Genomic DNA, 63,640 nt, shown 5'->3' on the forward strand with positions numbered 1-63,640 from the left:
AAAAAAATGTAAAAATCACAAGAATATAAACAAACAAAAAGATTATTCAAAATAAAAATTTGGGCTGTCAAATGGACATAAGGGAAAAGAACTCAGATTATGAGATGGGAAAAAGATAATTTGCAAATATTCACTTTCTAAAAAAATGTTTTTAGACAATTATTATTCCTTGAGATTGTTTCTTCACAAAGATTAAAAACAAACTGTGTAGATGTGTGAATATTGCGTTGGGGTGGGGGTCGATCTAATTAACGAACTTTTCCGTGAGTCGGGGGAGGGAGGAACGGCTTGTTTGAGGAGGGGTATTTAAAACCTTTTAAAGAATTGGACATAAAAAACTCTTTTTTAAAAACAATTAAACAATTAAAGAAAACTATTTTTTTCCATAAACTATGTTAACATATTGTCTGTAATGGTTTTCCTTGACTTTAAAGGAGAATAGATATCAAAAGACTTTTTTACATTTGAAGAAAGATGTTTTTTTTTTAAATTAAGCTTTTTGACCTTTGGTGTGTAATCTATATTTTTCGGCATTTTTCTCGGACATAATCTATTCTAAACTTTCAATTTTAAACCGAACAAAATCTTAAGATATTTATATTTTGTTGATAATGTAAGAATGTGCCCACCTCTTAATTCCTGGTGGTCCTCTGGATTTTCACTCCTTTTTGGAATATTCTGTTTTCTTTTCCGCAACATAATCCATCCCTCCTCGCGGTAAATTCTTAACTGAGCTCAAGAATTCTCTCCAGTCTCCTCCGTCCGAGCCGGCGCAGCGAGTCCCGGACAGAACCGATATTATGTTGGCACGGCTCGCCTGACATAAACAGCTGATTTATGACAACATTGGTTCTACGCGGCCGTAGTAATGGGTTTATATAGAGACTCTGCTATGCTGAAAACTGAAAATTTTGGGTGAATTTAATCCCGCAACCTCGACTCTCAATATTTCTTTTATATCTGTGCTGTCATAATTAGAATTTAATCATATGTATATTTCTTTGTTAAACCTTATATTATTATTATCATTTTTAATGTATAATTAATAAATAATAATATAATAAATATATAATAATTAAACGTTGAAAAATTGAATAATACAATCACAAAGTAAAAAAGTATATTTCTATAATTAACTGTGTTCATATAAATTTATAACACATGAAGCTCATTAAAGATTTATCAAAAATTTTCAAATATATGTTAAATCCACGAATATATATATATATGTATTATAAGAAAAACATAATTTCACTTTTGTTTGAAAAGGTAAATAAAAAAGGAAATGCATACATAATTATATTATATAGTCATCTCTAAAATAGTTAGTTTTTTAAATAAAAAAGGTTTACAATCATCAATTTTATTTTAAGTTTAACCTATTCAGATTAAGTTCACTCCCTCCCCTTCCACGAAATTTCTCATTCCTCTTCCACCACATTACTCCTTCCTCTTCCACCACGTTACTCCCTTCTCTTCCACCACATTACTCCCTTCTCTTCCACCACATTACTCCCTTCTCTTCCACCACATTACTCCCTCCTCTTCCAACACAATACTCCCTCCTCTTCCACCACATTACTCCCTCCTCTTCCTCCACATTACTCCCTCCTCTTCCTCCACATTACTCCCTCCTCTTCTACCACATTACTCCTTTCTCTTCCACCACATTACTCCCTTCTCTTCGACCACATTATTCTCTCCTCTTCCACCACATTACTCCCTTCTCTTCCACCACATTATTCCCCCCTCTTCCACCACATTACTCCCTCCTCTTCCACCACATTACTCCCTTCTTTTCCACCACATTATTCCCTCCTCTTCCACCACATTACTCCCTCCTCTTCCACCACATTACTCCTTCCTCTTCCTCCACATTACTCCCTCCTCTTCTACCACATTACTCCCTTCTCTTCCACCACATTACTCCCTTCTCCTCCACCACATTATTCCCTCCTCTTACACCACATTACTCCCTTCTCTTCGACCACATTATTCTCTCCTCTTCCACCACATTACTCCCTTCTCTTCCACCACATTACTCCCCCCTCTTCCCCCACATTACTCCCTCCTCTTCCACCACATTACTCCCTCCTCTTCCTCAACATTACTCCCTCCTCTTCCACCACATTACCCCTTCTCTTCCACCGCATTACTCTCTCCTCTTCCACCACATTACTCCCTTCTATTCCACCACATTATTCCCTCCTCTTCCACCACATTACTCCCATCTCTTCCACCACATTACTCCCTTCTCTTCCACCACATTACTCCCTCCTCTTCCATCACATTACTCCCTCCTCTTCCACCACATTACTCCCTCCTCTTCAATCACACCATTCCCTCCTTTTCAATCACACCACTCTCTCTTCTTCCCCAACACCAATTCCTCCCCTACAATCACACCACTCCCTCCTCTTTTATGACACCACTTCTTCCCTTTCAATCCTACCACTCCCTCCTCTTTAATCACACCACTCCCTCCCATTCAATCACACCACTCCCTCCTCTTTAACCACAACACTCCCTCCCTTTCCCTTCAATTACACAAACCCTCTACACACCCTCCTCTTCTCTCATCCCTCCTTTAATTTCTGTTATCCTCTACCAATCATCCTTCTTCACACCTCTATAAACTCCTCTCACAGTAAACCTAACTATATCCTGTAAAACAAACCAATGTATTGCTAAGACACCAATTTTCCTATTTGTTAAATTGACTGATTGTATGCGAGGATAAGTGTAGAGGGGGAAGGTGATATTTTGACTGACATAATGATATTTGATAACCGGCCTCCTGCCTGCAATTTTCCTGTCAGTTTGATTGACAGCCTTTTCATCCAACAAACCACCTGACATCTTAATTGATAAAACCACTAGGAAAAACCAGGAGAATAAGATACACCACTCAAGGAGAATAGAGAGAAGAAGAGGGGGGGGGGGAGTAATACGGATTAAAACCCCCAGGTTAAATGTAAGTAGTTCAAGTGTTATATATTGGGATTGGGATTAGTGAATGTGTATTAAGTCATTTGGAAATTTTAAGCGTTAAATGGAGGGATGTTTTGTAAAATTAAGATTGTGTGAGTTAAATGGAGCTAGATTGAAGGTTTTAAATGGAGGTGGGAGTGTCACATGGAAATAGGAGGGTTTATTTGAGTTTGGAAATGTAAAATGAAGATTGGAAGTCCTAAATAGCGAGTTAAAGTCAGAAACGGAGATTGGGGTAACTAAATGGAGATTGGGGTAACTAAATGGAGATTGAAAGTCTTAAATGGAGATTGAAAATCTTAAATGGAGATTGAAAGTCTTTATGGAGATTGTTATTACTAAATGCAAATTTAAAGTCTGAAAAGGAGATTAGGGTTACTAAATGGAGATTGAAAGTCTTAAACGGAGATTGTGATGATAAATGGTGATCATGAGTCTGAAATGAGATTAAGTTTAAAGGAAAATAGCAAGTTTCAAATGGAGAAAGCAAGTTTAAATGGATTGGAGATAGCACGTCTGCACACATGAAGATTGGTATCGTTAAATGATGTTCGGGGATATCTAACGGAATTGGGAATTTTAGATGGAGATTGGAAGTTAGAAATTGGGTCACGGATATGTTAAATGAAGAATGTAAAATGGAGATTGGGATTGTAAAATTGAGTATAAAATGGAATGAAATGCTGGTGTTGGGTGTTATAATTAAAGATATGAGAGCATATATAGGCTTAAACATATTATCTGTGTATGATAATGGAATCTAGAAGTAACCATACATTAGGAGTAGATATTTATGAAAATGTGCAAGGTCTGAGACACGGAGTCATTCTTTAGAGTCTAGTCTTTTTAGTCTATTTGGTTTCTAAACCAGCTTCCTAAATTAACAAATCAAAATAATAATCAATCAAATCATAATTTGAGAATATGGTCCCGCCCCCCTCATGATACGCCCCGCACCAGCCGTCCTTTCTAAGGAACCGATCCTGCTCCGCCCCCTTGAACCGTAGTGCCGACACAAGGGGGCGGGGCAGTAGCCCCGGCTGATTGACGGCGTCTGTATGGCCGATCTGACCGGAAAATGACCAAGCGTGAGAGCAGAACATACTCTTCTTAATATTTGGGATATCAAAAAGTTTATTCTTATTTGTAAGTAATGCAACAGAATGCAGATCCATTATTCATTGGAGGATTGATAAATCCGTCAGAAAAATGAAATATTTGCGTTTATCTCAAGGTTTCAAATAGATCAGAGAAAATTCTCCGAGACGCTTCTCCAGGTATGGTTTATAGCTTGGAATATATTTCAATCATAGGATAAATTGGATGCAAAATATACATACACACACACACATAAATAAATACAGTAGAATTCGCATACATAAATATCTACTATCAGAGATACTTGCATTTATGTAATTAAAAGTTCAAACATTCTTACATATATGACGTCAAAATAATATAACGTGCCAAGTTTATATCAATAATTCACTCTTTGAATCAAGAATTTCATTTTTCTGAACCCACAATGGTTGTTAAGCTTTATATGGATCTAGTCTATATGGTTCCAATTTATGGGATTTGTTTTGTGTTAACACTGTAAAATTGTATACTTCTTGGAATACTGTTATTCGTATTTTAATTGGTTTGCCACGACAAACTCATAGATATTTTATTGAACAAATTTCTGAACAAAATTCATTTAAAAATTATGTTGTGCAGTCGATTTGTATCATTTTGCGAATCTATGTGTAAAAGTTCCAAGCTCAGCATCCGACTATTGTTTGATTTATCTAATATTGCAAATGAAACCTATGTAGATAAACTATCTTTGAACAAGTCTCTAGTAAAGTCAAATATGATTTACGCAAATCCGGCTGAAAATTGGAGAACTCCACTGTTAAAAAATTTACTATTAATCCGGTCAAATTAAAATGTTTTCGGCGGATTTAATTTCGATGAAATAGCTGAAATTATTGACGATATATGTAAAAACTATCTAGGCTTTTTATTGTTTTCGACTATTTATATTAATTCTATATTTTATATGTTATATATCTCATTCCTTGTTGATTTTAAACTGGACCATTGTAATAATAGTGTACGAATAAATAGAATAAATATGTAGATGCATTAAATTAATATTGAAATTTAAATGTAAATAAAATCACATATTTTACATACGCCCATTTTTTACAATTTAACTAATTACTTCCCTCAAACGCAAATTTTATAATTCATATATTTTTGCAATCTGATTGTGTAAACCTTTGGTGTTAGGTACTTTCCCAAAGGCATTTTCCCAATGGCGACTTCCCAAGTGACAGTTTCCCAAGTGGAAAATTGTATATTTGGGAAAGTACCAACATCATGCAGGTTCCAAAGATATAAGAATTAGTAAGTTAGAATTTGAGGCAAGTAATCAGTTTCTTCGGAACAAGATTCATTACATTAAAAGGTTTCTCTGAATCGATCGGATCATGTTTATTTTTCATGATATGACGCTTTTACTAAAAATGTCTTTCCTGAGCTGAAAACTTTAGAATGGTGGATATCCTAGATTAATGCTTGATCCTCTCTTTTTCATAATATCGAGACCAATCTAATCTTGTACTTGTATCCTGAGCTGGGAACTTTTGAATGGTGGATATCGGGATTAATGCTTAATCCTCTGTTTTCGCTAATCTCGAGACTAACATAATCTCGAGATTATGTTAGTCTCGAGATTAAATATTTAGATCAACAAATTTCATTCTAGGAAGGCCAGAATTGTTGGTTTTCTTCACTTAATTTTTCACCCATTTTCTTATTATTATATTAGTTAAAATTGGTTAAAAAAGAATCTCAAACGTATTATTAAATATTTTTCTTCACTGATTAATTTTCAAAATGGCCGACAACAAATTCTTTATTTGTTAGAAGTCGCGGATTTCTCTCATGGGATAGAAATTATTTTTCAAGGCTGTCATTGGTCAATGCAATTTACGAACTATATTCCTGCACTCTCATTGGAGAAAACAATGTACGGATATCCAAAGAGAGAGAAAAAGAGTGGATTAAGGACTAAAATGATAAGTTTCCACAGTAGATATTCGGAGTAAGTAGTTGGGATTAAAGGTTATCCATTCTAAAGTTCCCAGCTCTGAAAAGTGTATAAAATTCAACCAATCAGAGTCGCGTATATGAAGCTGATAAATTTGAAATGTTGCGCGCCATTTAAGATTATATACAGAAATGGGAGGAACTCTCTAATTTAGAAAAACCGGTTTTTGATTTTTCTCTACTATATCCAAGAAAGAACGGTTTAAGAAGAAAATCAAAAGTGTGTCCTTTGGATATTCCGATTAAGTAAACGGGATTAAGGATATATCATTCTAAAGTTTTCAGCTCCGGGCTCATTGTAGATCAAAGATACTTCAACTAAACCTTTATCTTGACAGAAAGTTCGTATCAGTTTTATCAAACAATTTCTACGCTTGTTAAAAACGGATCTAATTAAAAAATATTGTATGTATATCTCTTGGCGGCCATTTTATTTAATAGTTGAGCGACAGATGTCACTCAGTATTCAAGGTATTCTGGAGCACACGATCTTCCAACCTATATTTATGAAAGGAAATAAAACCTTTTCCAAACATGTATTTTTAGACTAGGACTGGATTTATTAGTCCCTAGAATGAGATGCACGAAGTTAAATATTTCAATTCTGAGAATAAAGATCTTGAAGGTTATAAGATCACAAATTAACTGTATCATCAGAAAAATATTAGAATATTTTGTTATGCTCGTTACACTTTACCTGGGACTTTTTATTTACCAGGTTGATCTAGGGTGATAGCTAAATGAAAAATGTAAAATCAAGGGAAGGCACTGTGCCCCCCCCCCCACTTTACCCTTATACCCCCCCCTTCTTCTCCTCGTTTAAATATATGGGGACAGGTGAGAGGAGATGGATTTAGAGCCGAACACATATATTCAGACTTCATCACATTCACAACAAACAGATAAATAACGACATCTAACGGTTATATCACAAACTACGACGTCACGCTCATTATTTTAACTCTAAACTAAATTTCACGCATAGTTATAAAATTAGCTCATTTAACACTGTTATAGTTTAAAAAGTCGTTCAATTTGAAAAACTGACAATCATAGTTTGAAATATTTAATTAAATTCTACGCTCAGTAATAAAAGTAACTTATTCCACACTATTATAGTTTAAAAAGTCGTCCAACGTCAAAAATTTTATTCATGATTTAAAATATTGTTGATCAAGAAAATCATGAACAGCTTTAGATTCATATGCAATAGTTTTTACACATGAAATGCAGTTTGTACCGCTGATTTGTAAACCTCAGAGGATAAAATATATAATTTTCTAATCCCTATACTTTTGTAACCTGACACCCTAAACCTCTAATATTTTAAAGTTTGCCATTTATGGCAGAACTCACGGTTTGAAATTTCAAAGGTCTACAACATGAGGTTGCAATGATATAGTGATATAAATACCAGTTTTGTGACTATAATCAGTTTTATAGAGTTAAAGTTTCCATAAAAAGAGTTTTTTTTGCTACCATGCACAGATAGGGGGGCGGGGCACCCCCTTTCTATCCCGGGGCGGGGGGGGGGGGCTGGGCTGCGGGAACCTCCTTCTTATATATTTTACATCTATTAACGATGTTTTTCTCTCGCTAATTAAACAAAAACATTTGAAGAATTTGTTTTTGTAATTTATATTGAAAGGTCTGTGCTTCTGTAGATTAGGGATAAGATATCAATGATGGATTTATTCTTACTAAATCTTCTTCTACTCCGACATATTTATCACTCAACACATGCAAGCACAGACTTTTAATCTTGGAGTATTTAAATAAGAGAAACTAAGGAGAGATAATTGTTCAACTAAAATCTAAAAAAGACAAATAGAAAAGTATTAAGTTTCTAAAAAAAAGATGAAGAAAAAAATTATACATCTAAAAGTATATAAACACGACAAATCAAAGAGATATTTTCCAATCTAAAAGTATATAAACAGGACAAATCAAAAGGATAATTATCAAATCTTTAAAGTTTATAAACAGGAGAATCAAAGAGAAAAGAGATACATCTAAAAGTATATATAAACAGGAGAACCAAAGAGATAATTATCAAATCTAAGAGAATATAAACAGGAGAAATCAAAAAGATAATTATCCAATCTAAGAGTATATAAACAGGACAAATCAAAGAGATAATTATCCAATCTTTAAAATTTATAAACAGGGGAATCAAAAAAAAGAGATAAATCTAAGATATATATAAACAGGAGAACCAAAGAGATAATTATCAAATCTAAGAGTATATATAAACAGGAGAAATCAAAGAGATAATTATCCAATCTTTAAAGTATATATAAACAGGAGAAACAAATAGAAAAGAGACAATCATCCAATCTAATATATATGTAAACAGGAGAACCAAAGAGATAATTATATCTTAGAGTATATAAACAGAGATAATTATCAAATTTACCAAGAGATAAATTAAATTAATTGAATAAATAAAATTTTTTTTCATAATCTCTTGACACCTCTACAAGTTACATACTCCTTGGCTCACTTTTCATTATTTTTAAGTCTTACAAACTTCAAACCCCATGATGCTTCATTAGATTGTCCATAGTGCATTTTAATCTTTAATAAATCCCTTTACATTTACGTTCATTACTAAGAAGTACAAGGCTCACTAAAAGGGATTGACGTCGTTGTTGTAATTTTGGACATGACCCTCCATTAAAATCGGGCATGCCCGATATCTCAATCATGAATGCCCGATTTTAATCTTGAAAACCTTATATGACCAAAAAATGGAAGATATCGTTGCTTTTCTTCCTGGAAAAGAAACACTTTGATAATGTTCACGTTGTCTCCTACTTAGAAACCACAATTGAAAATTTGTAGAGAGACCACAATTCTTGTATTTTTCTCCTAATTCTTGTATCTTTCTCCTTATTCTTGTATCTTTCTTCTTATTCTAGTATTTTTCTCCTTATTCTTCTTTCTTTCTCCTTATTCTTGTATCTTTCTTCTTATTCTTCTATCTTTCTCCTTATTCTTCTTTTTTTCTTCTTATTCTTGTATCTTTCTTCTTATTCTTGTATCTTTCTCCTTATTCTTCTATCTTTCTCCTTATTCTTCTATCTTTCTCCTTATTCTTTCTTCTTATTTTTCTCAATTAATCCTCCCATATTTTCACGTTACCTAATCTTTCATACGTCATTAATCTTTAGAAGCTTTTAAATAGAGCAGCAGTTACAAACATAATTTACTGCATTCATGACGTTTACGAGGATTTAGATCTACGGAGTGCGTCCTCTGATATGATAAATGAGATCTGTTGGGACGGATCTCTTGTATATGAGACCTGAGCTGAAAACTTTAGAATGGTGGATATCGGGATTAATGCTTAATCCACTCTTTTTCTTAATCTCGAGATTAAATATTCCTTGTTCTCCTCTCATTTTTAATCTCCAGATTAATTATCCGATCAGGATTAAGGATATCTCATTCAAAAGTTTTCAGCTCTGGAGACTTAAGCCCTGATAGGACGAATCTCCTGATGGAACAAATCTCTTTTATAATGAGACCTGGAGACTTGAACCCTGATGGGACAGATCTCCTGATGGAACAATTGTCTTTTATAAATGAGACCTGGAGACTTGAACCCTGATGGGACAGATCTCCTGATGGAACAAATCTCTTGTATAAATGAGACCTGGAGACTTGAACCCTAATGGGACGGATCTCCTGTTTTCTGTGTCTCTTCTACGCCATCTATTCTTTAACCAAGCATGCAAACAGAAAGTATGCGCATAAATAGTAAAAGTGCGATTAGGCTTCAACGATTCCGAAATAACAATATTTTCGACAGTTAAAAGTTTAAAGAATATAACGAACCTTACAATTATATACTAAAGACAATTTTGATTTGAAAATGCAAAATCGGAGAAGCCTAGTCATAGGGTAGGTTAAATATGAAATATAGGTTGAGTTTTACTAAAATATACCGGCATTCCTTGAAAAGGGTCAATTAGAGAAGGTTTACGACTGCTCCCGGCTTATCAAAGGGTGTCTCAATAAAAACTTCAGATCTTACAACTTTCAGCTAATTGATACACACTTTCTCCCAACTTCTATACGTCCTAATGACATCGGAAATAAATGGTATTTGCGAAGAAAATCTCGATATAAATATCAATAGACATGAGTAGGATAGTTTTTCTAAAATTTTTTTCCTCTTCGTGAATAACTTTTTGATTAATTTTAATTAATATCTCTCTGATTTTGCACAATTTAAACTGATTTATTTAACTGCAACGAGTTTTAGATTTCAAAAAAATTAACAAACTTCAATTTTAAAAAAGCATTTTCTTTTAGTTAAAAAGAGGAAATGTTACTGTGAAAGAGTAAAAGTTTTCTTTCTATTTATTTTACCTATTCCCCTGAACCAGGTCTAGGTTTTTACTCCGTCTACGAAAGAAAATATATTTCGTATGATTGAAGTCAGGATGGGGCAATAAATCTCAGTTATTGGTCGTTTTTTGGCCCCGGCGCTACTAAAATACCTCCAGCCGGAGAACCCAGATATATAAATATACAAATACTATTGGACTTTTTATATACAAGATCAAATCAATTTAAACAATTTATTCCAGGACTAATTTTACAGTTGGGGATAATAGGGAGGAATGGGAAAAGATGGCAATGGGATAAAAAAGGCTGTTGGATGAGGAGAAGGGGGAGGGAGAGAAATGGGCGAGGGGGGGGGGTACAGGGAGGATTACAGGGTGTGGGGGGTACAGGGAGGGATACAGGGTGTGGGGGTACAGGGAGGGATAGGAATGGGTGTGGGGGGGGGGTACGGGGGATCGAGGAATGGATGTGGGGGGTACAGGGAGGGAGGAGGTAGCAGGAAAAAGGGAAAAAGGAAGAAAGGGATGGAGGGAGACTAAAATGAGGGGGAAGAGTGTAGTAGGGGAATGGAGAGATTTAGTTTATTTACTCATATTCCAGGATTCTTTTTATTAATTTTTCTTCCAATACTCATTTTCTGTAATTCAATATAGAACATTATGAATATTTCCTCATTTCTCTAGGTTTTACTTATCTGTAGTATATTTATATAATCATACATTTTTATCTCTTGTTTTCCAAACCATCAATTCTTTTTCTTTTTCTTTGCTTTTTAATCCCCACATTTTTTTTCATTTCATTATCCCTTTTTATTTACTATATATTATGCAACATTCTCAGTCTTAAATAGTGTAAATAATGCCTAGGGAGGAGGAGAAGGGGGGTGTTTATAGCACACCCCCCCCCCCCCCCCGGCCCCACTATCTCCCTCTGTATATTCAGCCCCTGCAGGAATAAATACAGTGCATGCACTATAAATAAGATTCTCCTGCTTGAAATCTGATTGCATCGTACATAACAAATCCTAGTCGTAGATGTTCATTTTATAACAATTCTTAGGCATAGCTGTTCATTTATAACAATTCCTAGTCGTAGATGTTTTTATTTTATAAAAATTCCTAGGCATAGCTGTTAATTTTATAGAAATTCCTAGGCGTAGCTGCTAATTTTTACAACAATTCCTTGGCGTAGCTGTTCATTTTACAACAGTTCCTAGGTGCAGCTGTTCATTTTATTGTAATACCTAGGCATAGCTGTTTATTTTATAACAATTCTTAGGCGTAGCTGTTCAATTTACAACTTTTCCTAGGCCTAGCTGCTCATTTTACAAAAGTTCCTTGGTGTAGCTGTTCATTTTATAATAATTCCTAGGCGTAGGTGTTCATTTGATAACAATTTCTATTTTCCATTTATGTTTTGCTAAAACAGCGTCCTGTTAGAGTAAACAGTGCATCTTCTCATTAGATTTGTTAAATCAGCAAATAACATAAGGATAAGCAGTGCCTATTTCATAGAGATTTAAAAAAACAGGACCAGTATTAGAATAAACAGTAAACCTACGAGTTATGTTTGTTAAATCAGCATTATATCAGTATAAGCCCTAATTTTAGAATATATAGGAAATATTAGAATGAACGGTACAGCTTTCCTTTATATTTGTTAAATCCTTGTCATATTAAGAAAAATGGTACACCCTTAAGTTATGTTTTTAAAATCAGCGTCATAATAGAATAAATTGTACACCCTCAAGTCAGATTTGTTAAATCAGCGTCATATTAGAATAAATTGTACACCCTCAAGTTAGATTTGTTAAATCAGCGTCATATTATGATTTGCAATGGAATACAATCTATACAATGAGGCGAGAAAGAAAGGTCACAGTTCGTCCAATATCCTGCATAATCTTCATCTTTCATCCTTTACTATTCTTATCTATCATCCTGCATCCTTTACTCATTCTTATCTAATATCCATCTTGTTCGTATCCTTTATCCTTTACTTATTCTTATCTTCCATTTAACCTATTCTTATCCTTTACTGATTCTTATCTTCCATCCAACCTATTCTTATTCTTTTCCTTTACTTATTTTTATCTTCCATTTAGCCTACTCTTTTCCTTATTCGTTACTTATTCTTATCTTCCATTTAACATATTCTTATCCTTCATTCTTTACTTATTCTTATCTTCCATCCAACCTATTCTTATCCTTATCCTTTACTTATTCTTATCTTCCATCCAACCTACTCTTTTCCTTATTATTTACTTATTCTTATCTTCCATTTAACATATTCTTATCCTTTATCATTTAATTATTCTTATCTTCCATCCAACCTATTCTTATTATTTTCCTTTACTTATTTTTATATCTTCCATCCAACCTATTCTTATCCTTAATTTTTTACTTATTCTTATTTTCCATCCAACCTATTCTTATCCTTTATTCTTACTTTTTCTTCTCTTCCATCCAACCTATTCTTATCCTTTATCTTTTACTTATTCTTGTCTTCCGTACAACCTATTCTTATCCTTAATTTTTTACTTTTTCTTGTCTTCCGTACAACCTATTCTTATCCTTTATTTTTACTTTTTCTTCTCTTCCATCCAACCTATTCTTATCCTTAATTTTTTACTTATTCTTATTTTCCATCCAACCTATTCTTATCCTTTATTTTTTACCTATTCTTATCTTAAATACATCTAATATATTTGCATACTTATCCTTTAAACAGATATTTTTATCTTCTATCCAACCTATTCTTCTCCTTCATCTTTTACTTATTCTTTATATCTCTTTTCTTTTTAATTATTTTTATTTCCAATGGTTTATCTTTTATCATTATATCGCTCATAAAATGTGGAAATTGTCCAATTCATCATTTAGAGTACTAAGCTTCTCATATTTTCATACAATCTGATTTATTCCATGAAAAGTTGGTTAATGAATAGATTATCTGAATATAAATGAAAATACAATAAGCAGAATGATTCTCTCCCTCCTTCTCCTCTGGGCAAAACCTTAATTGATAGAGTGATGTGCGCAAAACCAGTGTTAAGAGAAGTATAGAGAACCATCCTCTTGATATATATTATACAGACGGATACAAGTAATTCTAAACATATGTGATCATGAATGATGGGAGTTCGGAGATAGAGGGATAGTTAGACAGATTCAGGGACCAAGGAGGATCCCAATGAGAATATGGCCAGAAAATAGAAATTAAGTAAGTTAGACAGACAGATAAATGTACACCAAAAGAAAGATCATTTTTATTTCAGTATTAAATCTTATCATTATCGAACACGTCTTTTTTCTGAAGAAAAATGATATGCAACCAAACGAGTTTGAAGAATGGAGAACAGTTTAAATGTGAAAGTAGATGACTTTTAAAAAAAAAGATAGGATTGAAGAATGGATGACAGGATGCAGTATGGATGACAGGATAAAAGAATGGATGACAGGATTGAAGAAAGGATAACAGGATTGAAGAATGAATAACGGGATTAAAATGGGAAAGATATAAAAGAAAGATAGGATGGAGGAATGGATGACAGGACAAGATGGAAGGATGGATGACAGGATAGGATGGAAGAATGGATGACAGGATTGGGTGGAAGAATGGATGACAGGCTAGGATGGAACAATAGATGACAGGCTAGGATGGAAGTGTATATGACTGTGAAGATAAAGGATAGGATGGAAAAATGGATGACAGGGTAGGATGGAAGAATGGATGACAGGATAGGCTAGAAGAATGGATGACAGGATAGGATGGAAGAATGGATGACAGGATAGGATTGAAGTGTAGATGACTGTGAAGATAAAGGATAGGATGACTGGATTGAATTGAGCAGAGCTTGGGGCAAAACATAATGAAGTTTACTCTGTGTGATGAATAATGAGAAGAAATCAGAGATAATAGAAAATAAGGATTAAATAAAGGGAAGTAGGAAGGTGGGGAGGGAGTAGAAAGAAGGGGGGTAGATAGGAGGGGAGGCAGTAGAAAGAATGGGGGTAGAAAGGAGGGGAGGGAGTAGAAAGAAGGGGGGTAGATAGGAGGGAGGGAGTAGGAAGGAGGGGAGGGAGTAGAAAGAAGGGGGGTAGATAGGAGGGAGGGAGTAGAAAGAATGGGAGTAGAAAGGAGGGGAGGGAGTAGAAAGAAGGGGGGTAAATAGGAGGGAGGGAGTAGGAAGGAGGGGAGGGAGTAGGAAGGAGGGGAGGGAGTAGGAAGGAGGGGAGGGAGTAGAAAGAAGGGGGGTAGGAAGGAGGGGAGAACAGGGGAATAGGGGTGGTAAAGGCATCATGAAAAAAAATCTGTTTTCTCTATGTAAATCTTATATCTCCATGTAAATTTAGTACCTGAAGAAACTTTTTTATCGTCACTTAGATATATCTTGTATCTTCAGGTACATTTTGTATCTCAAGACATTTCTGGGTATTCAAGACTCTTCTTTGGTATCCCAATATGCTTCTGGTATATCATGACACCTATGGTATCCCTTGGTGCTTACCATGTTATAAGTTTAGGAATATCTTAATATTTGGCACTTGTAGTAACTTCTTAAAATCTGTCAGTTTTCAGATATCTCAAAGTTTATTAGGGTTATCTATGCAATTTTACCTCTAATATCTAAAGGTTCTCTTGAATGAAGTTCACCTTAAAGCTTCTAATAATTCAAATTTCAGTATTACTGGAGGTCCCCCTGATAACTCAAGGTACCCCTGAGCCTACTGAACACCAGGTACTGGTACTCCTGATCCTACTAAACTCCAAGTACCCCTGAACCTACTGAACTCCAAGTACTCCTGAACCTACTGAACTCCAGGTACCCCTGAACCTATTGAACACCAGGTACTCCTGAACCTACTAGACTCCAAGTACCCCTGAACCTACTGAACTCCAAGTACTCCTGAACCTACTGAACTCCAGGTACACCTGAACCTACTGAACACCAGGTACTCCTGGACCTACTGAACTCCAAGTACCCCTGAACCTACTGAACTTGAAGTACCCCTGAACCTACTGAACTCCAAGTACCCATGAACCTACTGAACTTCAAGTACCCCTGAACCTACTGAACTCCAAGTACCCCTGAACCTACTGAACTTCAAGTACCCCTGAACCTACTGAACTCCAAGTACTCCTGAACCTACTTAATTCCAATTACCCCAGAACCTACTGAACTTCAAGTACCCCTGAACCTACTGAACTCCAAGTACCCCTGAACCTACTGAACTTCAAGTACCCCTGAACCTACTGAACTCCAAGTACTCCTGAACCTACTTAATTCCAATTACCCCAGAACCTACTAAACTCCAAGTACCCCTGAAGCTACTGAACTCCAGGTACCCCTGAACCTACTGAATGACTGGCAGATCTGTCTCTATCTCCAGCGGAGCTTGTATTGATACCTGACTAAGACGGATGATAGTTTTTGATCAGAAGATTGTATCATTGATCAATACTCACATTGCTCCAACACTCATCATGACTACAGACTAGCTCTCAGCGATTCAATACATTTAGTTACATAGATTTATACACTTTACAGTGGGGTATACATATAGTAACATGGATATATACAGGAGGGTATAAAAAAAAAGTAACATGGATATAAACCAGGGAGAATTCGTTTTCTTTATTCTTTTAATCATGAAACATCGCTAAGGATTTGTAATTTGCAACTGAACTGTTAGAATAAAAGTGCCCAAAACATATTTCGAACCAAATAGAACTAAATCATATAAACTTGAACGGGTTCTCTTTAAAACTCTTTATTTCCAAAAATATGGAATTCGATTGAATTAGAGCTGAAAGAAACTAAATCTGCAAAATCGTTTAAAAAGTCGCCAAGATCTATTTAGATAGTTATGCAAGTTATATCTGTAAAAAAAATGGGTATAATGTGGATAAACTTAGCCTTTATTATCTTCTTCATCCTGTAGTTCATAAATATGATTTTAATAACATATGTTACCCTCTGTTCCAACCCTTTCGGTGAGAACCCTCCCTTTTTCTTCTACTCCCTTACCTCCCCTTACCTTTTTCCTGGTTTTTCATTATTATTATGTTTAAAATGTACAATGTACAGTGTACAGTGTACACCCATGTACTTTTCTATTTACAATTCTCATTTGTTTATGGTGGGCCAATCAATTAAAACAACCAACTCTGGTTAGGCGGTTCCAAACTACATAGTAAAGGTGATTTTTATTTGAATTATTTCGTGCTATGTAGTTGAATAAAAATATGAAAAATATGAATGAATATCAAATTACAAAATATTTTAACAGTTTCGTAGTTTATATTTATATGTATATATATTTACAACATTGGGTAGGTTATGAGTAAAAACTCTCCAATTTCAAAACCAAGTTCAGATGAAGTGGAGTTGCTGAATTAAAATTGCACTCTCAAGCCTTCATATTTGTTTTCATAAAAATTTACAAAATGACCAATATGAATTCATTTTGTGAGTGAAAGTGCAAAACAGTTGGTTAAAATATTTTGAATGGAGAAGATTATTTTATATAAATCTAACTTTTATCAAGCATTTTTTGATTAGAGCTTTTTTTGTTTTAAATCTACTGAACTAAATGCATGTATATATGTATTCTCTATGATGAATCTATGTATATGGGATGGATTACAGAATCTACTGAACTAAATGCATGTATATATGTATTCTCTATGATAACAGGATTGAAGAATGAATAACGGGATTAAAATGGGAAAGATATAAAANTTACAGAATCTACTGAACTAAATGCATGTATATATGTATTCTCTATGGTGAATCTATGTATATGGGAGGGATTACAGAATCTACTGAACTAAATGAATGTATATATGTATTCTCTATGATGAATCTATGTATATGGGAGGGATTACAGAATCTGATTTTGAAATCTTATCATCGAGAATAGATTTAAACTGCTTAATCAACATCAGGCTAAAAACAGGGGAAAACTTTCTTTACAAAACATTTTTATGAAATTTAAATCTAAAGAAATTTTTCAGAAAAAGTTTCATCAAATGATCCCAGATTAAAGACAAGAATTGTCAATATTAGTTTAGATTTGTGTCTTTTATCTGATTTATTTACGAATACTTGATTCCAAGTTGCCAATCTATTCTTAATAGGATAGATTTATAGATAAAGAAGGACGATAGATTTATAACTGAACCCATACATAGATAGGTTTATATATGTTCTAGATAGACTGATAGGAGGTAGATATGTGTAGATGGGTAGATAAAAAGGTAGGTATAGTAGATATATAGGGGTAGAAATATATAGGTATAAAGGTATATATTTAGTTAGATGGATAGAAGGATTGAGATAGATAGATAAGTTAAGAATGAAGGAAGCAATATAAGTTTGTCTCTCATGTCTATTCTTTTAATTGTGAAAGAGAATAATGTTACCCAGGATACATTTCTCTGGGTAGTGTTCTGGGGGGTATCTGAAGAAATGGAAAACAAGAAGCAAAGGAACATATCAATAGTGTAAGGGGTAAAGATTGTAGAAACAGAAAGAGGGAAGAACTGATACATTTCTCTTTATAGTGTTCACTGCTGTTCGGGGAGGCATATGGAGAAATGGTAAACAAGAAGCAAAGGCATATTTCAATACTGTAAGAGGAGTGTAGAAAGAAAAAGAGGATGGCAGGATGAAAATGCTCTCTGTGCAGTGTTTAGAAAGTTGTATGGAGAAATGGAGAAGGAGGAGCAAAGTGGCACATCATAAACTGTAATAGGGTGCAGGGAGAGAAAGAAGAAAGGAAGGATGGATATAGCACTGAGTGTATTTGGAAAAATAAAAAACAAGGAGCAATGTGACACATATAACCTGTAAAAGGGGTATAGAAGGAAAAAAGAAGGAAGGACGGATATGCTCTCTGTACTGGAAGGTAAATGGAGAATGAGGAGCAGTGTGACACATTAATGCTGTGAAAGGGGTGTAGAAGGAAAAAAGAAGGAAAGACTGATATGCTCTCTGTACTGGAAAGTAAATGGAGAACGAGGAGCGATGTGACACGTATAACCTGAAAAAGGGGTGTAGAAGGAAAAAAGAAGGAAGGACGGCTATGCTCTCTGTACTAGAAGGTAAATGGAGAATGAGGAGCCATGTGACACATTAATGCTGTAAAAGGGGTGTAGAAGGAAAAAAGAAGGAAGGAAGGAAATGCTCTCAGTACTGGAGGGTAAATGAAGAACGAGGAGCGATGTGACACATTAATGCTGTTAAAGTGGTGTAGAAGGGAAAAAAAGAAGGAAGGATGAATATGCTCTCTGTACTGGAGGGTAAATGGAGAAATGGGAACATCAACCGAAAAGAATGTAATAGGACGGATATAGCTCTTTGTAAACAGGTATTTTGAAAAGGAGGAAAGGGTATGAAAGAAGCGTCATAAAAGTTGCAAAGTTTAAGGATTAGAAAATCAGAGTATGAGAAGAATGACCGGTCCCATTCTGCACAGTTCGTACAAGTAAACAACAAGACTTAAATATTTCTCTGGCGTACAGTCATGCATCTGCAATAAAATGAAATCTTGGGTTTGAGTTAAAACAAACTATTTCAAGAATTCCTTCATTTTCTGCAGGTAAACCTTGAAGCATGAAGGTTTGGTAAATCTTGAAACAGGAAGGTTTGGTAAACCTTGAAGCAGGAAGGTTTTTTAAATCTAGAAACGGGAAGGTTTTGTAAATCTTGAATGGGAAGGTTTGTTAAATCTAGAAACAGGAAGGTTTTGTAAATCTTGAAGTGGGAAGGTTTGGTAAACCTTGAAGCAGGAAGGTTTGGTAAATCTTGAAACCGGAAGGTTTGGTAAATCTTGAAGCAGGAAGGCTTGGTAAATCTTGAAGCAGTAAGGTTTGGTAAATCTTGAAATAGGAAGGTTTGGTAAATCTTGAAGCAGTAAGGTTTGGTAAATCTTGAAGCAGGAAGGTTTGGTAAACCTTGAAGCAAGAAGTTTTGGTAAATCTAGAAGTAGGAAGGTTTGGTAAACCTTCGAAGAAGGAAGGTTTGGTAAACCTTCGAAGCAGGAAGGTTTGGTAAATCTTGAAGCAAGAAGGTTTGGTAAATCTTGAAGCAGGAAGGTTTGGTAAATCTTGAAGCAAGAAGGTTTGGTAAATCTTGAAACCGGAAGGTTTGGTAAATCTTGAAGCAGGAAGGTTTGGTAAATCTTGAAGCAAGAAGGTTTGGTAAATCTTGAAGCAGGAAGGTTTGGTAAATCTTGAAGCAAGAACGTTTGGTAAATCTTGAAGCAGGAAGGTTTGGTAAATCTTGAAGCAAGAAGGTTTGATAAATCTTGAAGCAGGAAGGTTTGGTAAATCTTGAAGCAGGAAGGTTTGATAAATCTTGAAACAAGAAGGTTTGGTAAATCTTGAAGCAGGAAGGTTTGGTAAATCTTGAAGTGGGAAGGTTTGGTAAGTCTTAAAGCAGGAAGATTTGATAAATCTTGAAGCCGGAAGGTTAGGAAAATCTTAAAGCAGAAAGGTTTGGTAAACCTTGAAACATTAAGGTTAGGTAAATATTGAAGCAGGAAGGTTTGGTAAACCTCGAAGCAGGAAGGTTTGGTAAACCTTGAAGCATGAAGGTTTGGTAAATCTTGAAGCAGGAAGGTTTGGTAAACCTTGAAGCAAGAAGGTTTGTTAAATCTAGAAACAGGAAGGTTTTGTAAATCTTAAAGTGGGAAGGTTTGTTAAATCTAGAAACAGGAAGGTTTTGTAAATCTTGAAGTGGGAAGGTTTGGTAAACCTTGATGCAGGAAGGTTTGGTAAATCTTGAAACCGGAAGGTTTGGTAAATCTTAAAGCAGGAAAGTTTGGTAAATCTTGAAGCAGGAAGGTTTGGTAAATCTTGAAACAGGAAGGTTTGGTAAACATTGAAGCAGGAAGGTTTTTTAAATCTAGAAACAGGAAGGTTTGGTAAATCTAGAAACAGGAAGGTTTGGTAAATTTTGAAACAGGAAGGTTTGGTAAATCTAGAAACAGGAAGGTTTGGTAAATCTTGAAACAGGAAGGTTTGGTAAATCTAGAAACAGGAAGATTTGGTAAATCTTGAAACAGGAAGGTTTGGTAAATCTTGAAACAGGAAGGTTTGGTAAACATTGAAGCATGAAGGTTTGGTAAATCTTAAAGCAGGAAGGTTTGGTAAATCTTGAAGCGTGAAGGTTTGGTAAACCTTGAAGCAGGAAGGTTTGGTAAATCTTGAAGCAAGAAGGTTTGGCAAATCTTGAAGAAGGAAGATTTGGTAAATCTTGAAACAGGAAGGTTTGATAAACCTTGAAGCATGAAGGTTTGGTAAATCTTGAAGCAGGAAGGTTTGGTAAATCTTGAAACAGGAAGGTTTGGTAAACCTTGAAGCATGAAGGTTTGATAAACCTTGAAGCATGAAGGTTTGGTAAATCTTGAAGCAGGAAGGTTTGGTAAATCTTGAAACAGGAAGGTTTGGTAAACCTTGAAGCATGAAGGTTTGGTAAATCTTGAATCAGGAAGGTTTGGTAAATCTTGAAGCATGAAGGTTTGGTAAATCTTGAAGCAGGAAGGTTTGATAAACCTTGAAGAAGGAAGGTTTGGTAAATCTTGAATAAGAAACCCCCTATTTTGATTTGTGACAGGTTTATACAGGTTTATATGCCAGGCTGGTATTCGAACCAAGGCTGCCCTCAGTATCCATGTATGTAATAAATCACATTAAAATATTTCAAAAAAAAGTTTAATCTGTCTCTTCAACCTGCTGGACATAGAGAGACAGGTTTATCGCTTTAAATATTTTCAAATTGTAGGAGGGGAAGGTCGAGGGTCTTGGGTGGGGGGGGGGTTCTCTTCCTTTTTTCTTCATAACTTTTTCTTATTGCTTTATATTTTTTTTTAAAGATTTATATCAGCTTAGTTTTACAAGAGTTTCTCTCCGAAAGGGTGAGAGATCTGTTTTTTTTTCTGGTTGATGATGGACATTATTTAAAACATATTGTGTCAGAGGCTCAAAGCTTTATTTCTAGAATTTTGAATGAAAATAAGGAGTTTTATTTTCAAAATGTTTAAAGCTAAAGAAACAAAAGTACAAGGAAACAGGGATACAAGGACACTAGGATACTAGAAGTTAAGGATACAAAGATACTAACCTAAAAAAAGAGCTACGTCTACTGTTTGGTCAATAATTTAGATATTGACTTATCGTTTATGTATTCGTTTTAACTGTATTAAATTGTACAAGAATTGGAAAGTTGTTTAAAATAGGCTTAGATTTGAATCCAGAATTTAGCCTGAGTCTGCCCAGCTTAAATCTTATCTAAACCTCGTGAAAGAACTGAGATGAATGTCGGAGAACTGAGAAAAGTCGACAATGATGGATTTATTGACACCCGGAGCTCTATATATTAAACTAAACCTGTAAAGACAGGATTGAGTGACAGTCCCAATCCTTCTCAGAACCCACAAAATATCTGTATACGCAAACCTTCTTCTTTCTGCTCTGAACCTATAGAAAATATGTATACTCAACCCTTCTCCTCTCTACTCGGAACCTATAAAATATCTGTATACGCAACCCTACTCCTCTCTACTCCGAACCTATAGCATATTTGTATACTCAACCCTACTCTTCCCTACTCCGAAACTATAGAATATCTGTATACTCAACCCTACTCCTCTCTACAACGAACCTATAGAATATCTGTATACTCAACCCTACTCTTCTCTACTCCGAACCTGTAGAATATCTGTATACTCAACCCTACTCCTCTCTACTCCTAAAGATTATCAATGTTCTCTTATTCTAGCCTATATCTATGTATCGGTGCCCTCTGCGTTGTCTGAGAAAAGAAAAAGTCTGAATATTTTGTTAAAGTTTGAGAAATCAACAATTTCCGATTTTATTGAAGAATGCCATTCTAGAAGATCCCCCCGTCATTTGTCTTATTTATCACTGGATCAGAGAACTTTATAAATTCAACTTTATTTCTTTATTCCTTTTCCTTTAGTCCTTAACTCTTCATAGTCTTTCGTACTTATTCGTGTAATTGTTTTGTTTTGTTTTTCTGACTTTCTCCTTCTGTAACCCTAAAAAGGCTGGGGGGGTCTTGATCTATGAACATTATAGGGGAGATGTCCCAAGCCCCCCCCCTCATCCCAAAACAAAAGTAAAGTTATGAAGGTACAACACATTCTTAATGCTCATAGCCCATTTTTTCTAGGCCATCAGCTGATTACCAAAAATTAGAGCTACGGAGGTTTTGATAAATCACAAACATCAATGTAGAAATACCATATTTTGTTTTGACAAATATTAACAACAAAAGTGTAAATTTTAGGTCTGTAGCCAAATATCAAAAATTTTATGGGCTATTTGAGATTATTTATGAAACTATTGTCCGTGTACTTTATCATTCTTACTCACTTCATCGTGAATTTCATAATAAACGTGCTATAGAGTAATCATCGTGCTGTAAAGTTAGATTAGCTGTACATCATATAGCTGTGAGCCGATCAAAAAGGTAAATTGCTCGAAGCGGGATGTACTGAGGCAGAGGATATGTAACTCGAAGAATGACAAATCCAAAGGCAAATAGGTTAGGGAAACACTCTTTTCTACCAGACACACATAGATGAGAACTTCTTGAAAAACGTTTATTCAGTAACGAAGTTTCCTACAAAATACAGATTGTTATTGACGAACAAATGTGAATAATAATTGTTAATAAATGTAACTATTTGATTGACGAACAAATGTGAATAATAATTGTTAATAAAATGTAACTATTTGATTACAACTAATTAAATGTTTATTGAAACTGATAAATAGGAATTTTAAAGGAAAGGTTCTGTTGTGAATCGACCAAGAAATATTTTAAGGTACCGATGGGAATTAATGAATGAAATATTTTAAATGGGTACCATTGTGAATCAAACATGAACTTACGATCTAGAAAACTGTGTTACGGCGAAAAGTTGTTTGAACTGAAGTCTAAAGCAATTTAATTCTTCTGAAATGAATATTTATCTGGTTAAATAAGTTCACTGTTTATATGTAAATGATTCACTGAAAATTGTGTTTAAATAGGTTCTTTTTTTAATGCACTTTAAGTTTTACTAGCTCCATGAGGTTATTTATGTAAAATCCTTGGCAAGGTTTGGTTTGGCGGATGGCCGGAGTACGGAGTATTCAACGGAGAAACAATTTGTCGGAGACGACCTTTGAAACAGGGTTACATTAGGGATATGGTTCACAATAGCACATATGTGTGCTGTAAAGTTTTGATTGGTTCGCGGATTTTCTCCAAAAAGTTTAGGATATTTCCAAAATAATGTTTTCAATTGAAATAAAAATAAAATTTAAATCAACTTTTTTTTTACTTCTGCTTTGTTTCAAAGCTTATTTGATCTGTAGAAATAGCCATTGAAATTAGACAAATACACAAACGTTTCAAAATATTACCTATAACACTTTTAATTTGTCAAGACGTGCTATAAAGTTTTTGGACTTTAATTTTCTCTATATCTCGCTAATTTTGTCTATCTATCTATCTATCTATCTATCTATCTATCTATCTATCTATCTATCTATCTATCTATCTATCTATCTATCTATCTATCTATCTTTCTATCTATCTATCTATCTATCTATCTATCTATCTATCTATCTATCTATCTATCTATCTATCTATCTATCTATCTATCTATCTATCTATCTATCTATCTATCTATCTATCTATCTATCTATCTATCTATCTATCTATCTATCTATCTATCTATCTATCTATCTATCTATCTATCTATCTATCTATCTATCTATCTATCTATCTATCTATCTATCTATCTATCTATCTATCTATCTATCTATCTATCTATCTATCTATCTATCTATCTATCTATCTATCTATCTATCTATCTATCTATCTATCTATCTATCTATCTATCTATCTATCTATCTATCTATCTATCTATCTATCTATCTATCTATCTATCTATCTATCTATCTATCTATCTATCTATCTATCTATCTATCTATCTATCTATCTATCTATCTATCTATCTATCTATCTATCTATCNTACACCTCAACTTAACAAATTGAGACAAATACAAGCTTCACTGGATCGAGACTGCAACAGAAAAACAAAAATTCGAAATATTTAAAACTGTTGAGTTTGATTGTTTGAATTATCCAAAATGTACGACAAGAAAGATGCACCCCGAAACCCAAACACCTTTGTTTACATAAAGTGTACTGCATGGCAGTAAATAATAACAATTAATACATATGTTTGCTTACTTGTTTGAGTATATTTATATCTATATATCTAGCCATATTCCCAGTTTTCCAACAGTCTAGGTTTACTGCTTTTTCTAAACACTTCTTTTTATAATAAAGGGACTCTACGCGTAATTTCCAATGACTCCCTATTTATAGTGTGACATGCTGAATTCACAATGGTATCCTGGGGTTTATAATAAAAAGTCATGCTACAGAAACAAAGTAGGAAACTGTGCAAATCATCCCTTTTCAGATTAAAAAACGACGTTATCTCCCACATTTTTAATCGTGTACAGGGTTTGAGAGGCACCGTTGTGAATCAGGCATCCCGCTTTTTTAATTACTCGCAACAAACTCTACTGCTCTACTGCTCTATAGCAGATAGAGCAAACTCTTAAAAATTTTACTTTTTTATCTCAAGCAGAATTCTTAGTTTGTTACAAAGATATAAAAATTCGAAAATTAGAGACATTGGCGAGTAATCAGTTTCATAAAGGATTTAAACGTGACTCTTCTATTTAATTTTTTTTTTATTTTTCTCTAACCCCAATTTTTTTAAGAGGGTATGAAAATATAGGAAAAATGTTCCGGGAAGGAATACTTTTTATCTTTCTACTGGAACATATTCGTTCCAACCTTAGAAGACCAGATTGTAATGAGTTCACTCAATGCAGGTTTTTATTTAATACATCTTTTAAAACATTTCATAGATCCATATTGTTCCTAGGTCTAGATGTACATCTACTGTATCCAAATTGTTCCTAGGTCTAGATGTAGATCTACTGTATCCATATTATTACTAGGTCTAGATGTAGATCTACTGTATCCATATTGTTCCTAGGTCTAGATGTAGATTTTATAATATCCATATTGTTCCTAGGTCTAGATATAGATCTACAATATCCATATTGTTCCTAGGTCTAGATGTAGATTTACAATATCCATATTGTTCCTAGGTCTAGATGTGGATTTACAATATCCATATTGTTCCTAGGTCTAGATGTAGATCTACAATATCCATATTGTTCATAGGTCTAGATGTGGTTCTATAATATCAATATTGTTCCTAGGTCTAGATGTAGATCTACAATATCCATAATGTTCCTAGGTCTAGATGTAGATTTACAATATCCATAATGTTCCTAGGTCTAGATGAAGATCTACAATATCCATATTGTTCCTAGGTCCAGATATAGATCTACAGTATCCATATTGTTCCTAGGTCTAGATGTAGATCTGCAATATCCATATTGTTCCTAGGTCTAGATATAGATCTACAATATCCATATTGTTCCTAGGTCTAGATGTAGATCTACAATATCCGTATTGTTCCTAGGTCTAGATGTAGATCTACAATATCAATATTGTTCCTAGGTCTAGATGTAGATCTACAATATTAATATTGTTCCTAGGTCTAGATGTAGATCTGCATATTGTTCCTAGGTCTAGATGTAGATCTACAATATCCGTATTGTTCCTAGGTCTAGATGTAGATCTACAATATCAATATTGTTCCTAGGTCTAGATGTAGATCTACAATATTAATATTGTTCCTAGGTCTAGATGTAGATCTGCAATATCCATATTGTTCCTAGGTCTAGATGTAGATCTACAATATCCATATTGTTCCTAGGTCTAGATGTAGATCTGCAATATCCATATTGTTCCTAGGTCTAGATGCAGATCTACAATATCTATATTGTTTCTAGGTCTAGATGTAGATCTACAATATCCATATTGTTCCTAGGTCCAGATATAGATCTACAATATCCATATTGTTCCTAGGTCTAGATGTAGATCTACAATATCCATATTGTTCCGAGGTATAGATATAGATATACAATATCCATATTGTTCCAAGGTCTAGAGATAGATCTACAATATCCATATTGTTCCAAGGTCTAGAGATAGATCTACAATATCCATATTGTTCATAGGTCTAGATGTAGATCTACAATATCCATATTGTTCCTAGGACTAGATGTAGATCTACAATATTCATATTGTTCCTAGGTCTAGAAGTGGTTCTACGATATCCATATCGTTCCTAGGTCTAGATGTAGATCTGCAATATCCAAATTGTTTCAAGGTCTAGATATAGATCTACAATATCCATATTGTTCCTAGGTTTAGATGTAGATCTAAAATATCCATATTGTTCCTAGGTCTAGATGTAGATCTACAATATCCATATTCGTTCCTAGGTATAGAGTGGTTCTACAATATCCATATTGTTCCTAGGTCGAAAGTGGTTCTACGATATCCATATTGTTCCTAGGTCTAGATGAAGATCTACAATATCCATATTGTTCCTAGGTCTAGATGTGGTTCTACGATATCTCCCCCCTACTCCTGTGCTTGTGACTCCAGCTGCAGTTTCTTCGGGGATTGTTGTAAGGATTATACGGAGTAAGTAGAAAAAAAAAACAAAAAGATCGAGAGACCCGAAAACCAAATTGTAAAGTTTGCCGGATTTGCTGATATACCACACACAAATTTAATCATTGTTTCGCTGTTTAACTTTTTTGTATTTTGTAACTATGGAGCAACAAAGACAAGAATTAAATTTTTTTCTGAAAAATCGATCTTTTGGTACTTTTGGATGTAAGAGTACAATTAAAAATATTTACGAATATTTACAAAAAAAGAATGTTTAGAGAATGTACACAAGATATTCTTCCATCAATCCTACAAAGCAGATCCAGTCTGTTCTCCTGTAGGTAGGTTACACTCCCGTCGTGAAACTAAACTGGATATTTGGCTAGATTCAGTCTGTTCTCCAGTAGGTAGGTTACACTGCCGTCGTGAAACTAATCTGGATATTTGGCTAGTTCCAGTCTGTTCTCCTGTAGGCAGGTTACACTCCCGTCGTGAAACTAATCTGGATATTTGACTAGATCCAGTCTGTTCTCCTGTAGGTAGGTTACACTGCCGTCGTGAAACTAATCTGGATATTTGGCTAGTTCCAGTCTGTTCTCCTGTAGGTAGGTTACACTCCCGTCGTGAAACTAATCTGGATAGGTGGCTAGTTTCAGTCTGTTCTTCTGTAGGTAGGTTACACTGCCGTTGTGAAACTAATCTGGATAGGTGGCTAGATCCAGTCTGTTCTCCTGTAGGTAAGTTACACTCCCGTCGTGAAACTAATCTGGATATTTTGCTAGTTCCAGTCTGTTCTCCTGTAGGCAGGTTACACTCCCGTCGTGAAACTAATCTGGATAGGTGGCTAGATCCAGTCTGTTCTCCTGTAGGTAGGTTACACTCCCGTCGTGAAACTAATTTGGATAGGTGGCTAGATCCAGTCTGTTCTCCTGTAGGTAAGTTACACTGCCGTCCTGAAACTAATCTGGATAGGTGGCTAGATCCAGTCTGTTCTCCTGTAGGTAAGTTACACTGCCGTCCTGAAACTAATCTGGATAGGTGGCTAGATCCAGTCTGTTCTCCTGTAGGTAAGTTACACTGCCGTCGTGAAACTAATCTGGATAGGTGACTAGATCCAGTCTGTTCTCCTGTAGGTAGGTTACACTCCCGTCGTGAAACTAACAAAAAGTTACAACGAAGTTCATCCTGTCGGACTCTATATCGGAATATGTTCAGTCCTATTTTGATCTCTAATTCAAAATCCGTCGAAAAAAGAGAATTTCCCCTCAAAAGTAGATCAAAATGTTTTTTTTGCCTTGTAGATTAAACGTCTAGGCTGTTTTCATGTTGGTAGAATAAAAACATAAAAAAATGGGATGAAGAAAAACTTTAGTCCAAAGTCTGTAAAAGTAAATCACAAACAATTTCAGTCCAAAGTCTGTAAAAGTAAATCACAAACAATTTCAGTCCAAAGTCTGAAAGTAAATCACAAACAATTTTAGTCCAAAGTCTGCAAAAGTAAATCACAAACAATTTCAGTCCAAAGTCTGCAAAAGGTAAATCACAAACAATTTCAGTCCAAAGTCTGCAAAAGTAAATAAAAAAAAAACTAAAAATCATGAAAATATTTTAGAACTCAAGGATCAACAGGGAAGTATGCTCTTTCCCACTGCCCGCAGGTTAAACCTTTTTACTTCATATTAAATTAAGAGAAAATACATTTTTTGATTTTAAGTGTTTTACTCGTTTCTTTTTAAATCGCCAAAAGTAAAATATGTTTGCAGATTGTTACCTAAATGATTTGACAACGTATTCATGAACTTTTTAAAGTTTTAAATCTAAGCTACTATTTTTTTACAAAAAAATTCATTGCAAATTGTGATATTATGCACTGAAAAATGTTCTAAATTGATATTAATACATCAATTATCTTATCATCAAGGTTTAAACACATATCAAATCCTAATTTTTTTTACGACAAACTCAGAGAAAAAACAAATTCAAATTATTAAGTCTTTGCCAAAAATTTAAATTTTCCAATCCCTTTATCTGAGCAACCTGAGGGTGTAAACCTTTGATATTTCAAACTTAGATTATTTGAACTAACAGCATTAATTTCTTGAAATATTTAAGGTCATAATGGATTAGATTATCAGTTAGAGTTTGTGACAAACACTCAATTCCTTTACAAATATATATATCTCTTAAATCCGAGAGAGGAATTGATTCTTTGCCACAAACTCTGATTTTCTTATCCATATATCCTTGCAACTTAATGCCCTTAAAGAGTTTTCAAAATATAAGATTTTAAAATTTAAGGTTTAAGGAGAAGTATATTTTCAGAACACAAGTCCCGACTGTCCTCATTCTCTTCTCTGCGAGCTAATCACTGATCCACCAGCTTTTCATCCAAGTGATTTTATATAAATTCTAAAATTACTAGAGGTTGGATTTTATGAAAGAGAGCGGTAGTTCATCCAGCCGTTGCCAGTTCAGACGTTAATTCAACCACTTCTCACACATAAATTTCAACTATGATTACTAAGTCGTTTCTAGTGAAGCTGTGTTATTTTAGTCAAATAGATATTATCTCAATGCGAATATGAAATGCAAGTCATTTTTAGGTCCATTGTCGGGCCAAAAAAAGGTATTTTTACATCTCTAAGATCAGAACTGTAGACCGTGGCATTTCCACCAAAAAGTGTTGTTCCTAAAAAGATATCATTCATGATTTAATGTTGGTGTAAGATAAAAATTTAAGTATAATCTTATACTTTTCTAAGAATGAATTTTCTAGTTTGGAAGTTGTTCTTCAAGAACCAGTTCTGTGTTCTCTGCTGGGTCGAACAGAACGTTACTGAAGAGTTGAAACTCGTCCTAGACAACCATGCGGATTCAAGGTGGGAGGGGGGAGTTCTATGTTGTCTTAGACAACCATGTGGATTCAAGGTGGGAGGGGGGAGCTCTATGTTGTCTTAGATAACCATGTGGTTTCAAGGTGGGAGGGGGGAGCTCTATGTTGTCCTAGACAACCATGCAGATTCAAGGTGGGAGCTCTATGTTGTCTTCGATAACCATGTGGTGATTCAAGGTGGGAGCTCTATGTTGTCTTCGATAACCATGTGGTTTCAAGGTGGGAGGGGGGGAGCTCTATGTTGTCCTAGACAACCATGTAGATTCAAGGTGGGAGCTCTATGTTGTCCTAGACAACCACGTGGATTCAAGGTGGAACGGGGGAGCTCTATGTTGTCTTAGACAACCACGTGGATTCAAGGTGGGAGGGGGGAGCTCTATGTTGTCCTAGACAACCACGTGTATTCTAGGAGGGTTGGGGGATTTACAGGTTGTCATTTACAACCATGCAGAATGCGGACTCTAATTGGCATGGGGGGGAGTTCCATTTGTCATTGACAAACATGTGGATTCTAAGTGGAGTTATTGGCAACCACGCAGATTCTAGGTGGTAGGGGGTAAGGGGGGAAAGTTCTAGGTTGTCATTAAAAACCATATAGATTCAAGGTGTGGGGGTGGGGGGTCAAGTATTCCGTAGACAACCATGTAGGTTCAAGGTGAGAGGGAAATGGGTGAGTTTCAGGCTGTCAATGACAAACACTCGGAGTCAAGGAAAGGGATGGGGTGGGGGGTAGGAGTTTCAGTACGTACTAGACAACCATGCAGATTCTATGTTGGAGGGAGGGGAGTGCCAGGTTGTCATTGACAACCACGTGGATTCAAAGGAGAAGGAACTGCAGTCTGCATATCGTCTCCCTCGGGGGAAGGATTGGAGAGCAGCGGGTTGTCTACAGCAACCATGTGGGTTTAAGGAAGGACTATCAAATATTAAAACGAGGGGGGAGAAGAGGAAGAGGAAGGAGAAGGAGCGATTAGCTCATTTAGATCTATTTTCAATAAAAAATGTTAAAATTCATAAAAGTTATTGTACTAGGATTTGCGTTCCTGATCTGAAAGAGTGTTCTAAAACTTCTGGAAGTAATTATTTGAGGAAAAAATGTAATTCTTACATTCAACCCATTCTTGTTCAGGTTAGTTTACACCCCCACCCCCTCTTATTCCTTGTCCAAGGCCATGCTTGGTAGGGTTAAGTTTATAAATTCCACTATTTTATAGTAATGCCGTTGCCCAGACATTTTTCCCTCCAAGATAAATGTTGTGTAGTTAAACCTGAGATAGATATATCGACAGATAGTTAAATTTGATAGAGAAGGATGGACTGCTGCTAGAACTGAGAGATATGACTTTATTAGAGGTAATTTAGCCCTTGTCACGTGACCGGGGTAAATAATGTTTGAGGATTTATCAGCTGCCAGACCACTGTACATTTCACACTTCACTCATTCACAGGCTAACCAATCAATCAATCAAAAACCGGTAATGCGCCAACTCAATACGCCGCCATTACGTCCATGACTAAATATCTAAAAACCTAAAAATCAAAAAAAAATATAAAATAATGTACATTTTAGTTGTAGCAAAGTTTTAAAAAATACTATGAGGACAAAGACTTTCAGAGTAAGGTTGTCTAACTTTAAGAATTGACTCTTTGACACAAACTCAAATTTTCTAATTCCCATATCTTTGCAACCTGATGGTTTATACCTTCGATATTTCAAACTTAGATTATTTGATCTAACAGAATTTATAATTTGAAATATCTTAGGTCCTTGACATTGGATTTAAAAAGTATAGGAGTTATAAAGTAAGAGTTTGTGGCAAAAAATCAATTCCTTTCCAGATACTTTAGAGTCTTCTTTTTGGAGATAGTTAGAATTAACGCAATTCAAAACTTATTTTAAAAACATAAGAAATAGTGTTTTGTTCAGATGTATGTTGGTGAAGAGCTGGTAGAGAGTGTGTACAGAAATATTGATTGTTTTGTTCAGTTGTATGTTGATGAATAGCTGGTAGAGAGTGTTTACAGAAATATTGATTGTTATGTTCAGATGTATGTTGGTGAAGATCTGGTAGAGAGTATGTTTAGAAATATTGATTGTTTTGTTCAGATGAATGTTGATGAAGAGCTGGTAGAGAGTGTTTACAGAAATATTGATTGTTTTGTTCAGATGTATGTTGGTGAAGAGCTGGTAGAGAGTGTGTACAGAAATATTGATTGTTTTGTTCAGATGTATGTTGGTGAAGAGCTGGTAGAGAGTGTGTGTACAGAAATATTGATTGTTTTGTTCAGATGTATGTTGGTGAAGAGCTGGTAGAGAGTGTGTGCAGAAATATTGAGTGTTTTGTTCAGATGCATGTTGGTGAAGAGCTGGTAGAGATTGTGTACAGAAATATTGAGTGTTTTGTTCAGATGTATGTTGGTGAAGAGCTAGTAGAGAGTGTGTACAGAAATATTGATTGTTTTGTTCAGTTGTATGTTGGTGAAGAGCTGGTAGAGAGTGTTTACAGAAATATTGATTGTTATGTTCAGATGTATGTTGGTGAAGATCTGGTAGAGAGTATGTTTAGAAATATTGATTGTTTTGTTCAGATGTATGTTGATGAAGAGCTGGTGGAGAGTGTTTACAGAAATATTGATTGTTATGTTCAGATGTATGTTGGTGAAGATCTGGTAGAGAGTGTGTACAGAAATATTGATTGTTTTGTTCAGATGTATGTTGGTGAAGAGCTGGTAGAGAGTGTTTACAGAAATATTGAGTGTTTTGTTCAGATGTATGTTGGTGAAGAGCTGGTAGAGAGTGTGTACAGAAATATTGATTGTTTTGTTCAGATTATATTGGTGAAGAGCTGGTAGAGATTGTGTACAGAAATATTGAGTGTTTTGTTCAGATGTATGTTGGTGAAGAGCTGGTAGAGAGTGTGTACAGAAATATTGATTGTTAAAAACAATGTTTCTATTTTGTCCTGATTGATTTTTTTTAGAATTTAGCCGGGTTAGAACATAGTATTTCCGTATCTTGTTATCAACCTTTCTCCAGCTCATCCTCTCCCAAACCTGAACATGGAGATCTGATCAGCTCTTACATTGATCCTGATCAAAATATTTCTATTAGTACTTCTTTTAAATCTATGGAAGTTCTTGGCAGCTCTCCTCTTGAAACTGAGCAAGAAGATGATCTTGTCAGCTCTCCTCTTGGATATGAACAAGAAGATCTTCTGAGTTCTCTTCTCGATTCTGAACAAGAAGATCTTGTCAGCTCTCCTCTTGGATATGAACAAGAAGATCTTATCAACCCTCCTCTTGAATCAAAACAAGAACATCTCAATGATTTACTGATTATTACAGATGGAAAAAGCTGGGACCAGCCAGAGCTCGGTAAATACATTTGATTAATTAATTCTAACTTTTCTTAACTTTTAATTTCTCTTAATTGTTTATTAGTTTCAGGTCGGTTAGTGAACTACAGATCTAAGTTTAGTGTTGACGATATTATCAGCAGTGTTGTGACTAACTCGGAGAAGTCGAGTATGCCCGGATCCATATCCATCCTTATCAACTATGGAACGGACCACAGCCATATCCTTTATTCTACAGCTAATGCTGACCATGGCTGTGGGGTGAGTTATATAATTAACTTTACAAAGATGATTTAAGCTAATCGTATTACATTCTAAATCTTTTTTGGTTTTGTAGCATTGACCAAGGATTTTTAGAACCTTGTTTTTTCGGAACGTTCTCAGCTCTGAATAGTATACTATAATGAATGTTCTAGGATACCCAGATATGGGGTTCTATGTATAGTATACTGAGTATAATAATGTATGTTCTAGGATACCCAGATATAGGGTTCTATGTATAGTATACTGAGTATAATAATGTATGTTCTAGGATACCCAGATATAGGGTTCTCTGTATAGTATACCGAGTATAATAATGTATGTTCTAGGATACCAAGATATAGGGTTCTATGTATAGTATACTGAGTATAATAATGTATGTTCTAGGATACCCAGATATAGGGTTCTATGTATAGTATACTTAGTATAATAATGTATGTTCTAGGATACCCAGATATGGGATCCATTCTCTGAGGTTTGTCGAGATATTTATTGTGCAACAGACCTGACTCTAGTGGAGTATGAGTGTAAAGGAACACCAAGTAATGTATCCAGGTACTAGGATTTTAATCTCCAACACTTCTAATAATTAATCTCTAATATATTGCACTCCTCTTTATAGTAATTATCCTGCCTGTTTTTGTTTACATCATGAATTAATATCAGAATGTTGCAGATTTTACTGTTTTAATGAATGAACTTTCAAAATTCGAAAAATTAAATAAAATTTTGGAATGACACTTTCCAATTTTGATCATAAACCTTGCATGTGCGGTTGTTCAAAAAATCGGGCTCAATTGGATAAAAACAAACATTTAAAAAAACATTATTTCTTGCATTGATATCAAGATATCGATTTTATTATTGCCTGGAAAGAAACTTTAATCGCAATCGCAAACACTTTAATTTTCTATATCCTTTATCTTTGTAAAGAGACCCTTTTTTGGACTATTTTATCTAACAGATTTTGAAATTTCGAATTTGAAAGATTTATACGACATCAAGTTTTAAAGATATACTGTTAAGAAAATTAAAGTGTTAGGCAAGCAATCAATTTCGTCTCAATCTCCAGCTATTGAACTAGGAATAAATCCCAGAATATAAAAACAATTTAAACTTCCCAAATCTGATTTTCTAGGGATGACGTTCCTCATGTTTCCTTCCCTAGTGAGGAGATTCTGATTAACATGACCCTAGAGCTTTCTGCTAACAACAATACTCTTAGTATTGATGAGATCATTGAGATTCTCAGAACTGATTTTGCAACCACGCTTGCTCAAGATATGATTATAGATCCGAACAGGTAAATAGAAGACGACCATTGGTTTTAAATATGTTTCAGTCCAGAGGTCAAAACTGTTATATAAACTGTTATATCCACTATGACAACTTTAAAATTTTGGGGTAATGTGATCAAGATCTTGATTAATTCATTTCATCACTAAAGATTTGATCGCGGGAAAATTAGAAATGTATTAAAAAAGTATTGGGCCACCCTAAAAAATCATTTTCAAAACATAAAGATATATTGGGACGTTTCTTATTAGATATGTGTTTATTATATTAATTAGACATCCTGAAATTGGAACACCAAAAATATATGTTGGGATGAATATATGCGTTGGCTTGAATATTTAACATTAGATATGCTGTGACACCCTCTAATGAACGCTGTGATATAAAAACGTCTCCAATATTAAATACTTTTAAATTTAGATATCATAACTGCGTAAAAAGTTCTAATCTGTTCTAGTTTCTGCCTAATGAAGTGTTGTCATGCTATTATTGGAACAAAAAGAGCCAAAAAGAAAATAAAAAGAAATCAAAAAAGCCGAAAACAAAAATGTCGAAAAAAACTAAGAAAATATAAAGAAAAAAATCGATCACAGATAAAAGTGCTTAATATTTAGATTTGATTTGAAATGTATTCCTAAATATTAAAGATTATCATGACAACAATCAGAAATTCTATTATATATTCCCCCTGAAAACTTTAGAATTGTGGATATCGAGATCAATGCTTGATCTCCTCTTTTTTATTAATCTAAAGACTAATTTTATCTTAAGTAAATATCCAGGATCGAAATTGTCTAAACTGCTACCAACAAAGAGAATAAAATATATATTAGAGAGGAATTTAGACAATCCCTCGGTATGAATTTTGTCAGTCCCTTTCAGCCTGAAAGGGAGTTCAAAGTGTACAATTCATGTAAATGTTCACAAATGTTATGCAGTATAGTACATTAATACAGTAAGTTCCCTAGACTATCCATTTCAATTTCGAATTTTTTAAAACTGTTAAATAAACTTTATAATGAATTAGGTGAATAAAAAACATCATTTGATTTAAAGTTATAACGGAAAATCATCGTTTGTAAAGTGAAAGGCATATAGTATATGTGAAATGATCATTGGTCAATTATGAAACCAGCCTATTTCATAATTTGGTTTTCTTTTAATATTAATTTTAGATTTTCTATAAAATGATGTTCCAGGGCCCAAAAGTTAATATAGCACAAATATGTGAAGTACACCTGGAGTATGGAAACAGTACAACAAAATGGCCGTTTTACACTTTTTTCTAGTAAATCCCACTCTAATATATATTCTATTCTCTTTGGCTACCAATCAGGAAATGATTGTAGAAACCAAACAGCGCGAAAACTTAATTAATAAGAGAACTATTACTGGTTCGTAGACAGCAGGGATATCCAAAAGAGATGATTAAGCAGAAAATAAAAAGTGTCGAAAATGGATACAGAGATTTAGAAATCAGAACTAGGGTTATCTAATACAAAAGTTTTCAGTTCCGAGTCCTGAGGATCCTGAGAGTAACTTAAACATAAATAAATAAACATAATTTTAAAAACATGAAATGACACAAAGTAAAAAAGGATTGTTCTAGGATCACAAATATTTCCATCATCTACAAAGAGGAAGTTCATGGAATAAGTCGACAACCTGCTGAGATAGAGGTCGAGATTATATCTGCTATCTATGTCCTCAAGAAGTCCGGGATGTGGGAGGACACGGACCAGCTCTCCAAGGACGAGATGGAAGAGATCGTGTCCTCTGTTATTAACAAAACGAAGAACAAGTTTCATATTTTCGAGATTTATTTTATTATTCAGGTCAAACAAGTAACTCATTACTCGCCTCAAACTCTGATTTTTTAATCACTTTATCTTTGCAACAGAACCTAGGGGTTCAGGTTAAACGTCAGTGAGCCTTAACTTATGAACCCTTTATGCCCCTTAAATTTTTGTATTTTAGGAAATTTTATCATCATCATCATCATCATCATCATCATCATCATCATCATCATCATCATCATCATCATCATCATCATCATCATCATCATTTTTTTGGATGTTCTGTTAATCCAGGAAGGTCCACCTGATGAGAAAGGGACAGATGAGATTGTTGCTTCCATGGCAAACTTTATAAGAGAAAACTCATTTATCCTAGAGTTAGGTTCCATCACAGTCAAGGTAAATATAAAGAAAATATTTGTTTAAAGGGACTGTACAGTAATTTCAACTGACCCTGGTCCGATTTACAACGTTAAAAGCTCCGACAATGTATGGTAGTTGAACTAAGAATGTAGTATTCTGGAGAAAAATTAGAAAAAGGAAATAATTTATTTTAACATTGATTTATTGACAAATTTCTATTTAGAAATATGTTCCTTAACATTAAATTAGTTTACTGTAGAATTTTTGTTATCCCTTCAAAAGGAACAATTTATGACGGTTTTAAAAAATTGAATTTGCGCCCTTGCTAAACAAAAATGCATCTTAAAAACGTCTCATAAGTCCCAAAGGCATCCGAAGGAATCCTGAAATAATTTCTCTACAATACTGCATTCTCAGTTCAACTACTATACATTGGCGGTCACTCCCTTAATAGTTTTTATTTTTATTAGTTTGTGAGTTTGGGTGAGAAGAATGTTTACACTGAAGAACAGTTTATTGAATGGTGTAGGGACGGGGATATCAGGCAAAAATGGAAATAATTGAAATTCAAGGATTAAAAAAAAAATCATTTGCATGTTTAACCCTGTGTAGAAGGAATTTTTATGAATTTTGAAAGGAGTGCAGGTACACTGTATGGGACGAATCATGAAAAAAAATAAGAGTAGATTCTATACTTCTTTTTATCTGATGTTTTTCTTAAAGCGCAATTGACAAAAACTTAACAAAGGATAATAACCGAACAACAAATTTGGTATAATCAGGTTGTGCAGACCAGTGCACTCATACCAGCTGTTCAGCACTTGCAGAGATTTGTAAACAGATTTTTTCTCAAAATCTTTTTATAGAAAATCAGATCTAACCAAAAGTATTATAAATCTACGCATAATTTAATTTTTAATTATCAACGAGGTTTTAATATATAGAGTGATGATGTAAGCTAATCTCTTTATATTCTTTGTTATTAAACTGTCTTAAGTGTACAATCAGGCGATACAGGCAGGCAGGTTGTTAACTACCAGCCCCCTTTAATAGTATACAGGTAGGCAGGTAGTTAACTACCAGCCCCCCCTGTTAATAGTGTACAGGTAGGCAGGTAGTTAACTACCAACCCCCCCTGTTAATAGTATACAGGTAGGCAGGTAGTTAACTACCAGCCCCCCCTGTTAATATCATTGAATCCCTATTATCAGAATTCATGAACTCTCCTTTTCAGGAACTTTATGTCTGGTGAGTTTGAGATAAATATTGTGAATGAGACTCTTGATATTCTGGAGGATAAAAGATGGAATACGTTCGGAGGAGCAGGACCAGGAGGAGGAGGATCTCCCTATGATCTGGAACTCATTGCTACGATCAAGTAAACTATTTATGAAAGATATCTTTGATATTCCAAACTTTGGATCAAAAAGTCTGAAAAATTAACGATTTACATAATCAATTTGCAAAGCTATTGGCAAGTAGTTAGTGCCTTCTCAAAATTGCAGCTTTAGAATCCATATGAAAACTGGATGAATGATTTGAATTGGCCACATTTTGGTCGCAACATCGAATCCGAATGATCGAAAACATTTGATCGAAGATGAAAGTTTCGACAAAACCCAATAACAAAGATACTTAAACTATTTTTTAAATAATGCCTAAATGTGTTTGTTTCAGAAAAACCGGGAAAGTTTACCATGACAGTGATTTTATAGCAAACATACTGTTCCAGAGTAATCCTATTAATGTGATGGAAGCTAACTATAGTGGGGTAATCACTATTTGTGATAACAGGTAGATGCTAACTATAGTGGGGTAATCACTATCTGTGATAACAGGTAGATGCTAACTATAGTGGGGTAATCACTATCTGTGATAACAGGTAGATGCTAACTATAGTGGGGTAATCACTATCTGTGATAACAGGTAGGTGCTAACTATAGTGGGGTAATCACTATCTGTGATAACAGGTCGATGCTAACTATAGTGGGGTAATCAATATCTGTGATAACAGGTAGATGCTAACTATAGTGGGGTAATCACTATCTGTGATAACAGGTAGATACTAACTATAGTGGGGTAATCACTTTCTGTGATAACAGGTAGATGCTAACTATAGTGGGGTAATCACTAGCTGTGATAACATGTAGATGCTAACTATAGTGGGGTAATCACTTTATGTGATAACAGGTAGATGCTAACTAGAGTGGGGTAATCACTTTATGTGATAACAGGTATACTGGATTTGTCCCAGAAATTCGATCCAGATATATTCAAAACCAACCTGGATATTTGAATGTTATTGATTCGGAAACTTTAATCTTAATTTTCTTGCATTTTTTAAGCAGTAGATATTTGTTCTAAAACCAACTTACCATTCAGTAAAATGAACTTATGAACAATTATCAGCCTTTGATAATATTTTCATATCTATCTATATATCTATCTATATATAAATTTGGCTTGTCTGTCTGTCTGTCTGTTTGTATCCAATAAACGTCAAAACGGCTGAACCGATCGGGCCCAAATTTTTTTTGGGACATCTAGGGACCCCAGGGAAGGTTTATGAATGATTGAAATTTTAAATATTTGTCTCCATCAAAATTCGATCTCCATTAAATTTTTGAAAATTTTGAAAATCCACGAAATTTTTTGTGAAAATCCGCGAATTATTTTTGTTTTGTTTTACGATGTACACAAAGAGAACATGTTCACAATTAATTTAGAAGATGGGCGCGAAGCGCCCTCTAAGGCTAGTCTTTATAAACTTCGCTTGGTTGTTTGTTTGTATCCAATAAACGTCAAAACAGCTGAATCGATCAGGCCAAAATTTTCTGTGGGACCTTGCATGACCATAGGTAAGGTTTAGGGATGCTCAAATTACAAAAAGTTGTATCCAAAAGCTTTTGAGTTTTGTAAAATTTTAAAAATACGCGAAAAAATATTTGAAAATCCGCGAACTTTTGTTTGTTATTGTTTTATACTGTACAAAGAGAAGATGTTCACAGATAGAGCCAACATTAAAAGCTAAAATAGAGGATGGGTGCAAAGCGAGCGCCCTAAAAGCTTAGTTTCTATGAAAATTAAAATATTTTATTTTTATTTTATCAGGGCGTATATCAACGATACTTTTTGTTCCCGTGTACAATTTAATGCCAGCAGTTTTATGTGGAGTCAGGTAGAACAAATATTTTACATTTTAATTTTTATTGGTCGAAAAAGACCTTCTAGAATTTTATAAATCCTTAATAAAATTTCATAATTTTTTAATGGAACTTCATAAATTTAATTGAATTTCATAAATCTTTCATCGTATTTCATAAACTAAAGATTTTATTAATCTCTGATAGAATTTCATTTAAAATGTTTGAATCAAGAATAAAATCATATTTTTAAAAGGTAAAAGAGAAATTTTGAAAAACAAAAAAGGATTTTTTAAGGTGGCAGTAAGAATACACTTTTGTAATTTGTGTAAAATATTAAGGATGGTTCTCTTATCTATGAAGGAGGAATATTTGGTGTTAAACAAAAATATCAAAGGTAGAATGATTTGTTTAGATAATTAATTTCACTTAGAGATTAGTTTTGAAAATCAGGTTTAGATAATTTAATAAAACTTAATTTCTACAGCGAAAACTTTTTTTGCGATTTTTGCGATCTCTCATTGGTCCAGGGTAGATTTTATGTGATTTCTTATTGGTCGGACCTTTTAAAATATCCAAAACTTCATTAGTCGAAGTCCAAAGTTCCGGATTAGTGCTTCTAAAGGGATCAAATACAAAAGATCCGTGACTCAGTGAATCTTTACTTTCGAACCCATTTCCGCATTTTCCCCAACTTAAATATATCTTGACCTTGATTGTTCCGATACAGACAGCCTCCAGGATATACTGATATCTAACTAGTTTGACGTGGACATACTTTATCTAGTTAGTTTAATGTAAACATACTTATATCTAGTTAGTTTAATGTAAACATACTTATATCTAGTTAGTTTAACGTGGACATACTTATATCTAGTTAGTTTAACGTGGACATACTTACATCTGGTTAGTTTAACGTGGACATACTAATATCCGGTTAGTTTAACGTAGACATACTTATATCTAGTTAGTATATCGTATACATACTTATATCTAGTTTGTTTATCGTGATGTATTTAGATGGGAATACCGGATGACCAGGGACGGTATGATTGAAGTGTGTGTCCGGCATTATTACGAGGAACCCATGAGTATCATAATACAATATTTTCAGTGGAACTCAGAAAACTATGGAAAAGGAAGACGACTGTGAACACGAAACACGAAAGCATTATTTAGTGTACACAGATTCATTTACTTTTATCAAGCTTATGGTAAACTGTTTGCTTTAAAACAACATCAGATACACGTACATAAGATTGCTTACAATCGTCTTCCTATTACACAGTTTTATGGGTCCCAGTGTATGATTATTGATTTAATATTTTCTTACTATTTTAATAATGGTATTCTGGTGGTTAGAGAGGAGCAGATCTGATAACTTTAATAGAATCCTATCTCAGTGTTTTCCTACATATAGTTTCCATCATACTCCTAGCATTCACGCTACTTACTTACTCTATATTCGGGGTACTCAGGTACAAAATAAGTTACAAGAGGATGTTAGTGTAATTTTAAGTGCTACTTAATGCAACACTCCTGTATGCCGATAACATTAGAGCTTGATCCAATCAGGGTAAGTCATATGTTTGGTGTCTATTCTGAACCAATAGAAATCCCATGGCAGTAGTATCTATCTTTCTATATATCCCATTATCCAATTAGAGATGAATCCTTAAATCGGCGCTAAACAGTAAATGGAAATATTTACTTCTACTGAAACTGAAGTGGCATGCAAAGATAACAATGTCCAATACGGTCCCTTCAAAGCTTGGTTTGATCAAGTATGAATTAAATATCACGGTTTAAAACTTTAAATACTGAATATTTCAATTGTGGTTTCTCTACAAAAGTGACTGGTGCTTTTCTACTGCAGGAAAACATCATGGGAATAATGAGATGTAAATACTTTTAAACCTAGAATAACGACAACATCTTCCACATTATAGAACAGATAAATGCTTCAAGGGTGCCATTGTGAATCTGGCATTGCCATCTTTGCATGTAGGGTCACTTGAAATCACGCTTACATTCCCTTTTAAAGGGACTGTTCGCGAACAATTAAAGAAAATGATCGAATTATGAACTAATCAGTACTCATTTCTTGTTGTTTTCGTAAAGATAATTTTGATATATAGCTCTTGTTTTAACCCCCCCCCCCCTCAAAAACATGGCCTCCACCAAACAAAACTCGACTTTTTACTTTCAGAATTCAGTTATTGTCAAATTTTCTTGCCGAGTTTTTCTCGTGATTACGTATGTCAAATCAAAGTATTGTCCCAAGCTGTTATACCACTTTATGAACTAGGGGGAAAATGGGATTGCCAAACTCTAGTTTTTCATCACAATTTTATGCAATATTTTTTCGAGATCAATGCTTGTATAAAAAGTCTAAAAAGCCGAGGTATTCTCGAGATAAAGTCAACTTTTAAAGCTGTAAATTCTTAACTATAGTATAGTTGCGACTTCACATTAACATGCATCGGATAGATCGATTTATCATTTTTTCGATCTCTTCATTTTTTTTGCAAACATTCTCTTTAAATTATGAATTTTATTATAATCTTGTTTTTAGAAATCTTCCAGGATGCAACCTAATGTGCCTGGCCACCAGTATTCTTGTATCACAAGTAAATATTTAACAATTTTTTTAAAACTTTTAATATTTTTGTATTTTTTATTGTGAGTTCAATTTTTCTGGTTTGGTCTAAAAGTTCAAAATAATATTAATAGTTCATAATTTAACAGAAAAATTATTTTTGTGTCCTATCCTTATCCCCTGTAATGTGTTCTATGAACCTGCAGGTGGTTTTCCTAGCTGGAGAACGAAGTGAAGTTAAAGGATTAATCTGCAGAGTAGTTGCTGTCTTCCTTCACTTCACCTACCTCTCCATCTTCGCCTGGAACAACGTTATGGCCTGGGATATCTACAAAACATTCGGACAGAAAACTATTCTGTCTCACATCAGGAACAGGACATTTACAAATCAATAATTGAACATATTAAAGGGACTGTAAAGGAAAAATGAAAGGGGGTATAGGATAAAACCTGAGAATTTCAGGTTTTGAACGATATCTATCTTATGTTCCTGTCTAGAAAAATTGTGTTAAAATTATACCAAAACGTGCATATGCCAGATTTTGTATAAAAGTTGTAGTATTAAACAGATCATATTCAACAATTATGCAACCAATCTAAAAACGATTATATCTCACAGCAACCTGAAAATCTCAGGTTTGCTCCTGTTATAATGATTTAATTTTTATTTTGCATTTTTTATAGATATAATTGATAATATTATTACATTTAATCCGTATAGTCCGTGACCGTAGAACGTCACCAGTACTTTAGCCAATGACAGTGCAGTATACTGATCACGTGATTTCCGTCTGTTCCACGTGACAACGATACTGCACTGTCATATACGGACTATATATTATAATATTATCAATTATTTCTATTACAAATGCAAAATGCAAAATAATAAATGATAATATGAGCAAACATGAGATTTTCAGGCTCCTGTGGGATATAATCGTTTTCAGATTGGTTCGTAATTGTATAATATGATCTGTTTAATACTACAACTTTTATACAAAATCTGACATATGTCCGCTTTGGTATAATTTTGACACAGTTTTACAGTCCCTTTAAAGAAACTGACGTAGACCCTCTCTTCAAAGAGATTTACAGCAATGGCTGTATATTTTAAATAATTGAAATAATAAAAGAGATGCCGACATCATTGCAAGTGATCCTGCTTTTAAAATGTTACATGCTAATGATACAGGCTTCATGCTACATGCTACATGCTACATGCTGCATGCTACATGCTACATGCTCGATTAACAGCTGAAACTTTTGTCTAAAAAATGAAGAGGAAGATACCATTGCTATCCTATCACTAAAAGAGAATTCTGTAAAGGAATTGAGACTTTGCCACAAACTCCTATTTACTAATCCCTATATCTTTGCAACCCAATAACGTAGACCTTAGATTTTTCAAACTATGAATTCTGTCAAATCAAATAATCTAAGTTAAAAATATTAAAAGTTTCGGGCATCCGGTTGCAAAGATACAGGGATTAGAAAATTTGAGTTTGTGGCATAGACTCAATTCCTTTCCTGCAATAAATCACTTTTACAGAGAAACCGTCATTCTAAAAATTAAAAATGGAAAAATAAGTATATTTTCAACAAAGATTTGAAGAAACAGTTCACGCAAATTTAACAGTTCAGTCAATATCCCAGCAAACTGTGATATTCGTTCACCATTTGACCTATTAAAAGTCGTTTTTTTTGCCTCTTCTGTTATATTCGTTTTTAATTTACAATGTTTTTAATAATGTTTTTGTCCAGATCTAAAAGAGAACATCTTCCCCAGTATATGACCTATGCGTACGGTATTCCACTCTGCATTGTTATATTTAGTGTGACCATAGAGTACACTGACATGTTACAAAATTTCTCTATTGGATACGGAGTTGAAAACTGCTGGATAGGTAACAGAACTATTTTATATTTTAAGTTCTATTTTTCACTCAAAGAGATTGTTAAGGTAGAATGAAAGGGGGTATTTTGGTATAACTTTGACACAGTTTTATGTCAATTTCTCGAGACAGGGATATCGGATAGAACTAATATTGGTTGCGATCAACTCCTAAAATGTTTAGGCTTGATCCAATACCCCCTTTCATTTTACCTGAATAGTTCTTTTAACTATTGCAGGTCGGAAACAGGCGACCTTCATATTTTTCTGTTTACCCATGCTCTTCGTTGTACTCACGAACAGCGTGCTCTACGTCCTGACTGTGATCAGCATCAACTACGTCTCCTCCGTGGTAGAGTCCGTGAAGCACAAGGACCGGGGGAAATCTGATCTGTTCATCTATATCCGTATCTTCAGTGTACTCGGCTTCACCTGGATCTTCGGGATAATCGCGTTCTTCTTCCAAGAAGAGTGTGTTCTTAAAAGAATTATTGTTTTTCTTTTTGTAATATTCAACGGAGTTCAGGTGACATAACCACGGGCAGCGGTAGTAAATTTGAATTTCCGAGCCGGGTCAACCTTTCCGATCAAAGTAATTGTACTGTATCGCCCTGACATCGGGTAATTAAAGCAGGCACTAAATAGGACTAGCCGGTGTAATAAGGTTGACGCAGTCAGACTTTAGGTTGAAATTACTTTTACTAAATGGTCAGGGGTGCGTGTAACAGTGATTCATAATGTGCAGAGTCTCAGGCAATTAAAAATCTATCAGCATTTTGCCAATTAGTTCTTAAAAACTATAACAAGATTGTTGTATTTCTTTAATGAAAAATGTACGTGTCTAGGATTAAACAAAGGTATGTCGAGTTAGTTAGTAAGAGATAAAAACAAAGGTTTTGAAAATTGATGCCTAATTTTCATAATTGCATGGATCTCACACGCACCTCTGACCCTTTAGTAAAAGTAAATTCAACCTAAAGTCTGACCGCGTCAACCTTGTTGCAAGGCTATTCCTATTCAGTGTCTGCTTTATTTACCTAATGTCCGGGCGATACAGTACAAACTGGGACCGGAAAGGTTGACCCGGCTTGGAAATTTAAATGTACTACGGCTGCCCGTGCTCATTGACATACTGTAGTGATCAGAAAACAGTTGTCTTTCATTCTTTTTATTTCTAAATGTCACTGAACATTTTGTAATTTTTTACTGATTTCTTTCTTTAAATGTGCTCAGAGAAAGCTTGATCTCGATATCCAATGTGTTCACTTTTAAATTTTTTAATCAATGCTTGATCCGTTTATAAAGTTCTCCTATTAGGATGAGAACAAGGCTCAACATTGAGCCTTAAATTCCACTAATACCAACTAATGTCGGATTTATTTTCATTTGGCCTAACTCCGTAAGTCGAGCCAAAGTTTTTAAATCGCGGGCTCAGGACACTTATAGACATATATTACAAATTACATAATCTTCAGCGATATCTCTTAATTAAAAAAGGGAAACGACTTAAATAATTCGACTGTTTTCTGGTTAATACTGTGCCTGTATACATTTTTAAACTTGCGTTAATGTTGGTGTAAGTGTTACTCTAATTATCTGCATTGTGTAAATATATGTATATAACACGAGGGTTGTGTACACAGCTAATATAGGCTTTTAAACATACTTGCTTTATCTTCTATAGCAAGGGGGAGGGGGTTCAGTTTACCACAGGCATCTTATATTCTCATATTTCAAAAATATTCAATCTTATTTAAAGGGAGTGACCGGCTATGTAAGGTAGTTGAACTAAGTATGCAGTGTTGTGGAAAATTTCTTTCCGATTCAATTGAGACATATTGAACTAATTAAAGATCTGTAAATCCTGTTCCTGAGCGCAAATTCAACGTTCAAAACTCCTACTTTGGGGATAGATACGTTTTCAAAATCGGTTTTTTTAAATTACTAAATAACGACGACGAAAAATAAAGTAAAAATCATACAGTAATCTAATAAGATGGTTGGGAACATATTTCTCAAAAGAAATTTGTCAATAAATCAATGCTAGAATAAATTATTTCGTTTTTATTATTATATTGAATTTCTAATTTTCTTTGAATTTATTCGCAGATTTCGTCAAATTCTTCAAATGTCGTCTTTTCAATAATAATTCCAGAAAACCACACGGAAAATGAGGAACCCTTTCAGGACTAAAAATAAATTTAAATAAATATATTATATTTATTTTAATTATAACGGTTATTTTTATTTTTTTAACCTGTTCCAATACATGACGTCTGTATTTTATTGAAGAACTTTTTACACTTTATGTCATCGTTATTTAATAATTTAAAAAAAAATAATTCTGAAAACGTATCCACCCCCAAAGTAGGAGTTTTGAACGTCGAATATGCGCTCAAACTCAGGATTTACAGATCTTTAAAAAGTTTAATATGTCTTAAATGAATCCGAATTAAGTTTTCCACAACACTACATACTCAGTTCAACTACCTTCCATAGCCGGTCACTCCCTTTAAAAACAAGCTTGAGAACCCAGCTTTGCCTGGAAACTAAACTATAATTATAAAAGTCAATCCACTCACATTAAAATTTTCAAACATATCCGTAGTTCTGCCGAGTTCCACAAAATTTGAGACAAATGTGTTAGACCTTCCTGTGTCATGTTCGGACACACACACACACACATATAGATTACTTTCAATCTTATTATAATATTACAGGGTGTCAGCTAATTAATGTTTGTTTACAGGGAGTGTTTTTGTTTGTTGTTTTTACAGCAAATGTACGAGTATACAACCTGTATATTCAGCTTTTTCACAGGATAAAGGATAGATTTTCTCTGGAGAGGGAAGTCAGGTGAGAGGTTTAACATATAGGGATAAACAGAAAATTGTAGAATAAAAAGACGACATTAAAGCAATACTGAAGTACATTAGATGCTGTTACAACGCAAATAGCTTTACTAGTAAGTTATTAATCAATTGTTAAGTGCAATGGATCTGTTTACATTGCACAATTGCTGAGTCTCATGTTCCTTGTACTATTTAAGTTCATAACTTGAGTCTAAAAGTCGACTTCCTATACCAGAGTTTTCTTGTTATCCCTATAGAAGTCAGGAGTTTTTAGCTAAGAAGTATTTTTAGTTGCAAGTTAGTTAAGGAGTCTTTTTAGCGATAAGTTAGTTAAGAAGTTTTTTTCACATAGAAATTAGTTGAGAAGATTGATACAAAGTCATTATCAGTGACGTTAAGATGTCCTTTACAGAGAAGTTTGGTAAAAAAGTCTTTTAAGTGAAATTAGGGGATAGGTATGGAAAGTTAGGTCAAAAGAAAGATAGTTGAGAAGTCTTTTAAAGCTAAGTTAGTTAGGTTGTTCGTAAGTTTAGTAAGAAGTCTTTTACAAAGAAGTTAGATGAGAAGTCTTTCATAGAGAAGTTAGATGAAAGTTTTTAACGGGGAAGTTAGTTGAGTATTCTTTAAAGGAAAAGTTGAATGAAAAATCTTTTAAAGTGAAGTTAGCTTAGAAGTTTTAAAAAGAGAAATTAGTCAATATTCTTCAACTCTTCAACTGACAAACCAGGAGGGAAGTCTTTAACCAGGAAAATAAGTCTAAAGTCTTTTACAGGGAAGTTAGGTAAGAAGTCATTAACTAGGAAGTTAGGTGAGAATTTAAGTTAATTGTCTGACTAAGAACAAGAAACATTAAGTTTTAAGTAGCTCAAAAGACATAAAAAGACAAGTTTTTCTTAGTTAATATTTTTAAAAACTATTTATACAATGAAGTCGTTCTTTTATACGAAATTAGAGTAAATAAAATAACTTAATGATTTCTATTTATTTTAGAGAAAGAGTAAAGTCCCAAATTCAAAGGAATAGGAATGAAGTTCAATTTTCTATTTCTGACAAATCAGACGACAATCCGATCAAAACAGGTTTTTATAAATTAAATTAAAAAAATGTTTAAATATAAAATGTTGTCCATAAAATGTGAACTAGAAAGACGACAGCATATTTAAGCAGTTGTGTTTTATAAAGCAATAATTTTACCAATAAACTGTTTCATGTTCATTGGAAGTCGTCTTCATATTCCATAGTTTTGTGGGTCTCATTTTGCAGAAATGAGTAATTGAGATTAATCTAATTTTCAGTCTGTGAGTCCATGTCCCCGAATCCTTGCAGCGTTGATATCTCTAGATTATGGAGCTGGTCATCACACTCTATTCGGTCAAAATCCTTTAATTTGTTTCACAAATATTTTAAACTTTGACATCATCACGTGACAATAGTTTTAAAAAATTCAAATACTTGTTCCAAATCAGTTTAGATCAATATAACATATAGAAATTGATTTTATGTAGCGACAAGATTAAAACCCCAAAATACCAAATAATGTCCAAAAAAGAATCAATAAATTTTGTATTTGATTATTGTGGTAGGTTAAGAATGAGGAAAACATCAAATGAAAGTATGACAAGTACAGCTACAACATCATCATCATGTACCACATGTACAACTACAGGATCAGAGAAAGGGACTCCAACAACAACTAGGTAAAGTGGCTATTGTACAGAGTATTGTACAGTGTATTGTACAGTGTATTTTTAAGGTTCAAACTTTTCATTTTATATTTCCATTCACTATAGAATTTAACCGTACAGTGAACGATTTTTTTAAAGTTCCTCTGTACATTTTAAAGGTTAGCTGTACTTTACTGTAAACTTTACGCTATACAATCTAAACTTCGACCGTACATTCTAAAGTTTTCCTGTACAATTTTGAAGTTCAACGTACTTCTATAACTTTACTGAACATTTTGAAGTTCTATTTTACAATCAAAAGCTAAATACTTTCCCTTAAATTAACCATACCCGGAGATTGAATTGATAGGACATTAAATTTGTTGTTTCTTATGTGTAAAAAAAATAAAGAAATACTTCGGAACCCATAAAAGAGGTTGAATTGTTCGACTCAAGTTACACTTTTATATAGTATTATTAACATGAAACATGTGCAGTGCTCACAGACCCATTTTACTTACATAGTTTAGTTTTAAGCTATTTGAAAAAAACAATTTGCCATATTACAGTATTATGGGTCGCTCTTAATTTAGACATGGCCCTGCTGCCTTCCTTGGTGATGTACGAATCGATGAACTTGAGGAACCCTTTGATAGCTTTGATGAGAGCGATGCATAAGTGTATGTACCAATGTGTATTATAGTACATACCATGTACATAACATAACAGATAAAACAGAATAAAATATATTTAAATTCTGTCGTTTGAGCGAGGGGAAGTACAGTCATCATAATTTTACTGTTTTATTTTTATACTCTCCACACTTTAGAGTTTTCGAAACCATTATTTCTTTTTCTGGTTTTTAGTTTATTACACCTTTACAACCTTACAGCCATTGTATTTTATAATCAGGGTTTTCCATTTTTATGGTTTAATGGTCGAGCTAATATTAACTCATTCATATCACAAAATTTGAATTTAATTAATATACTTTTATTGAACTCGGAGTTTTGGTTTTCATCACACAGCAAGAAATTTGACAATTGTTTCTAAATCTTAAACGATTTCATGAATATTTAGGAAACAAATCCATTTTTGCATCTTTATTAAAAATGTGATTTTTGGGATTATTTTCATTCATCTTTTTCCGTTAATGTTTGATTTTCTTTTCAATATTTACAGCAAACAAACCTGTAATATTTTGGCAGCTTTTATAAATTTTAAAACTAATTCTAAGTCAAATCCACTTCAACATGCCTTCAAATATTTAATTTTATAGGTCTTAAAAGAAATGTGTAACCTTCTTTTTATAGACAAAGGTTCCTAATGCACTATTCTGATAAATGGTGAAATTACAAGTTAAAATATATTGTCAAAAATATGATTCAGTGACTGTGAGAATTGTGCTAGGGACGTACATTGACAAATATATAGTCCAAGAACAGAAACTAGGATAGTATCTATGGTTCCATGCTAGAACAGAAACTAGGATAGTATCTATGGTTCCATGCTGGAACAGAAACTGTCTTTCGTCAGAAATCAGACAATGCTGGAAAGAAAAGTTAAAAACTTTTGCGGATTTTTTTCTTTTTGCAAATTTATATTATATTATAATATGTTATTTTATTAAAGGCAAAACAATACACAGAACCAATCAAATAAATCTATTATTCATTATTTAAGAAACCAGGACCAAAGGAACTGGGGTTTTCTAGTCCCTATACCTTGGGTACCTGATGGTGAAAACCATTGATATTTCTAACTAAAGCTATTATTTGACCTGTCAGAATTCAAGGATTAAAAAAATCTGAGTTTGTAGCAAAAAATTCAGTTCCTTTATAATAAGTTTTCTGGTAAATACTGAAATGAGAAATTAGTGAATGCATATGATGAGAAAAAAATAGAATGAGGTTTATTAAATAAAAAGAGAAAAGTAGATCTAGATAATAAAAGCCAGAATAAAAGAATGGAAAGTATGAGTCTAGTTTATCTTTGCGTTTAATCTTTATGAGTATATACGGAAATATTTTTAGATCAAACTGCTATATTATGCAGACCAAAACCAGATAAACTTGCATACATACAATCTTAGAAAATATACATTTTAGAATTAAAACAGCTTAAAATTTTTGACGATTTTAAGTTTTCAAGATGTTTGTGATGTATTCGTATAAACAAGATATTCTGATCTACCAATGTCTTTTAGATACAGATTTAAAATGCTTTAAAATACTTTCCTGTCCTTCCATACCCTAATATTCTCCGTCCTATGAAACCCCTGTAGTCTCCGTACTATGAAACCCTTGTATTCTCCGTCCTATGAAACCCGGTATTCTCAGTCCTATGAAACCCCTGTATTCTCCGTCCTATGAAACCCCTGTATTCTCCGTCTTATGAAACCCCTGTATTCTCTGTCCTATGAAACCCTGTATTCTCCGTACTAAAAAACCCCAGTATTCTCCGTCCTATGAAACCCCTGTATTCTCCGTCTTATGAAACCCCTGTATTCTCCGTCTTATGAAACCCCTGTATTCTCCGTCCAATGAAACCCTGTATTCTCCGTACTATGAAACCCCTGTATTCTCCGTCCTATGAAACCCCTGATATTTTCTGTCCTTTGAAACCCCTGTATTCTCCGTCCTATGAAACCCCTAATATTCTCCGTTCAATGATACCCCTGTATTCTCCGTCCTATGAAACCCCTGTATTCTCCGTTCTATGAAACCCCTGTATTCTCCGTCCTATGAAACCCCTGTATTCTCCGTCCTATGAAACCCTGTATTCTCCGTACTATGAAACCCCTGTATTCTCCGTCCTATAAAACCCCTGTATTCTCTGTCCTATGATACCCCTGTAATCTCTGTCCTATGAAACCCTGTATTCTCCGTACTAAGAAACCCCTGTATTCTCCGTCCTATGATACCCCTGTATTCTATGTCCTATGGCACCTCTCATTTTCTCCGACCCATGACACCCCTGATATGGTTTCTAGTCTAAGCTACTCTGTAAGATATATGCTTACTCCTCCCCTTGGAAATGAAACAATCTGATTTAATTGCTCGAGCTCCATGATTTTGATATAAAGCAACACATAGCTGATCAAACTCTACAGGGTGCCCAGACATTAGTACCCCCCTTGGAAACCAGAGTTCCCAGACTTCTTGGGGTGTCCAACATTTAACTGCACTTCATTTATAAAGATAGTTCACAATCTACAAATAGTCTTCATCATTTCAACAATATTCATCATTTCAACAATCTTCATCATTTCAACAATCTTCATCATTTCAACAATCGCCACAAACTCTACTTTTCAAATCCATTTAGCTTTGCTTTAATATTTAAAACTTTGACTATTTCATCCACATTTCATGCTTTGAAATATCTAAAGTCTACAACATCAGGTTGAGAAGATATAAGGGTTGGAAAATCAGAGTTTGTGCCGATTAATTAGTTCTTCAGCATATCTTTTTTTTGTTTTTGTTTTCTGAAAGAAAAAAACTAAATACATAAATACATCTTTAGCATACAGAGGCCTGACCGTTTACCCTCTTTCCTGTACTAGCCGTTGCGCTTATTTTAGGCTTATAGCTGCAGTGCTCGGCTCAGAAATTGTCTAAACCAATCTTAATCCAAAATATTAGTAAACAATATATTTTTAGTTTAAGTCATTTCTTGAAGATATAATGTGTGTGTGTATTTAATGGTGTGTGTGTGTGTGTTTGAGAGAAGATAGTTGCAGATTTGTGATATTTATATTTTAGCTGAGCAGCAATTGAGACAATTTATTGAGACTCTTTTACATAGAAATGGGAATATCCACCCAGTTTCTATCCAAGAGAATATATCTAGGAAACTCAAGGATTTTACTTCTCTCATCTCTTCTTAGATAATCCTTTTCTCTAATATCATCTCATTTCTTCTCTTCTCTTCTCATCTCTTCTCATCTCTTCTCATCTCATCTCTTCTCATCTCTTCTCATCTCATCTCTTCTCATCTCTTCTCATCTCTTCTCATCTCTTCTCATCTCTTCTCAACTCTTCTCATCTCTTCTCATCTCATCTCTTCTCATCTCTTCTCATTCCTTCTCATCTCTTCTCATCTCTTCTCATCTCATCTCTTCTCATCTCTTCTCATCTCTTCTCATCTCTTTTCCTCCTTTTATATATATTTCCCCAACTAAAAATATTCCAATATTTTTGTTTACCCATATGATGTGTCTGCACAGACAACATTTATTTTTCTCCCTGTTTTTCTATCTCTTCCCCCTCCCCCTAGCCCTACCTCCCCCCCCCTCTCTACCTAGATATGTACACTGTACAGTTGGCCCATATATCAATCAACTGTCAAGTATTCCCAATCGGAAGACTCTGACTATCTCTGCATTGAATAAATATGCCAAAATAGGAGAAATAAAAAGAAAACTGAAGACCATTGCGGAGAAAATATAAAAATATCTTGATGGATAATTATTTTTCAACGATTTACATAGTTTGATTCTAGATATGATAATGATTATAAAAGGTTTCATGTAAATATCATGAATCGTGAAAATCACGTGAATCTATTGAGGAACAAAATGTCGTGTAAAACACGTAACTTTGAATAGACCTAGGATAATGTTTATAAAATCATGCAAATATTTCCTGCGCCTATCTTTACTGCTTGCAAAACCCATAAACTGATAAATCTAAGGTTTTAAGTTTAGAATCTGCAGGTTCGGGTTGGATGGGACGTTTACTCCGAGTAGGCAGGTTGGTACGGATACCCGGAATATCCAATCTTTACGATCCACGAAGAATATAATTTGAAGGAGAGAAGGTTGATAAGTTATGGAACGATAAACACGCCCCAAATATCAAGCAGAAAGATTTGTTGCAATGTATTATACATAAACTCTGGAGCTTAATTTTATGGATATTTTAGTCTAAACCCTGGGAGAGTGAATTGAGGATCAGATAGGAAGATATTTTCAGGTTTTAATGTATTGCTACATATATCCAAATATTATGCTCCATATATATATATATATATAGCTCCCTACAAACCTTTCTCATTATAGACAACTTCATTCAAACCTTGCATATTTACCACTCCCTCCAAACCTTTCTCATGGACCACTCCATTCCAACCTTTCATATTTACCACTCCCTCCAAACCTTTCTCATTATAGACAACTTCATTCAAACCTTTCATATTTACCACTCCCTCCAAATCAATCTCATGGACAACTTCATTCAAACGTTGCATATTTACCACTCCCTTTAAACCTTTCTGGTAGACAACTCCATTCCAACCTTTCATATTTACCATTTCCTCCAAACCTTTCTCATAGACCGCTCCATTCCAACCTTTCATATTTACCACTACCTCCAAACCTTTCTCATTGACAACTCCATTCCAACCTTTCATATTTACCACTCCCTCCAAACCTTTCTCATAGACAAATTCCTTCCATCCTTTCATATTTACCACTCCCTCCAAACCTTTCTCATGGACAACTTCCTTCCAACCTTTCATATTTACCACTCCCTCCAAACCTTTCTCATGGACAACTTCCTTCCATCCTTTCATATTTACCACTCCCTCCAAACCTTTCTCATGGACAACTTCCTTCCATCCTTTCATATTTACCACTCCCTCCAAACCTTTCTCATAGACCGCTCCATTCCAACCTTTCATATTTACCACTCCCTCCAAACCTTTCTCAAAGACAACTTCCTTCCATCCTTTCATATTTACCACTCCCTCCAAACCTTTCTCATGGACAACTTCCTTCCATCCTTTAATATTTACCACTTCCTCCAAACCTTTCTCATAGACCGCTCCATTCCAACCTTTCGTATTTACCACTCCCTCCAAACCTTTCTCATGGACAACTTCCTTCCATCCTTTCATATTTACCACTCCCTCCAAACCTTTCTAATAGACAACTTCATTCCAACCTTTCATATTTACCACTCCCTCAAACCTTTCTCATAGACCAATTCCTACAAATCTTTCTCGTCAACCCTCCCACCAATCTTTCTCATGAACCAATCCATCCAAATCTTTCTCATAAACCAATCCCTCCAAAACTCTCGTATCCATCCAAATCTTTCATATCAACCAATCCTATCAAGCCTTATTTATCACGCAATCCCTCCGAACCTTTCATATAAACCACTCAATCCAACCTTTCATATTTATAAACTCTACACCTTTTTCTTTCCCATTAGAACATTTTTTATAGTTTTCCTCCTACTTTTCCACTCTTTTTCTCACTGTCATTTTTCTTAATCCTGACAACCTTTATATGGTTTGCTTATTCTAAAGTTATCTTTAACCAATGCCAATACTGAAAAAAAACGAAAAAATTGTAATATAAGGAGGTCATTACAAAAATCTAGAATCTTTTTCAATTCCACGCTCCATGCTAAATCAAATCATGTAAAAATATAGCATTTATTTTTTTTTACGTTTTGCGAGAATAGATATTATTTTTTTCTTCTTCTAAAACAAATCATTCAATTTATATCCTAATTTACATTGAGTAGAACTGAACCATCTATTCATTAATTAATATAATTAATCCGTCCAATGCATTCCTTGTATCTCTTCATCTCTCTCGTTTCTACGAATTCAGTTCTTATCTTTTCAGTTTCTTACTTCTCAGTTTATATCCCCATAACCTGGTTTAATTTGTCCATATCTATTTATGTTAAGTCATCTCGTCTTATTTCGGCGTATTTTTAAAATAAGCGCGTTGATCGTTTAGAGAATTTATAGGGAGTGTTCGCAAAAATCAAAATATTTATCTTTAAGGTGAAAATTGTTAAAAACTACTTATACCGAAGAACGTAGCGTCCATACAAATTCAGAAAGTTGCAAAATTCGACTCGGATCGTAAAAAAAACATTAATTTCCAAACAAATCATTCAGATATTACAACCAATCATCTTTTTTTTCGACACAGTCGTAAATAGTTAATATTTCATAATATTTTTTATTTGTTTCATTTATGATGCAATTTAAACGACGATTATTTGGCCGCCATGTGTCTCTGCTCTTGATGTTTCTGCGTGATTTCGATATGAGTTGTTTTCAACAATTTTCTCCCTATAGACCCAACAGATAGAAGTAAGATTAGTAGCAATTACCATCAAATATTTTTCGACGTAAGCCTATACCCCTTTCATTTTTCGCGAACACTCCTTTTAAACTGTAAAGTAAAATTCCCAAGCACTTTTAACTTCAACCTGTTTTTATAAAATCAACATCGAATTTTATAATTTTTATCTATTTTTTAACAATAAGAATAGGACACGCGTTGAATTGAAATGCTAATTAATTATTAAAATATTATTAATATTTGCTAATGAATATGTATTATCATTAAATCTTTTTAGATTTTATTTAGATGTAAATAATTACAAATTTTGTTTATATTTTCTAATTGCAGAACTGCTTAAAATGCCCACTGTCTCACGCTTAATGAAATATATTTAGCTGAGGGCAATATTAAAATTAGTTTGCATAAAACATTTATTCGGAAAAATTCAAAGACTCGTTAAAATAAATAATCATCCATGGTATTTAAATTTTGTTTATTTAACATTGTAGGCATTATTTATAAATCTATTTTCCTTATCTTCCATATATAAATATAAATATATCTTGCATTCATATTTTTAAAAAGATTCCAAAAAAAGTTGGGTCTGGTCTGAACGCTTTTTCGATTAAAACCCAAATAACCGCAAAAGGACAATTTGCCCCACTTCGTTAATTATTTACTTTGCTTCACAAAAAAAAACTTTTTCTTTGTTCACCTCATAAGAGCCCCCCCCCCCCCTCTCTTCAGAATCTACACAATTTATTATTGCTTTAATTATTAAGTTCCGAAAATTTAAATATTAAATTTTTTTTTAAAGTTCAAAATTTATTTATTCCTTTTTTTCATCTGACAATATCTTTAAAAAAAATGTTTATTTTCTGGTCATTTTTGAACATTTTTATTTTTATTATTGATTTTGAGATTTTGATGGTTATTATATCGTTAGAAATGAAACGGGTTTACACAGACTGAAATATATAATTTTTAAATGTGGAACTAAAAATTACCTTATTTACTGTATGGGGTTTTGCTCAATTTAAACACAAAATTAAGTTTGTTTTGAATCTTCATGACAGAAACAATCTCAAGAACTGACGAGGGACAACCCAGACAGAAATATATTTTTTTCTAAATATGTAATCCCTACTTTATTTACTGTATATACATGAGGTTGGGATCAATAATTTTATATTTGTAGAGATCATCTAAGCTTTCCTTATATAAACCCTTTCTCAAATTATATGATGAATGAATCTGTAAAACTAGTGAAAATATTAGATAATTACTGGGAGAAAATTAAGTTTTGAGTGGCTGAACCATCTAGGGATATGTTTCTATAATTTGATTAATAACTTTCCAGGGAAAAGTTAGAATAAAGTCCCATATTTCCTAATCAGAGAAGATATAAAAGAGTTCATATTTCCACAATGCAGGGATACAGGATGGAGAGAATAGAGAAAACTTTAGTGTCTTTAATTAGTATCCTGTATCCTGTATTCTGTGTACTGTATCTTGTATCTTGTATATCTTTATTCTGTATCCTGTATCCTATGTCCTGTGTTCTGTATCCTGTATCATGTATCCTGTATCCTTTAAACTGTAATATGTATCCTGTATTCTGTATCCAGTATTCTGTATCTTTTGTCCTGATTTCTGCGTTCTGTATCGTGTAGCCTGCATCCTGTAAACTGTGTTCTGTATTCTGTATCCTGTATCCTGTATCCTGTATATTAGTATTCAGTATCTAGATAGGTATCATGAAAAAATTAATAGAATGAATGATTCTGCAAAGATAGACTCAACATCAACTCCTTTTAACCTTCTTTCATACCTCCTTCCAATTCAAGTTTTTGTTCTTCTTTTCCATACATATTCATTCCTCTTTTTTCATTTCTTATATTCCCCTTTTTAGAGAATATTTTCTAAAATTGTAGAATTGGTTTCTTTGAAAATTGATGTTTAAGCATAAGAAAAAGACGTTTTGACAATTTCAAATGAATAATTGGATTAGTGGGAGAAACTAACTGAACAATTGAAAAGTTTAAAATTCAAGAACTTCTGTTATATTGTTGAAAAGAGAGTTCCTTGTATTTTAGCAATTATGGTTTGGCATTGTTATCAAATATTCTTAGTCAGTTTTTGGGGGATTTTTCAGAGGTTGACCAAAATATCATAGGAACTTAATACATGTACAAATGTTCAAAAAGACATAGAACAATTCTTTGATCAATTCTATGGTGAACAACGCATGCAATAAATTGCTAGAAATATAGATTATTGAATCGTTCAACTTAAAGAAAGAAGTCTGATCAAGAAAGGATTACAACAAAAGTTCAGATACAACATAAACCAGTATCCAGCTAAATTGAAAGTAAAGTTATGGGAATTGTTGCACAACAGTTATCTCATTTAAAACCAAATTATGAAGAATGTTGGATTATGACCATCGTGGTTCATAAAGATTGAAGAAACTGGTAATTTGGTTAAAATCATGATTGAAAATCTAAACCTTCCTCATGATTTCCTCATTATAGTACAAACAATCTTTATTGACGTGTATCCGGTATATGTATAATAAGGGGTAGAAGGTGAAACTTAGAGGGGGGGGGGGCATCTTCTAGTTTCCTGGTTTTATCTTCTAGTTTCCTGTTTTCATCTTCTAGTTTCCTGAATTCATCTTCTATAGTTTCCAGGTTTCATCTTCTAGTTTCCAGGTTTCATATTCTAATTTCCTGGTTTCATCTTCTATAGTTTCCAGGTTTCATCTTCTAGTTTCCAGGTTTCATCTTCTATAGTTTCCAGGTTTCATCTTCTAGTTTCCAGGTTTTATCTTCTAGTTTCCAGGTTTCATCTTCTATAGTTTCCAGGTTTCATCACCTAGTTTCCAGGTTTCATCGTCTAGTTTCCAGGTTTCATCTTCTAGTTTCCAGGTGTCATCTTCTAGTTTCCAGGTTTCATCTTCTAAAGTTTTCAGGTTTCATTTTTTATAGTTTCCAGGTTTCATCACCTAGTTTCCAGGTTTCATTTTTAAGTTTCCAGGTGTCATCTTCTAGTTTCCAGGTTTCATCTTCTATAGTTTCAGGTGTCATCTTATAGTTTACAGGTTTCATCTTCTAGTTCCCAGGTTTAATTTTCTAAAGTTTTCAGGTTTCATCTTTTATAGTCTCCCGGTTTTATCTTCTACAGTTTCCAGGTTTCACCTCCTAGTTTCCGGGTTTTATCTTCTAGTTTCCAGGTTTCATCTTCTAAAGTTTCCAGGTTTCATCTTCTATAGTTTCCAGGTTTCATCTTCTAGTTTCCTGATTTCGTCTTGTAGTTTCCAGGGTTCATCTTTTATAGTTTCCAGGTTTCATAATCTAGTTTCCAGGTTTCATCTTCTAGTTTCCCGGTGTCATCTTCTAGTTTCCAGGTTTCATCTTCTATAGCTTCCAGGTTTCATAATTTATAGTTTCCAGGTTTCATCTCCTAGTTTCCAGGTTTAATCTTCTATAGTTTCCAGGTTTCATCTTCTAGATTCCAGGTTTTATCTTCTACAGTTTCCAGGGTTCATCTTTTATAGTTTCCAGGTTTCATCTCCTAGTTTCCAGGTTTCATCTTTTAGTTTCCAGGTTTTATCCTCTAGTTTCCAGGTTTCATCTTCTAGTTTCCAGGTTTTATCTTCTAGTTTCTAGGTTTCATCTTCTATAGTTTCCAGGTTTCATCTTCTATAGTTTCCAGGTTTAATCTTCTATAGTTTCCCGGTTTCATCTTCTAGTTTCCAGGTTTCATCTTCTAGTTTCCAGGTTTCATCTTCTATAGTTTCCAGGTTTCATCTCCTAGTTCCAAAATTAATTTTCTCCTGGTTTAATCTTATCTGTAGTGTTCTCCAGGTTGTGACTAGGGTGTGTATGGATGAATTTAAGAGAATGTGCATTTATCTCATTTATGTAATGGGTTCTTTAGTTAAATTTATACTGGGTAGTTTCCATATAAATGGTACTTGGAGCAGGGAAACTTCATAATTCTGATACAGAGTCCCTCCCGTCACATAACTCAGGGTATACTAGGGGATAAATAGGACAGATAGATAAAAAGAAGTAGGAGAGATAAGAAATGCAAGAATGGATTTAAGTTAAGAAAGGTATAGTTGAAAAGTAGAGAGAGAAGGGAAAAAATGTTGTAGAGGGCAGAAGAGAGCTAGGTATGATAGATATATATATATACACGCAAATCTGCCCCTTTGGTAAAAGTAAATTCAACCTAGAAGCATAAAGTTTGACCGTGTCAACCTTGTTGCACCAGCTAGTCCTGTCCATAGAGCTAGGTACAGTACAAACTGGGACCGGAAATATTGACCCGGATCGGAAATTCAAATGTACTACGGCTGCCCGTGTATAGGGTATGATAGATATAAAGGAGAAGGAGAGAGAAAGAATGGATGGATAGATTTTAGGAAAAAGTATAGTTAAAAGAAGAGTAAAGATGATTAGAGAGGGAGCTAGAGCAGGAGAGAGCTAAGTATGATAGAGAAGGAGAGAGAAAGAATGGATGGATAGATTTTAGGAAAAAGTATAGTTAAAAGAAGAGAGTAAAGAGGAGAAGAGAGTGGGAGAAAGAGCAGGGGTAAAGGAAGGATGGATAGATATTGGGAAAGGACTAATTGAAAAGAAGAGAGAGGGAGAGAGAGCAGGGGTTAACGAAGGATGGATAAATATTGAGAAAAAACTAATTGAAAAGAAAAGAGAGGGAAAGAGAGCAGAAGAGAGCTAAGTAAAGGGTATGATAGATATAAAGAAGAAGGATAGAAAGAATGGATGGATAGATTTTCGGAAAAGTATAGTTAAAAAAAGTCACAGAGCAAAACAAAATAGATTAGATGTACAGAAGAAAGAATAGATGGATGAATGAATGAATGAATGAATGAATGAATAAATGAATGAAAGGATGAAAGGATGAATGAAAGGATGAAAGGAAGGATGAATGAATGAATGAATGAATGAATAATTGATGAATCTGACCAATCAATTAATTAAGTGAAACATGAAAAGTAACTTATTAGCGGGAAAGCACTTTAAACAATTTAATGTGTTCATCAAGTAGAGCTAGGTGTTAGATGATGCACATAATATCCCCAATTTTCTATTTGGGATAAAACTTACAGTTTAGGATCACATATTTTTAATTTTTTAATTTTTTCAGATTTCATAGGAGTTGAGTTTTTTTCCACAAACTCTGAGACCTTAGATATATCAAAATATGAATTTTGTTGGAATAATTATCTAAGTTTGAAATATCAAGGTTTACACCGACAGGTTGTAAAGTTTGAGTTTGTGGCAGAGATTCAATTCCTTTGATCTTGAATAATAATGTTGATATTTTTTAAAATCAAAATAATAATTTTCACAGCTTCTCTTTTTGATCGATAAATTTTGTAAGGAACGGAAAAAATTAAAAAATGTTGAAAATAAAATTTAGATTATTATGAGCTGTGAAGTTATTAAAAGAAAGAACCTTTAAATAAGAATTTAAATTTGTGAAAGGAGAGAAATTATTTTCACCGGTTCCTCGTTAAGTATGAAGTGAGAGGTATATTTGCATGGGTTGAGTAAAATAATAGGAAAAATTAAGATAGATAGATAGATAGATAGATAGACAGAAAGATAGATTGAAAGATAGATAGATAGATATATATATATATATATAGATAGATAGATAGATAGATAGATAGATAGATAGATAGATATTTAGATAGATGGATAGGAAAACTGAGAAGCTGTTCTGATTATTGCTTTATAGCTAGATAGATAGATAGATAGATAGATAGATAGATAGATAGTAGATAGATGGATATTTAGATAGATGGATATTTAGATAGAAGGATAGATGGATGGATAGATAGATAGATAGATTGATAGAAAGATATTTAGATGGATAGATAGATAGATAGATAATGATATGGATAGATAGATAGATAGATAGATGGATATTTAGATAGATGGATATTTAGATAGAAGGATAGATGGATAGATAGATAGATAGATAGATAGATATTTAGATATTTAGATGGATAGATAGATAGATAGATAATGATATGGATATAACCCAAAAACATGATGAACTTTGCAATAATATGAAAGAGGAATAAATTATTTTAAAGTTTTTTGTTTGTGCGTGGCTAGTATTCCAAAGTAGTAAGTTATAGAGACAGAGCTAGGCTCTCTTGTATTATGTGGATATCGAGATCAATGCTTTATCTCGACCTTTGGTTAATCTGCAGATTAATCTAATCTTTAGTCAATATCCCGCAGTGTAATTGTACCCTGTAGGGAGAACTGAAATGAATAGATAAAGCAAATTAAAAGGTACCACTGTGGATATCAAGATCAAGCAATTGGGATTATGAGTTTGCACCAAAAAAGAAAATTCTCAGCTTTTATGAAAAACAGATTTTGAAAAAGTCAAAACGTATTTGAGTTTTTATAGTTCAGTGTATGAATTAAGTCCCATCAGAAAAATCCCTACTAAATAAACCATATATCGTGCATATTTATCATTATTATTATTATTAAATACATATATATATTTTTTTTCTAATGGTGGTATTTTAGTTTTAGAAGTATATTGATAAATGTATTTTGATATATGTTTTATATAAACGTATATTGATGTATGTGTAAACTTTAATACTAAAGGGAATGTAGAAGTAGTTTGAATTGATTCTCCATCATATAGAATTGTTAGTTGGCAAAATCTTATTAAAAGCAGTTCTTTCAAAGTTTTGTCAATTTTGAGCGATAAAGGGATAGAATGACATTAACCTTTTTTAATTTGATTTTATTCAGAGCCATGTATCTATCAAAATTATTTATAAAAAAATTAGATTTTGTGAAAAAGAAAAGATTATGTTACAAAGAAGGTACAGTCCCTTGAAGGTTGATCAGTCTAGCAACCTTCAGGAGCACATTAACGTTATATACCACCAACCATAGATCATAATATATTAGAAACAATACAAACATTAAGAAGATAGAGGCGTGTAACATGTTTAGTATGTATCAGACATAGATTAATCAAAATAACAGATAGGGCACTAGATGTCGTCTTTTCAAGGTTTATAAGTATGTCGTTGACAAAAACTTTGAGGCAGAAGCCCAAAGAAGTTATCCAGAAAACAGAAGTGGATGTTACAACTAGATGTCAACTAGTTGTTCTAAACTCCACTTCAAAACTCCACTTAAACTCGACTTTAACTCCACTTTTGAATTCCAGTCACCAACTGGGTGAAATCTGGGTGCATAAACTCGACTTAAACTCGACTTTTTGAATCCCAGTTTTCACCGAGTTAGGGTGAAAACTGGGAGTTCAAAT

The 63,640-nt window shown here is 33.8% G+C and overlaps 4 protein-coding genes across 5 annotated transcripts in view; 2 read left to right on the top strand and 2 right to left on the bottom strand.

Moving 5' to 3' along the window:
• Positions 1-735, bottom strand: part of LOC111708773 (protein tiptop) — a 4,750-nt gene extending 4,015 nt beyond the window's left edge. The window contains exon 1 of the mRNA XM_023482243.1: positions 630-735. Coding sequence (XP_023338011.1) covers positions 630-699 — 70 coding nt within the window. The 5' untranslated portion in view covers positions 700-735. The remainder of the gene's footprint in view (positions 1-629) is intronic.
• Positions 736-25,271: 24,536 nt separating this feature from the next.
• On the top strand, positions 25,272-31,984 carry LOC111708766 (uncharacterized). Its single transcript, XM_023482235.1, has 8 exons — positions 25,272-25,381; positions 27,024-27,116; positions 27,365-27,427; positions 28,699-28,744; positions 29,409-29,478; positions 29,863-29,965; positions 31,012-31,108; positions 31,907-31,984. The coding sequence occupies exons 1-8, from the start codon at positions 25,290-25,292 to the stop codon at positions 31,982-31,984; spliced, it is 642 nt and encodes a 213-aa protein (XP_023338003.1). The 5' UTR covers positions 25,272-25,289.
• A 980-nt stretch (positions 31,985-32,964) lies between these two features.
• On the top strand, positions 32,965-49,955 carry LOC111708774 (uncharacterized). 2 transcript variants are annotated; one of them, XM_023482244.1, is made up of 22 exons: positions 32,965-33,354; positions 33,421-33,596; positions 34,042-34,151; positions 34,735-34,899; positions 36,502-36,727; positions 36,983-37,087; positions 37,522-37,595; positions 38,286-38,429; positions 38,729-38,845; positions 40,163-40,229; positions 40,536-40,591; positions 41,215-41,275; positions 41,557-41,672; positions 42,770-42,824; positions 43,000-43,163; positions 44,555-44,697; positions 44,924-45,210; positions 47,434-47,540; positions 48,527-48,615; positions 48,832-48,907; positions 49,120-49,233; positions 49,794-49,955. In XM_023482244.1, exons 1-22 carry the CDS (start codon positions 33,108-33,110, stop codon positions 49,876-49,878), a joined length of 2,784 nt encoding a protein of 927 aa, XP_023338012.1. In that variant the 5' UTR covers positions 32,965-33,107; the 3' UTR covers positions 49,879-49,955. The 2 variants fall into 2 exon arrangements, with proteins under 2 accessions (XP_023338012.1, XP_023338013.1); XM_023482245.1 differs by having other exon boundaries at positions 33,427-33,596.
• A 4,285-nt stretch (positions 49,956-54,240) lies between these two features.
• Positions 54,241-55,098, bottom strand: LOC111708768 (collagen alpha-2(IV) chain-like). The gene has a single exon (XM_023482236.1). It carries the CDS (start codon positions 55,096-55,098, stop codon positions 54,241-54,243), a length of 858 nt encoding a protein of 285 aa, XP_023338004.1.
• Positions 55,099-63,640: the final 8,542 nt, after the last annotated feature.

Source organism: Eurytemora carolleeae, unplaced genomic scaffold (genome assembly GCF_000591075.1).
Source record: "Eurytemora carolleeae unplaced genomic scaffold, Eaff_2.0 scaffold601, whole genome shotgun sequence".
Lineage (NCBI taxonomy): Eukaryota > Metazoa > Arthropoda > Copepoda > Calanoida > Temoridae > Eurytemora > Eurytemora carolleeae.

Excerpts from the sequence above, each read along its gene's own strand:
- LOC111708766 (XM_023482235.1), top strand. The coding sequence starts at position 25,290 with ATGTTCCGGGAAGGAATACTTTTTATCTTTCTACTGGAACATATTCGT. Across the intron at positions 27,428-28,698 it reads TCCAGTCTGTTCTCCTGTAG|AACTCAAGGATCAACAGGGA; the intron begins GTAGGTTACACT and ends AAAATATTTTAG. Across the intron at positions 29,966-31,011 it reads GACAACCATGCGGATTCAAG|GATTTGCGTTCCTGATCTGA; the intron begins GTGGGAGGGGGG and ends TTATTGTACTAG.
- LOC111708774 (XM_023482244.1), top strand. The coding sequence starts at position 33,108 with ATGGAAGTTCTTGGCAGCTCTCCTCTTGAAACTGAGCAAGAAGATGAT. Across the intron at positions 34,152-34,734 it reads ACACCAAGTAATGTATCCAG|GGATGACGTTCCTCATGTTT; the intron begins GTACTAGGATTT and ends CTGATTTTCTAG. Across the intron at positions 41,673-42,769 it reads TCTATATTCGGGGTACTCAG|AAATCTTCCAGGATGCAACC; the intron begins GTACAAAATAAG and ends TCTTGTTTTTAG.
- LOC111708768 (XM_023482236.1), bottom strand. The coding sequence starts at position 55,098 with ATGAAAGGATGGAAGGAAGTTGTCCATGAGAAAGGTTTGGAGGGAGTG.